This window comes from Tamandua tetradactyla, chromosome 3, assembly GCF_023851605.1.
Source record: "Tamandua tetradactyla isolate mTamTet1 chromosome 3, mTamTet1.pri, whole genome shotgun sequence".
Classification (NCBI taxonomy): domain Eukaryota; kingdom Metazoa; phylum Chordata; class Mammalia; order Pilosa; family Myrmecophagidae; genus Tamandua; species Tamandua tetradactyla.
Window position 1 is genome coordinate 156,489,325 of NC_135329.1, and position 72,089 is coordinate 156,561,413.

Genomic DNA, 72,089 nt, shown 5'->3' on the forward strand with positions numbered 1-72,089 from the left:
CTTAAAAGGCTTCCCATGATTGCAGTTAGCATCACTAATTGCAGAAGACACTCCCCTTTGGCTGATTACAAATGGAATCAGCTGTGGATGTAGCTGACGTGATCATGACCTAATCCTATGAAATGTCCTCATTGCAACAGACAGGCCAGTGCTTGCCCAGTCAGATGAACAGGTACCACAACTTGGCCAAGTTGACACCTGTCCCTAACCATGACAGTCCACCCCTTGTTAACTTGGCACCTATATATATGTGTATATATATATATATATATATATATATATATATATATATATATATATATATCACCTTAGACCATACTTAATTTCCAAATGAAAACAAATAAGCACACATTTTTTCTTTTACCTGAAAATACTCAACTGTCCTGCATATAACTGGAAACACACTAAATCTCTCCAGAATAGGGTGCAAATCCTTGGGCAACATTCATTCTTAAACTTGATATCTTACAACTTAAATAGTATAACACAAACAAAACAGCATTACAATCCTTGTTTCTGTAACTGATCACGTGGTCGAAGTTCATATTTATCACTACCTTCTTCCACTACCCATTCCATGTTTCCTTTCCCCTCAGCAAGCACTTCAGCTGGCCGTGGTTCTTTGCCTGGTGGGGTGACCCAAACCTTCATTCCTGAAGTCTCAGAGCCATTAGTGGTCCTGCCTGGATTGTGTTGTTGCAGTTTTCCATTGATTTTAATTACAGGGCATGGTAGTACTAATAGACGCCCCAGGGGATCTCCTATATTCCAAGAAAACTCTTCTTTACCTCCATTATGTAGTTGCAGTCCTACTTCCTTCTGATAGTCAGGGTCAATTACCCCAGACAATAATGTAATCCCCTTCTTGGTGTGTTCTGATCCAGAGGCATAAGTAGCCCAAAGTGGCCAGGTGGCAACCTTAACTTCCAGTTCAGTGGTATCACTGTTGTTTCTCCTGGAGAAAGCACACCCCGTTTTGGAACTAAAACCTGTAGACCAGCAGAACTCAGGGTAGCAGGGACAGGAAGCAAAAATTTTCCTAGTGGATCACTAGGAGTAATAGTGAGTGGCACCACACCCATTTCCACCCCTTGGTTCCTGGACCCATGGATCCTGGGTATGGGAGAAACAGCACCATACAGCGGATGCTGATTCAGAGCATACACAGCTTCCTGGAGAACATTACCCCAACCTTTCAAGTTTTTGCCACCGAGTTGGCACCATAATTGAGTTTTCAAAAGGCCATTCCACCGTTCTATCAATCCAGCTGCTTCTGGATGATGGGGAACATGGTAAGACCAGAGAATTCCATGAGCATGTGCCCATTCCCGCACTTCATTTGCTGTGAAGTGTGTTCCTTGATCCGAAGCAATGCTATGTGGAATACCATGACGATGGATAAGGCATTCTGTAAGCCCACGGATAGTAGTTTTGGCAGAAGCATTGCGTGCAGGGAAAGCAAACCCATATCCAGAGTATGTGTCTATTCCAGTTAGAACAAATCGCTGCCCCTTCCATGAAGGGAGTGGTCCAATGTAATCCACCTGCCACCATGTACCTGGCTGGTCACCTCAGGGAATGGTGCCATATCGGGGGCTGAGTGTGGGTCTCTGCTGCTGGCAGATTGGGCACTCAGCAGTGGCTGTAGCCAGGTCAGCCTTGGTGAGTGGAAGTCCATGTTGCTGAGCCCATGCATAACCTCCATCCCTACCCCATGACCACTTTGTTCATGAGCCCATTGGGCAATAACAGGAGTTGCTGGGGAAACAGGCTGAGTGGTATCCATGGAACGGGTCATCTTATCCACTTGATTATTAAAATCTTCCTCTGCTGAAGTCACCCTCTGGTGTGCATTCACATGGGACACAAATATCTTCATGTTTTTAGCCCACTCAGAAAGGTCTATCCACATACTTCTTCCCCAGACCTCTTTGTCACCAATTTTCCAATTATGGTCTTTCCAAGTCCCTGACCATCCAGCCAAACCATTAGCAACAGCCCATGAGTCAGTATACAAATGCACCTCTGGCCAGTTTTTCTTCCAAGCAAAATGAACAACCAGGTGCACTGCTCGAAGTTCTGCCCACTGGGAGGATTTCCCCTCACCACTGTCCTTCAAGGACACCCCAGAAAGGGGTTGTAATGCTGCAGCTGTCCACTTTCGGGTGATACCTGCATATCGTGCTGAACCATCTGTAAACCAGGCCTGAGTTTTCTCTTCCTCAGTCAATTCACTGTAAAGAACTCCCCAAGAGGCCATAGCTCTGGTCTTGGAAAGAGAAGGTAATGTGGCAGCAGGAGTGGAAACCATGGGCATTTGTGCCACTACTTCATGTAACTTACTTGTGCCTTCAGGACCTGCTCTGGCTCTATCTCGTATATACCATTTCCACTTTACAATAGAGTGCTGCTGTGCATGCCCAACTTTATGGCTTGGTGGGTGAGACAACACCCAACTCATGATAAGCAACTCAGGTCTCATGGTAACTTGGTGGCCCATGGTTAAGCATTCAGTCTCTACTAAGGCCCAGTAGCAGGCCAAAAGCTGTTTCTCAAAAGAAGAGTAGTTATCTGCAGCAGATGGTAAGGCTTTGCTCCAAAATCCTAAGGATCTGCGTTGTGATTCTCCTATAGGGGCCTGCCAAAGGCTCCAGAAAGCATCTCTATTTGCCACTGACACTTCCAGCATCATTGGATCTGCTGGATCATACGGCCCAAGTGGCAAAGCAGCTTGCACAGCAGCCTGGACCTGTCGCAGAGCCTCCTCTTGTTCAGGTCCCCACTCAAAATTAGCAGCTTTTCTGGTCACTCAATAAATGGGCCTGAGTAGCACACCCAAATAAGGAATATGTTGTCGCCAAAATCCAAAAAGACTAACTAGGCATTGTGCCTCTTTTTTGGTTGTGGGAGGGGCCAGATGCAGCAATTTATCCTTCACCTTAGATGGGATATCTCGACATGCCCCACACCACTGGACACCTAGAAATTTTACTGAGGTGGAAGGCACCTGTATTTTTGTTGGATTTATCTCCCATCCTCTGACATGCAAATGCCTTACCAGTAAATCTAGAGTAGTTGCTACTTCTTGCTCACTAGGTCCAATCAACATGATATCATCAATATAATGGACCAGTGTGATGTCTTGTGGGAGGGAGAAACGATCAAAGCCTCTGCGAACAAGATTATGACATAGGGCTGGAGAGTTAATATACCCCTGAGGTAGGACTGTGAAAGTATATTGCTGACCTTGCCAGCTGAAAGCAAACTGTTTCTGGTGGTCCTTACTAATAGCTATTGAGAAAAAAGCATTTGCCAGATCAATAGCTGCATACCAGGTACCAGGGGATGTATTGATTTGCTCAAGCAATACTACATCTGGAACAGCAGCTGCAATTGGAGTTACCACCTGGTTGAGTTTACGATAATTCACTGTCATTCTCCAAGACCCATCTGTTTTCTGCACAGGCCAAATAGGAGAGTTGAACGGGGATGTGGTGGGAATCACCACCCCTGCAACTTTCAAGTCCTTAAGAGTGGCAGTAATCTCTGCAATCCCTCCAGGAATATGGTATTGCTTTTGATTTACTATTTTGCTCGGTAGGGGCAGTTCTAGTGACTTCCACTTGGCCTTTCCCACCATAATAGCCCTCACTGCACGAGTTAGAGAACCAACGTGGGGATTCTGCCAGTTGCTCAGTATGTCTATGCCAATTATACATTCCGGAACTGGGGAAATAAGTACAGGATGGGTCCGGGGGCCCACTGGACCCACTGTGAGACGGACCTGAGCTAAAACTCCATTGATCACCTGGCCTCCATAAGCCCCCACTCTGACTGGTGATCCAGAGTGACATTTTGGGTCCCCTGGAATTAATGTCACTTCTGAACCAGTGTCTAATAATCTCCGAAATATCTGATCATTTCCTTTTCCCCAATGCACAGTTACCCTGGTAAAAGGCCGTCGGTCTCCTTGGGGAAGACTTAGAGGAAGGTTAACAGTATAAATTTGTGGCAGTGTAACAGGTTTCTCCCCCATAGGGACCTGGCCTCCCCTTCATTCAGGGGGCTCAGGGTCTGTAAACTGTTTCAAGTCTGGAAATTGATTAAGGGGCTGTGACTCTGTGTTTTTGTAATTCAGGTTAGACTTCTGTTCCCTTGACCTAGAACTCTTTTGTTTATACAGCTCCAACAAGAATTTAGTAGACTGCCCTTCTATTGTATTTCTAGGCACCCATGATTTACTAGCCAATGCCACAAATCTCTGCGTGTCAGATAATTTTGATGCCTCCTTTGAGTTTGTTGTCTATTATAATAGCCGCGTCTACCCTGTCTTTGGTGATTAAGTGCTGTCACCTGGCTTCTGCCAACTTGGGATCCTGTCATGCCCATTGTGTTTAAGGATTCCAGCTCAGTGACAGCAGTTCCTACAGTAATATCTGACCTACAGAGAAGTGCAACCACAGAGCTCTTGAGGGATGATGGTGCTAGTCTCACAAACTTATTTCTCACTGTTCTGGTAAAAGGTGCATCCTCTGGACATTCCTGGGGTGTAAGAGCAGGCTTTGCATGATAAATCTACTCTAACATCCCAATCTCTCTAAGTCTCTGGATCCCCTCATCTACATTACACCAGGGCAGTTCTGGCATTTCAACCTCAGGTAATGTCGGCCACCTTTTGATCCATGTTTCAACCAACCACCCAAACAAGCTGTTAACACCTTTTCTAACTGCTCGAGCTATAACACTGAATGCAGAATCTCTGCTTAGTGGGCCCATATCAATAAATTCAGCCTGATCCAGCCTTATATTCCTCCCACCTTTATCCCACACTCTTAAAATCAGTTGCCACACATATTCCCCTGATTTCTGTCTATATAAATTGGAAAACTCACACAGTTCTTTTGGAGTATAACGTACCTCCTCATGTGTGATACTTTGTACCTCACCTTTAGGGGCCTGTTGGGACTTTAGTCTAGTTATAGGTCTAGAAGAAATGAGGGGTGGTGGGGGTGGGTCATTAAAAGAATTAGAAATGTCTTCCAAGCCATTTGCTTCAGGGCTTTCATTTGCAGTTTCATCTGGTGAAACAGGATTAATAACTCTAGGGCTAATCCCTTCAGGAGGAGGTTGGGTGGCCAATTCCTCAAGGCAGGCTGGAGGTGGGGCGGCTATGTCCTCAGGGCAGACTATTACAGGGTTATCTAAAGAAGGCTCAGCATGGTCTAGGGTTTCAACCTCACCCCCAACATCATTATCAATCCATATATCACCATCCCATTTTTCAGGGTCCCACTCCTTTCCAATCAATGCCCTCACTTTAACGGCAGACACCATGCAAGACTGAGATTTCAGTTTACGTTGTACAGTTCCTACTCTAACAATAAGATTCTGAGTCTGATTTTCAGAGATCTCAAGTCTATGGCTACAGGAAATAAGATTTTCCTTCAGGATACTCATAGAAACCTCTACATCTTTCAGACGGCGCTTAAGCTTCTCGTTTGAAGCCTTAAGCCCATCCCTTTCACCCTTTAATGTAGACAGTGTATCTAACAACAACCAACCAACATCTCTATAACTCTTATTTCTACAAAACTCTGCAAAGGTGTCAAAAACATTATCCCCCAGAGTCTGGCTTTGTATAAGCAAAGCATTAGGAGAATCGAATGATGATATTTTGACTATCTCCTTTGCCAATTCAGTCCATGGATTGGGAGTGTCATTCTGATTACGGGAATCAGAGTCCTTAGGGTCTCTGAGTCCAGTCAGAGTAGAAAACCATTCATAAAAACCCATTTTTAAGATTCTGTTCCTTAAGAACCACTCCTGGTACCAAGATATATTAGTTAGGGTTCTCTAGAGAAACAGAATCAACAGGGAACACTTGCAAATATAAAATTTATGAAAGTGTCTCACATGACCATAGGAATGCAGAGTCCAAAATCCACAGGGCAGGCTGCGATGCCAATGACTATGATGGATGGCCTGGATGAACTCCACAGGAGAGGCTCACCAGCCAAAGCAGGAATGGGGCCTGTCTCCTCTGAGTCCTCCTTAAAAGGCTTCCCATGATTGCATTTAGCATCACTAATTGCAGAAGACACTCCCCTTTGGCTGATTACAAATGGAATCAGCTGTGGATGCAGCTGATGTGATCATGACCTAATCCTATGAAATGTCCTCATTGCAACAGACAGGCCAGTGCTTGCCCAGTCAGATGAACAGGTACCACAACTTGGCCAAGTTGACACCTGTCCCTAACCATGACAAATGGGATGCTCAAAAAGGAATATCCTTTATAATATGTAGCTTGATCAGTTAAAAGAATAGTGATAGTATTCCTATGTTGGGTATTCTACCTTCTAAATGCAGCCTGACTCTATTAGGTTTTTGGAAGGTTCATTACAGTGTCAGCTCATAATGAGCAGTGAATCAACTAAAATGCATTTTCACAAAATTAGTCTTCTATGGAGGTGTATTATTTTTTGACATTAAATACTCTTTCTTTTTACCTATTATGTTTGTTCTTTATAAATCAATTTTGACTATTATCCCCTCACTTTAAGAGTCCTTCTTTATTGACTTTAAATATCTGTTAAAATTTAATATTCAGTGTTATAAATAATTTCTATTCAGGCAACCCATGATTTGAAATCTCATTCAATCCTGGACAGCAACTTCAATGTTTCATCACTAGAGGTCAAAATTAATTTTCTGTATTGTTAAATTATAAAGTGGGGTCCTTATAGCAGATTAAATTATTGACCTCAATGCTTCTGTCTGTTGAGTAGTATTATACAACTACATTATTTTCATGGTTTTATGGTGGTATATAGTACTATACTTCTCTGACTCTTGACAATGAATTTGGCCATGTGACTTGCTTTGAACAATGGAATATTAGCAGACATGAAATAGGCTTCCGTGACTAGACCTGTCCCAAAGGAGTTTCTGGCCACTACTGAGGAAGGTGCTGACCCTTCAATGTTGGCCACAAGATGAGACATGTGTAGAGTTGTTTCTCTGCAGCCCGAAGGAAAGACTACCTCCTTTTGTCAGTCAAACTATAGACTTGTTCATGAGAAAAATAAATGTTCAAGTAATTGAGACTTGGGGGAATTTTTGTTGCTTACATTATTTTGACAATAGCTAAGTAATTTTAAAAGTGTCGTATTGCTGTGAAAAAGTAAACTCAGTGGCATTGGCTTTAGAAGTGGGCTGCAAGTGGAGAAGAAACTGTTACAGGGACCTTTAAAAACTGCAATCTGTGTTATTTAGTGGCAAAATATTTGATGAAACTGTTGTCTGTGGTACCTTGGAAGAGATACATATATAATGATTTTATAGCTTTGGGCAAGAGAATTTTGAGACAGAATGTTGAAAGGTTGAACAAGCTATATTGATTGACAAGCTATATTGATAATGCATTCTAAGAAAGACATGAATTCAGAAAAGAACTAATTGGTTTGCAAGCATTATTTAGAGAGAGACCAGATATTGTAGAGTTGAATAATGAAATTTTTTCTCACCAATTCAAAGGTGTGGCCATTAAGACCAAGCCTGAGGAAAAAGGCCAAATCCATGGTATTTCTAGTAAGAAGTGGCCTCAGGGTAAACACTAAACTGAGAATGAAAGGATTAAGATGCTACCAAGTAAATCTTTTTCAGATGCAAATTATTTCTCCTAAAAGAGAATTTATGGGTCTTGGCAATTGCAAATACCTAAATCAGAGAGAATGTCTAAGAAAGAGTGAGGATAGAGCTTTGGCACATGGAATTGACCACAAATATATAGGAAATCCATAATATTTTGAGAAATAGAGAATTGATGAAAGGGCCACAGGCTTGAATCAGAGACAGAATGTTTGAAAGATCTATGGACCTCTAACTTTCCTTAAGTAGAAAGCAAGCTGAGAATACTGCTTAGTTGTTTAGAAGGGCATGTTCTTCAATTCCTTTTTCAAATATGGACAGGAAGTGAAGAAAGATCTTCCAGATGACAAAGCTACTTCCCACTTCCCTGGAGTCACTGCCAGGGAGTAGAAACAGGATCTAATTAGGGAACATTCCTTTACTCCAAGGGAGAGAACCTGACAACATTTGTTCAGTATAATTGCAAAAGTGCCTGGGACCACTGATTCCTATTTGCTTACCAATCTTCTCTGTTTTGAATGGGAGTGTTTATAGTATTATAAGCTGTCCTGTCTCCCTTCTTCCACCATTGTGGAGCTTGTCTTTTTAGTTCTTAGATTTATAGACCAATAATTACTACATTTTCACTTGATGTAGTCATAACAATGAACTTGAGCTGGTTTTGGTGAACTTTTGTGGGTTTTGGGAGAGGTATGCATGTATTTTATTTATTGTAGGGATATGAATAATTGAGACCAAGAAGGTGAATTGGGGCAGATTAAATTATTGGTCCCACTTTTTAATTTCCTTTATAGTAATGTTATCATAACCTAGTGTAGTTGTTAGCAAAATATAGTCTATGGGCCAAATACAGTCTCTGGCTTGTTTTCATAAGGTCTTCAATGAAGAGAGGTTTTCACATTTTTAAGATTTAAAAAAAAACAGAGAAGAACATGCAAAAGAGATGTATTTTCTATCTGGCCCTTTACAGAAAAGGCCTCATAGAAGGTGAATTGTACGTGCCCACCCTGGGGGGGCAGGGGTGGTGGTGAATATTCTGTATATCAAGCAGCGAGTTGGAAACTTGAGGAAGGTGAAATTGAATTCCCCATGGAAGCTGGCTAGCTGAAATAGAGATAGAACTTATTTCTGACTGCAAAATTCATCAATTCTTGTTTTAAGGCCTCCAATAGATTGGATGAGAAAAGTCCTCTCATTGCTGAAGGCAGTCTCCTTTGTTAATTGTAGATGTTGTAGATGCAATCAGCCATAGACACAATCAACTGACTAATGACTTAAATTCATCCACATAATTTCTTCACAGAACAATCAGTCTAGTGCTCGCTTGATCAAACAGTTGAACACTATAACTTATGAAACTAACTATCACACCATGTGACTTTCTTTTGCCAGTAGAATGTTAGCAGATATGATGTGATGAGAGACTTGAAAAGTGTTTGTAGGATTTGGAATTGACCTCTAGGAGGTTTTGCTTTTCAAATTCACCAAATAAAAAAAAATTGTGAAATATAACAAATATGCAGAAAAATTCACAAAACAAAAATCTAAGGTTCATTGAGTCATTACAAAGCAAACACTAATATAATATTCATCCACATCAAGAAACAAATATTGCCAGCACTTCAGAAATCCCTTCCTACTCCCTTTCTACTTCCAAAGCTAGTCACTTTATAGTATGTATCTTTGACTTTTCAAAGTCACAAATTAATCTGTAGATTTTCCTTCTTCCTGGATGATGCAAAGACCTTAGAACTCTTACTCAATATACTCCTTCCTGACTCAGATGCCTTTTTTTGCCTTTGTACTACGTTTTAACATATAAGATATTATTATTTTATTTTATATTTATCACATTTAAATTTATCAACTTATTTACAATTTTTATTGCTTTTCACTTCTTCCTCTGTCTCAGCTTATTTCTGAATTCATTTCTCTTTTGATTTTAATAGTATGAAGTGTAAGTCTGCTGCTCATGAGTTTTTAGCTTTTGTCTCAAAATATCTGTATTTCTCTTAACTTTCTGATGGATATTGTTCACTGGATATCTAATTCTATGCTGTCAGTTATTTATGCACTGTTTGCTGGCTTCCCTTGTTTCAACTGAAAGGTCAGCAGCAGCAGGGTTGTTTTTTTTTAATACCTTTATTGAGATAAAGTCAACAAATGATAAAATGTATGTATTTAAAGTATCTAATTTGATTAGGTTGTACATATGTATACACCTGCGAAATCATTATTACACTCAAGTTATTGAACATATCCATCAGGCCTCAAAGTCTCCTAGTGACTCTTTATAACTTCTCTCCTCCTGCTCCTTCAACTCTCCCCTGAATATCCATGCCCAGACAACCACTAACCATTTATCTGCTTTCTTTCACTTTAGATTAGTTTGCATGTTCTTGAATTTTATATGTGGGCTCATACAGTATGTACTCTTTTTTTATCTAGTTTCTTTCACTCAGCATAATTATATTGATGTTTATCCATGGTGTAGTATATATAAAAATTTATTCTTTTTTCTTCATTGGGTATGGATATACAAGTTTGTTTATCCCTTCACCTGTTGATGGACATGTTTGTAAGAACAAATACACCTGCTATAAACATTTTAGTACAAGTATTTTTATGACGATGTGCTTCCTTTTCTCTTGAGTAAATCCCTAGGGGTTATATGGATGGATCATATGGTAAACATATGTTTGACTTTTTAAAAATTGCCGAACTCTTTTCCAAATAGTTGTAATGTAACATTATACATTCCCATCACCAGAGTATGAGAGTTCTAATTCCTCTACATATTCACTGACCATAGGTATTGTCAGAATATATATATATATATATTTTTTAATTGGAACCATTCCAGAGAGATTTGGTGATATAACATTATGGTTTTATTTTTTGTTTCATAAGTGACAAATGATGTTAAACATTTTTTGTGGATTTATTTACCATGTATATCTTTCTTGGTGAAGAGTTTATTAAAATCTCCTGCCTAATTTTTATTGGGTTGTTTGCTTTCTTATAATTGAGTTCTGAGAGTTTTTTGAAAAGTACATTCTTAACATAAGTTTTTTAATAGATGTATGATTTGAAAATGATTTCTCCCAGTCTGTGGCTTGGGTTTTCCTTTTCCTGACTGTCTTTCAAAGAGCAGGAGTCATTATTTTTGATGAAGTCCAACTTATCAATTTGTTCTTTCATGAATTGTGCTTATCATGTTATAGGTAATAAATCTTTGTCAAATGCAAGTTACAAATGTTTTCTCCTGTATTTCCTTCCATGTGTTTTATATATTTTTGTTTTACATTTAGGTCTCTGGATAATTTTTTAAATTATGTGGTAATTTTTGTAAAAGGTGCAAGATATGATCAAAGTTCATTTTTTTCTTATATGTAGCCAATAGTTCCAGCACCATCTGTTGAAAAGATTATCCTTTTTCTTTTCCATGGAATTGCTTTATACCTTTGTTGAAAATCATTTGCTCACATGTGTAAGGTTCAATTTCTGGACTATTCTACTAATCTATTTGTCTTTATTTATGCTAAAACTACTCAATCTTGTTTATTGTAGCTTTAAATAAGTCTTGAAATTAGGTAATGTCTATATTCCAAATTTATTATACTTTTTTTTCTTAGTAGTTTTATTATTCTAGGTTTGTTGTCTTCCATGTGAATTTTAGATGGAAGACATCTAAAAATTTCACTTAAAGCTTGCTGTGACTTTATTCACAAATGCATTAAATCCATAGATCAATGTAGGAAGAATTAGCATCTGACAAATAATCTGGTTCTCTGATATTGTTGTATTGGCATATCCACTCACTTATTTTGGTCTTCTTTAATTTCTCTCAGCAATGATTTTTAGTTTGTACTTTTGTCAGATTAATCCCCAAATATTCCTCTTTTTATGTGATTGTAAATGGGTTTTTTTTCAATTTACAATTGTTTACTGCTAGTATATAGTTATACAATTGAATTGTGTATATTGATTTCATACCTTGCAACCTTGCTAAACTCATTTATTTTAGTAGCTTTTTTGTATGTGATTATATTTGTGAATAATGATAGTTTTGCTTTTTTTCCTTAGAATATGGATGGCTTTAATTTTCTTCTTGTCTATTGCATTGAATAGAAATGCTGAGGGTAGACATCCTTATCTCATTCCTAAATGTTGAGGAGAAAGCATTCAGTCTTTCACAATTAAGTACAATATTTGCTGTAAGCTTTTTTTTTTTTTGGTAGATATTCTTTATGAGGTTGAAGGAATGCTCTTGTTTATTTTTTTGCTGAGATTTTTTAAATCAGGAAAGGATGTTGCATTTTGTTAAGCATGCCTATTGAGATGATTATATGATTTTTTTCTTAGTTGATATGGTGAATTGCATTGACATTCAAATGTTAAAATCAACCTTGCCTTCCTGGGATAAACCCCATTTGGTTATTATATGTTAGCCTAGTTTTTAGATTATTGAGTATGACTTGCTAAAATTTTGTTCAGAAATTTTACATCTAGGTTCATGAGGAATTTTGATCTGTAGTTTTCTTTTTTTGTATTTTTTTTTCTGGTTTTGATATCAAAGTAATGTTGATCACGTAGAATGTGTTAGGCGAGATTCCCATTTTTCAATTTTCTGGAAAAGTTTGTCTAGAATTGATATTATTCTTCCTTAAATGTTTGATAGAGCTCATCTGTGAAGTCATCAGGGCCTGGAGTTTACCTTTCAGAGTTTTAAACTACAAATTGAATTTTATTTTCCTTTTCTTTAGGATTAAAAAAAATCATTCTGTTAGCTATTAAATCACATTCAGATATTTATTTCAGTGCTGTCAATTGCATTCACAATGTTGTGCTACTATCACCACCATCCAGTACCAAAACCTATCATTCCAAATAGGACCCTTTACATTTTAAGCCTTAATTTCCTGTTCCCTATCCCTACCCTGTCTTCTTGTAACCTATAGTCTAGATTCTGATTCTATGAATTTGCTTACCAATTATCTCAAATCGGTGATCTCATACAGTATTTGTCCTCTTGTGGGTGGCTTATTTCATTCAGTGTGACGTCTTCAAGGTGCATCTATGTCGTCATACGCATCAGGACTTACATTCCTTTTTATGGTAGAATAATATTCCATTGTATTTATATATCACATTTTATTTATCCATTCTTCAATAAATCCAGTTTTTACAAATAAACTTATAAGAGTAGTCAGATTCTCCTTGAATAAGTGTTGGTAGCTTGTACCTTTTAAGGAATTTATTTCATCAAAATTACTGAATTAGTTGGTATAAGGTTGTACATTATGGTCTTCGTCATTATTTTCCTTTTAATATCTGTGGAATATAGTGATTTCATCTGCCTTATTTTTTATATTAGTAATTTGTGGCTTCTGTCTAATTTTTCCTACGGAATCTGATCTGAGGATTATAAGTACCACTGACCTTCTCAAAGAGCCATTTTTGGTTTCATTGATTTTCTCTGCTTTTTTTTTTTATTCCATTATTTTAAATTTGGTTTTTATTATTTCCTTCAAATTTGAATTATATTTGCCCTTTTACATCTAGCTATATGAGATGGAAGCAGAAATCATTGATTTGAGACTTCCATTCATTTCTAATTTGGATATTTAGTGCCATAAATTTCCTCCTAAGATGTGCGATGCTATGTTTTCATTTTCATGCAGTTCAAAATACTTTCTAATTTATTTTTGATTTCTTCTTTGACCTATAGGTTATTTAGAAGTATACTATTTAATTTCCACAATTTTGGAGATCTTCCAAAGGTCTTTCTGTTACTGATTTTTAATTTAATTCTATTTTGGTCAGGGCACATACTTTGTACGGTTTGAGTCCTTTTAAATTGAGATTTGATTTATGACCCAGAATATAGTCTATCTTGTAATTATTCCTAAGTACTTGAAAAGAATATGTAGTCTTCTGTTGTTGGGTGGAGTTTTCTGTAGCCGTCAATTAGGTCAAATTGGTTGATGGTCCTGTTGAAATCTTTAGCCTTACTTATTTTCTGTCTACTTATTCTATCAATTATTGAGAGAAGAATATTGGAATCCACACCACTTTGCCTATTTTTCCTTATAGTTCTATTTGTTTTTCTTCATGTATTTTGATGCTTTCTTATTAGGTACATAAACATATATTATGATTATATCCTATTTATGAATTGACCCCTTTATCATTGATAAATGGCCTTCTTGGCTCTGGTATCTACTTTGATGCTAATAAAGTCACTCCAACTTTCTCTTGATTAGTGTTGTGATGACATATCTTTTCCCATCTTTGTACTTAGCCTATTTGTCTTTATATTTAAATTGTAGTTTTTAGGCAGCATTAGGTTGGACCTTGCTTTTGTTTTTTAATCCTGACATTATTTTCCCTTTAATTGTAGTATTTATACCATTTATATTTAATGCAACTACTGATATGGTTATGTTGAAATTTTTCATCTTGATATTTCTTTACTATTTGTTCTCTCTGTTCCCTATTCCATTTCCACCCATTTTCTGCCTACATTTGGATTAATGGTGTTATTATTTTGTGGTTAAATTTATCTCCTTTTGTTGATTAATTATCTTACTAGTCTCTTAATTTTTATTTTACTGGTTGCATTAAGATTTAAAGTATACATCTTGTTTTATTACAGTCTACCTGGACATGACATTCACTTTTTCACATATAGAATAAAAACTTTACAATAGTATAGTGCCATTTCTCCCCTCCAGGTGTTTGTGCCATTTTTTTTTAACATTTTATATTGTTAAGTATAACATATATACAAAGAAAAGAAAGAAAAAAGCAATGATTTTCAAAGTACACTTCAACAAATAGTTACATAACAGATTTCAGAGTTTGTTATGGGTTGCCATTCCACTATTTAAGATTTTTCCTTCTGGCTGTTCCATAACAGTGTAGGCTAGAAGAAATATTCTTTTTCCTTTTTTGTGAAAAATAACATATATACAAAAAAGCAATAAATTTCAAAGCACATCACAACAATTAGTTGTAGAATAGTGTGCTGGTTTGAAATGATGATGTACCCTAAAAAGTCACATTTTAATCCTAATCCCATTTTGTAAAGGTGACTGTTTCTTCTAATCCCTATTCAGCATTGTATGTTTGAAGCTGTAATTAGATCATCTCCCTGGAGATGTGATGTAATCGAGAGTGGTTGTTAAACTGGATTGGGTGACAACATGTCTCCACCCATTCAGGTGGGTCTTGATTAGTTTCTGAAGTCCTATAAAAGAGGAAACATTTTGGAGAATGGGAGAGTCAGAGAGAGCAGAGAAGAATGACATAGCCACGAGAAGCAGAGTCCACCAGTCAATGACCTTTGGAGATGAAGAAAGAAAATGCCTCCCGGGGAGCTTCATGACACAGGAAGCCAGGAGAAGAAGCTAGCAGACGACACTGTTCACCACGTTCCCTTCCAGATGAAAGAGGAATCCTGACTGTGTTTGCTAAGTGCCTTTCCAGATGAGAGAGAAATTCTGACTGTGTTCACCATGTGTCCTTCCAGTTGAGAGAGAAACCCTGAACTTCATCAACTTTCTTGAACCAAGGTCTCTTTCCCTGGATGCCTTTGATTGGACATTTCTATAGATTTGTTGTAATTGGGACATTTTTTAAAGCCATTCTGTTTCCAGTATATTGCATTCCAGCAGCTAGCAAACTAGAACAAACAGATTTCAGAGTTTGGTATGGACAACTATTCCACATTTTTAGATTTTTACTTCTAGCTGCTCTAAAATACTGGAGACTAACAGAAATATCAGTATAATGATTCAACAATCATACTCATTTGTTTAAACCCCACCTTCTCTGCATAACCCCACAATCACTTTTGATCTTTCCTCTACTATTTAGGAGTATTTGGGCTATGCCCATTCTAACTTTTTCATGTAGGAAGGGGCTGTTGATAATATGGGATGGGAGATGGGACCAGTTGATGTTCTGGAGAGGCTGGCTCTGCTGCATTTTAGGACTTACCTGGTCCAGGGACCCATCTGGAGGTTGTTGGTTTCTGGAAAGTTACCCTAGTCCATGGAACCTTTGTAGAATCTTATATAATGCCCTTGGTGTTCTTTAGGATTGGCTGCAATTGTTTTGGTCGGGGGGGTTGGCAAGTCATGGTAGTTAGCACTGTCTAACTGAAGCTTGTATAAGGGTGACCTCTGGAGTAGCCTCTAGACTCTATTTGAACTCTCTCAGCCACTGATACCTTATTTGTTATACTTCTTTTCCCCCTTTAGGTCAGGATGGCATTGTTGATCTCACAGAGCCAGAGCCAGACTCGTCCCTGAGAATCATCCCCCAGACTGCCAGGGAATTTCACCCCTGGATGTCATGTCCCCATAGTGGGGAGGGCAATGATATCTCTTGCACAGTTGAACTTAGAGAGAGAGAGTGTGCCATTGTTTTTTAGACATGTTATAACCTCTACATTTGTTCATTTGTTTAGTCAATTAACTTTTAGAGAGATTTAAATAATTAAAAAATCTGACACATTTACCCATGTAATTACCATTTTTGGTGCTCTTCTTTCCAGCAGAATCAATGGATATCATTTTCTTTTTTTTTGAAAAGTTCATTTAGCATTTTGTATAGTACAGTATGTTACTGATGAACACTTTATGTTTATATGTTTGAAATAATCCTCATTTTGTCTTTGTTTTTGAAAGATATTTTTTGCAGCTTATAGAATTCTAGGTTGGGAATTATTTTCTTTCAGTACTTGAAAGACATTGATTCAGTATATTTTGCCTGTGTTTTTTCCCAACAAGAAATCTGCTTTCATTCCTAGCTTGTTCTTTTGTACATAGAAAAGGAAATATAAATATAGTCTCTTTTCTTTTTCTGTCCCCTTCTCTCTTTCCTTTCCTCCAAGGACTCCAAATAACATAGATTAGATGGCTTCAATGATTCTGCTCTATTTATATATTTTAATTTTTATGGTCAGCAGCTACCTTTATTTGGATCACTCACAAGACAGATGATACTACCAACAATTAGACCAATACATCTGTAAAAGAGAAACATGCAAAAATAGAGCGAATTGACTAGGATCAGTTTCTACCATTTTCCACGTGTTCACAGGTCATTTTATTAAGGCTGGTCTTAAAAACAAATTTAGAGAAAGCTAGTGGAGCACAGGGATTAATATAACAATCCTGTGCATAAACTCTGGGTTTTCCATGTCCGGTTGGTCCTCCTCATCCCCTTCCATTGAGAATCAGAGGGGAGGGATGATTAAGCAGTATGAAGTTAGCTATTAGGAAGCACACTTATAGATCAGGTTTGAAACAGGACTTCATAGTAAAGGGACTGATAAATAAGGTGTTCTCTAAATATGGAAGTTTGCCTATAAATCAGGTGGTCTCTAAATATAGAAGTTTGCCTAGGTTTTGGAAGTAGGAGGATGACAAGGTGACTTTTAAAAATCTCTATTCCTGGGATGACTTACATAAGCCAGATAAAAACATACCTTTCAGTTTGACCCATTTCTCAATGGGTCTCTCTTTTGTCAAATGTTTTCTTCTTTGCCCAATGTGGGGTGTAGGCAAAGGACGAGAAAACATAATTTAATTTTGGAATGAATATTCAATAGGCACAATGTCAAATTTTAAGCTAGTGTGAAATATACCAATATTTAATTTGCTGATTAGTGATATGCTATAGAGAATTATGTGTCAAGATGTGTTAGTCAGGGTTCTCTAAAAAACAGGACAAGCAGGAGAGGTCTGTAAATATGAGATTTATAAAGGTATCTCATGCAAGTGTGAGAATGGAAGAGTCCAAAATTTATAAGGCAGGCTGTGAAGCTGGCAGCTCCAATAAAGAGCCTGAATGAACTCCAAGGAGAGGCTTGCTGGCTGAAGAAGCAGTGAGTCTCTCTTCTTCTTTAAAAGCCTTCAACTGATTGGATCACCTGGTTATGGGAGACCTGCCTTGGTTGATTGCAGATGTAATCAGTCACAGATAGAATCAACTGACTGATAATTTAATACACTAGATTCCCATTTATTAACCAGCCATGAAATTTCCTCACAGTAATGGTCAGGCCAGTGCTTGCCTGACCAAACAGCTGGGCATAATCATTTGGCCAAGTTGACATCAGAACCTAACCATTACACAAAGGTTTAGTCCATATACATTATGGGTCAAATGACTCATGAAGGTGATGTTTCTTGAAAGTTTTTCCTGTTTCTGGTCTGGTCCTGCTCTCAGTAATCTTGAAATGGAATATGGGTGCATAATGAGGTATTGGGCATCACTTCCCTACAACTCATCCCTCTGGTGATTGTATCATTCAGTCCATTGTCCTTGGAAGTTAAGAGTTGGCTTGGCTCCTGTCAACGTCTTGCTCTTATGCATTGTTGCTGATGTGTTTCAAATACTGCTGAAGTCATGTGTACTAAGTATTTGTCCAGAAAGCTGCCTATGGACGTTTTTTCCTCTGGACCAGTGGTTAGTGGTTGTTTCCCTAATTTTTCCTTTTTTCTCCTCAACTTGTAGTATGGGCTCCACAACATGAAGAGAAGAAGCATGAGCAGAATGAGAAAGTCAGAATCATAGACAGAAATGAGCTTTAGTTTTTCATGGGAAATATTAGGTCCTTGTCCTTTGAAACCACTGGCTTTGGAGAACTTCCTAAATAAAAATTTGAAAAGAATTAGAATTTAAGTTGTTATGTTGTAAATGGAATAGATGATCTCAGGAGTGTGGATCTACTTGCAGTCCCCTTTGAAGAAGGTATATGTTGTGATGGGAAAGAACAGCAGCTAAAACACAAGCTCACATAATAGGAAGGACTTAACCCACATTGGAGTATCCTGTAGCAGAGGCTCTCTGAACTCCTTAGCATATAAATTCAGCAGGTTTCTGAGCTCTACTGGGCAGAGTTTGCATGGCAGCACAATCTGCTCATCCAAAAACAGGGTGATGGGGTTGCGGGAGAAGAAGTCAAAGCCCAGCAGCCACTCTAGGCCGTGGCTGAAGTCCAGTGCCCTCACTATCCATTGGATAGTTTGGGCAAGATCTGAGGCTATGCTTGCTGAGACCTACCAGTACGGGAAGAGCTATTTATTTATTTATTTTTTGTTTCTTTTTAGAGCTATTTATTTTTGATATTCTTTTTCTCTGTGTTTCATTTTAGATAGTTTCTATTGCTGTATATTCAAGTTTACTAATCTTTTCTTCTGCCATATCTTAATCACATTCAACATATTTTTTTCTTGTAAGATATTGTTTTCATTTCTACAAATTAAATTATACACACTACAAACATATAATCTTACATACACAAATATATGCAATTTACATATATATTTGTATCTTTCATGTATTTACTTATCATCTGGTAAATATGAAATGAACCTAAAATAACTGTTTTAATATCTATAAATGACAGCTAATTATACCATTGCTGTCCTTCTGAGTCAGTTTCAGCTGACTGCATTTTTTCTTCTCATTATGAACTGTATTTTCCTACTTCTTTGCAAACTTGATGTTGTTTTTTTTTTTATTGGATGCTAAGCAATGTGGATTTTACCTTTTTGGATGTTGAATATTTTTGTATTCTACAGGTATTCTTGAGCTTTGTTCTGGAATGCAGTGAGGTAATTTGGAAAGAGTTTTATCCTTTTGAGTCTTTGCTAGGAGGAGTGAGTTATTCCCCACTATTGAGTTTGGAGTCTTCTGTATACTCTATCTAGGGCTCCATGAATCATGAGAATTTTCATTTTGGCTGATGGGAACAGGCACTGTTACTGGCCCTGTGTGAATGCCTCAGACCGTTACCACTAATCCTTTCAGGTGATTCCTTCCCTGGCCTTAGGTAGCTGCCTTACACAAATGCATTGATTAGTTCTTAGCTGAATATTAAAAGAGGACTATTTGCAGATCTCTGGAGCTCTCACCATTCTAATTAGTCCCCTTGCTCTCTCTGAACTCTCAGTTCTGTCTCCTCAGCTTCTCAACTCTGATGGGTCCTGATTGTGTTCCTCTTTCTTGTACTGCAAGCTTAAGAAATTCTCTCAAGGCAGTTCACTGGGGCAAGTGTAGGGCTCATGTTGTTTGTGTTCCATTTAACAGGGTCCACTACTCTTCACACCCTGATATCCAGTATCTTGAAAACCATTATTTCATACATTTTTTTTTTTTGGCTCTTTCAGGCAGGTAGGTAAACACAGTTTGCCTTAAATAGGAAAGTTATGGGATTTTTTTTCTCTTCTGCCTTGAGATGCTCTAGGCAGTTACTGGATTTGAAGACTGGGTCTCAAGATGAGATATGTGGAGCAGAATCTGTAGCCTGAGGTGTTACCAAACTTGTTAACCTTCAAGCCTGTGGGCTTGCAAAATAGATTTTCTTATTTTAAAAGATTTTGAGGGTGTTTATATACTGTAGCAGTAGCTAACCAGTCAATTTTTTTCCTAGAAACCTATTTCATCCACAAAAATTCAAAACTTATAATGAAAATAAATTAAACAAAATAAAACTCAAATATAGGCTTTCAGTTATCAGGGGTTGTCTTAGTTTTTCTGGGTTGCTTATAACAAAATACCAAACACTAGTTGGCTTAAGCAACAGGAATTTATCATCTCACAGTTTTGGAGGCTAGAAGTTCAAAATCAAGGTGTCAACAGGGCCATACGTTCTCTGAAGTCTGTAGCATTCTGGTGGTAGCTTTTGGGAATCTATAGCTTAATCTCTGCTTCTGTCACATGGCTATCTCTCTCACAGTTTGCCTCCTCTTGACTGTGCCCAAATGTCTTCTGCTTATAAGGAAACTAGCCATATTGGATTAAAGCACATCTAACTCAGTTTAGCCTCAGCCTATCTTATAACATCCTCAAATATCATATTTACATGTGTGAAGTCTGTAGCCTTCTGGTGGTAGCTTCTGGGAATCTACACCTTAATCTCTGTTTCTGTCACATGGCTATCTCTCTCATAGTTTCTCTCCTCTTGACTGTGCCCAAATATCTTTTGCTTATAAGGAAACAAGTCATATTGGATTAAAGCACATCTAATTCAGTTTAGCCTCAGCCTATCTTATAACATCCTCAAATATCATATTTACATGTGTGTTCACATTCACAGGACAGGGGTTAAGGTGTGAGCATATCTTTTTGGAGGATAGGATTCAGTTGATAACAGGACTGAAATGACAAAATATTAGCGATTAGCTATAAAATGATCCAGAGTGGAGAGAAGGAATAGGGTGTGGGTAAGATACATATGAAAAAAGATTGGCCACATTTGGATAATTATTGAAGCTGGGCAAAACTTGGTGATTTCTCATATTGTTCTTGCCATATTTATATGTTTGAAATTTTTAGAGCACCTAAAAAGTATTTTTTCTATAAATATTTGAAAGGTAGTGAAATCAAACACTGAATTAGATAATCATGCCTTAAATATTACCAGGTAGAGATTCTTCTGAATGAGTTAGTCTTGCTGAGACAGCCCTTGAAATATGGATCCAATGAAGTTTGGACTGAAGATTCCTTCTTTTTCAAGCAAATATATTGCAAGCATAGATATTCTTCATTGCTCCAAAGGTCTTTGACCTCTGTTCAAACTTGAACCATTTATCTTGGAAACTTTCTTTGCTTATTTAATGCTCATGAAAGACTGCAAAAGTTCTACATGATTAATTCTGGTGGAGTGGAAGTCTGCTTGGATATTCTTCTTCAACTTCATTATTGCATTACTCTAGGTGCAGCTGCAGACTGAAATAGCTGAATTGTGCTGATCTCCCACTTTAACTGTGCCATTAGAGTTGCAGGTTAACTTGGGGGCTCTTCATTGGCTCTTGTATATAGAAAGTTGGCTATTACTATGAAAGAGTCTTATTTGTGATAAAAATGGTAATGAATATAAAGAAACATAGTGCTATGAGTCTGACTTCATAAACTCTGCAGGAAATCGAAATCTCTATACTTTCTATAAATGAACTTTATTTCTCTTTTAAGCCCCCATTTCATATGAACTCAGTCCCATTTTGTTAGGGTTTTTCTCCCTTTTCTCTTTGAATAATATTAAGTTTCTCAGGAGAATACATGGCGCCAAGATGTAAGGTGCTGTCAGAATCAGTTCTCTTTTATTAGCACGTATTCATGCTTCATGGTCCTTTCTGTGTGGCTGGAGGCTCTCGTTAGGTCCATTGTCTTTCTTGATCATGTTTCTCCTGGTAACTGGAAAAAGAGCATATTCCTACATCATTTTGGGCTGTGGAAAACTATTTCCATGCTTGCCTCAGGTATTTGATCCTGCCTTTATCATGCCATTCTGTGACATGAGAACATCTCTACCTCTCTCAGCCCTGATTTCCTAGATTCCCACATCATAATTTCTTCAGTTTTCATACCATGCTTCAGGGATTTCAAGGTTTTGTCTTTCCCTCTGGCTCTTTCTAGGGATAAGCTCAAGGATATTACAGTTGAAGATATAAGGATCCATCAGTGTCCAAGTTCTCATTTTTTCATTCCCTAACTCAATTTCCTCTTTCTCAGTCAAGAAGGGCTATTTTCCAGTTTGGAGCATGAAAAACTTTGCCCTGTTTATTATCCCAAGTCTATAAATTTATGCAGATGTCTGGGTTTTTGAAACACCAAACCCAAGAATTTGGCTCCTTAGTTATCTGTTTGTACTTATTACCTCTTCCATGAGATAAGACAGAATATTTGACTACTTTGAGGGGGTAGATTGGGAGATGTATGGAGAATAGAAAAACTTTAGAGTGCAGCTGAGCAAGCACTGGGGGGAAAATCTTTTAAAATATTTAATGAGGTTTTAAAAGTGTGTGCATGTGTGTGTGTGCGTGGGGTGCTGGTGGGGGGGGATATAGTAAAAATTGGGGAACCACAAGGTAAGTTAGGGGTCTCTTCTATAGTTATCTTATAGCAAAATTACTTTTCCCAAGCTTCTTTTCTGTTATTTTTGTCTAGGAATAACCATTTCTTTTATCTCACGTCCATTAACCTCCAATGCTCCATTTTCTCCTGTTTTCTCAAAATTCAGTTTAAACTCCTCTTACTCAAATATATATTACTTGCTAAATATTTTCCTCCAACTTTTTGGGAATACACATTTCATTAGTTGGCAGGAGACAATTATTCTGGTTTTATAAGTCCTGACTTTTGACATTATTGCATCATTTCCTTCATTTTTTTTTTAACTTCTAAGTACACATTTTCATTTGGGAATAGACTAAATATATCAAAAAGATTAAATAACACTTCTATAGTTCTCAAATCTTTAAGTTACTATCCAGAACTTCAAGCTGTCCAGTGACATTTCCTAAAATTCTCTTAGAATTTCTAAGATTCATTCTTAAATTATTCATAGTGGGAAATTGATAAGTCTCAGAAGGTTGTGGCTCAAGTTTCAGATAGTGAAGGATGTGGAGCTGCATTGGAGATGTGGGGTGAGTTTATTATTCTTCCAATGAATGCAGTTTTGACTAGACACTAAAACTTGGTTTTGACTTACTATTTCCAATGAGGATATTAATTTTTAAAGACATATTTAGATTTAAATGGAATAATTCAATAAATATCTATTGTGCTATTAGTGTCTTTTAGAATGTTTTTTTTTTAACTGTAATTTTGCACTAGCATTACTTGAAAAGGTTAAAAAAGTATTTCCTAAGCTTGCCCTCAAAGATTCTGATTCAGTTGTGGGGTAGGTCTTGTACATTGGTATTAAAAACAGGTAAACACAGAATAAAACAAACAAATTTACTAGGCAATTCTGATGAGTATTCAGCACTAAGAACCATGTGCTTCTTGTTCTTGAAAAGTTACAGACAGGATACAGACAATTGGCAGATATGCCAGTATTTCTTGGGAAAGGTGTAATGAGGAAAGGAAGAAGGGATGCTGTGGGAGGCACCTAGGAGAGACCACTTACCCAACCTGGGGTCTGGTAGGATGATGCATGAAACTGGATTTCAATATTTCTGAAAACTTGACTTGGTAAAAATAGGGAAAACTGCTATTTTAAAAGCTACTGATAGTTGTTTTCCCTGTTGTTCTAGAGTCGAAGCTAGAAGTTCAAATTTAAAGACACATTGCTTCAGGTACTTTCAGGAGAATAAAAAAGTACTTTAGTGGGACATTTGGTTATGCAAAGGTAAGCCCAAGAATCTATTCTGGAATGGATAGTTTAAGACAGTGAAGAGGTGAATTTTATATAATGCTGTAACAATTTTCCTTTTTTTAAAAAAAGCGGCTTATCCTCAGCAGATTATTAAGACCACTGGGATGTGGGAAAGAAAGGGGAGATCTAGTAGAAAACTTTTTTTTCCCCCCTCTCCTGACCACAATTTAGAGGAAGCACTGGATTCTAGATGAGAGAGAAACTCAAAGCTCCTTTTTGATGAAAGGTCATGGCTTCTGGGCTCTAAGGCCATTGATATAGTCAATTTTTAAATGTTCTTTTTTAAGTTGCTATTTACTTGGCTATACTTAAAAATGTTACATAGGATATCTTTTTTTTTTTCCATAGAAAGCAGAAAAATAATTTATTCCAAAAGACGGCAGAAATAAGAAATTCATCCTGAAAATATAGTTTGATGTAATTCTATCATGTTGGGAGAGATCTTCCCTCTGAACATGCTGTTGTATTGGTTGCCCCACTGGAGTCTTAATTGTCTTGCAGCAGTTTCTGGGCTGGTCTTAAACACTTCGCTGATTCTCAAGGTTTGAGCAGAGAGGAGCCATCTTCAAATCCACAGATTCCAAAAAGAGTACCGTATTTCTCAGAAGAATAGCACCTTTCATATCAGAAGACCACATACACAGTTTGCAGAGTCAGCACAGTTTAGGTTAAGTAGGCACATCATTCATCAAAATTTAAAAAAGAATGACAGGAAAAAAATACTGCATTTTAGATAAGATACTCAAATGTGATGTGAATGTTTAATGCAGTTGATGCCCAAATGGCAAGTCAAAGAAGATGGTCTGGGGTTGGAGGTGATTTTGCATTTAGAGGAATTCTCTTCATGACCTCAATGTCTTGAGCACTGCAGATGTCTTCTTCCTCAAGGCCAGTGATGCTTGAGATACCAGATGGTTTCATTTTTCAATTGTGGTCCAAAGAGAGGGTTGAGTTGGGCCAGAATTGCAATCAGCCAAAAGAGGTAGCAGCAAACTGAACAAGTTACCAACATGGTGATGATAACTTCCCGGTTAGGCCCCTTAGGGATGAACCAAGGCACACAGAGGCCAACGAAGCCCCAGAACATGCTCATCACGATGAGAGGCACCGTAAGGCCGTGATACGCCATGGTTCCCACGGAGCTGCCAGCCCCTATCTCTTCGCCTCACTTCGGTCCCACTCGGAAGTGTCCACATAGGATACCTTTTTTTGAAGAACAGTTCAATATCTGAATTTTGTATAAGTTCATGATTTCTATGTCATATTATACACACCTTGCACTGCATTAGGAGCTAGCTATTCATTATGAGCAAGATAGACAATTTCCCTGCCCTCATGGACTTACAATATTATAGAGAATATAGTCAAATAAATAAATAATTGGAATAGACCACAAGTACTGTGATGGAGAAAAGGTAGTAGGATGCAGTGGTAGCACAGAAATGGAATGTATGGGTTCAGGAAGCTTCTTAGAAAATGTCACATATACCTGGTGAGTTAGAGATAGCCAGGTGAACTGGGATGTCGGCACCATCTCCTGTCAGGGGAAATAGCATGGTCAAAAGTCTAGAAACAAGAGATAGCATAGTCTTTGAGAAACTGAAGGTGGTTCAGTATGGCTGGAGCAGAGAGCAAGGTGAAGATGGAGACTTCCATCTTTACCAAAAGACTGGGTAAGAAGGGCTCTTATGGATAGTATGGTAAGCTTTGTTAAGGAGTTTATCCTCACAGTGAGAGCAAACAGAATCACTGAAGAATTTTAAATGAAGATGGGACATAAAATATTTTTGTGCTTTTAAAAAATAACTTTGATTATAGTGCAGAAAATAATTTGTAGTAGGGCATGGATAGAGGCAGAAGGACCAAATATCCTGAGTTTCTGAAGCTCTTTGGAGGTAAAGCCAAGATAAAGTAGAGCATTATTGTCATGCTAGTGATTCACTACTGATTTTTATTTTAAGATAACTTTAAACATGGAGGACAGCTGTATATCTTAGCTGGTTTCAGCATTTGATAACACTTCCCTGATCGAGTCGGGCTGAAGCCCTCACCAATAGTTTTAAAGCAAATGTTCTCTTCATAGTACAATTGAATGGCTCATTCCATATGGGTCAGCTGACTATGTATATGACTTCTTCAAGGTCCTGGTCCTGATTTGTCTTCTTCTGACACACAGCCAGAATCTAGTTGCAGTGTATTCTTAAATGTACTGCCCTCATTTATGGCTAGCTCATTAGAAGAAGAAATGGGAACAAAGGGCCTCCCAGCTGTTGCTTTGTGTGTAAAGAGTAGCATCTATCCTCTTTCTCACCAGTAGACAGATGTACATCAATGCTTACTCTCAAGCCTCTGAATGCCAGAATCATTTTTATCTTTTGGAATATTCCAAAAGGAGAACAGATACTGTCCACTTCCAATTAATTGCAAGATGGATGAAGAATCAGGGTTAGGAGAAATACAAAAAAATTTTATTTAGAATGCTACAATTACAAAAATGTCTGTATTAGGGTTCTCTAGAGAAACAGAATCAATAGGAAATATTCATAAATATAAAATTTATAAAAGTATCTCATGTAACTGTGGGAATGTAGAGTCCAAAATCTGTAGGGCAGGCTGTGAAGCTGACAATTCCGATGGAGGGTCTGGATGAACTCCACAGCAGAGGCTCACCAGCTGAAACAGGAAGACAGCCTGTCTCTTCTGAATCCTCCTTAAAAGGCTTCTAGAGATTAGATTACAATTACTCATTGCAAAAGACACTCCCCTTGGCTGATTACAAATGGAATCAGCTGTGGATGCAGCAGATGTGATCACGATTTAATTCTATGAAATGTCCTCATAGCAACAGACAGGTCAGCACTTGCCCAACCAGACAGACAGGTACCACCGCTTGACAAAGTTTACACATGAACCTGACCATGACAGTCCACCCTTTGTCAATGTGGAAGCTATATACATCACCTTAAACCATACCTGATTTCTAAATAAAAAACAATAAATGCACATTTTTTCCTTTCACCTAACAATATTCAACTATCCTACATATAACTGGAAACACATTAGATCTCTCCAGAATAGGGTGCAAGTCTGCTCTAGTTTGCTAGCTGCAGTAATGCAATATACCAGAAACAGAATGGCTTTTAAAAAGGGGAGTTTAATAAGTTGCTAGTTTACAGTTCTAAGGCTGAGAAAATGTCCTAGTTAAAACAAGTCTATAGAAATGTCCAATCTAAGGCATCCAGGGAAAGATACCTTGATTCAAGAAGGCCGATGAGGTTCAGAGTTTCTCTCTCATCTGGAAAGGCACATGGTGAATACAGTGTCATCTGCTAGCTTTCTCTCCTGGCTTCCTGTTTCATGAAGCTCCCTGGGAGGCATTTTCCTTCTTCATCTCCAAAGGTCGCTGGCTGGTGGACTCTGTTTCTTGTGGCTATGTCATTCTGCTCTGCTCTCTCTGAATCTCTCATTCTCCAAAATGTTTCCTCTTTTATAGGACTTCAGAAACTAATCAAAACCCACCCAAATGGGTGGAGACACATCTCCCCTAATTTAGTTTAACAACAACTCTTGATTAAGTTACATCTCCAGGGAGATGATCTAATTGCATACAGTATTGCATAGGGATTATTCTGCCTTTACGAAATGGGATTTTGAGTAACACATGGCTTTTGTAGGGTACATACATCATTTCAAACCAGTACATTCCACCCTCTGGACTCTAAAAAAGACATGTGTTCCCCATATACAAGATACATTCATTCCATAACAATATCAGAAATCCTTAAACCATTTCAGTAGCAATACAAATGAAATGCAAGGTTAAAACCAGTACAAAATCTCAACGCTAGTTACAAGCATGGTCTGTCCCAAGGCAAAATTCTCCTCTGTCTCTGGATCTTTGAGAACTCATAATAAGTTATTTGCTGCCAACATACAAAGGAGGAACAGTCATGGGGTACCTATATCCATTTCCATAGGGAGGAAAGAACACAGGGGTTACTGAACCCAAGCAGTCTCAAAAACCTGCAGGACAAACTCTATTAGATTTCAAAGTCTGAGAGTCATTTATCTTTGGGGCTTTTGAAAGTGGCAGTCCCACCCTTTCCAAGGGCCTATGCAGCGGCTTGCCTCTCTTTGAATGCAACCTTGGGGGACTTTGGGGAAACCACCTTTCTCTTGGCTTCACTCTCTCCAAGCATTGGGGCTGCACCTGGGCTTTCTGCCATCTTTGGGGCACATGTTCAATCCCTTCATGCGGTGTCAGCCAGGCTCTCCCCAAACCCCAAGGACTGTGCTTCACCCTCTCCAAAGCCTGAGGCAGCATGACTCTTCCACTGCAATGAGGTGGAAGGCCCATCCTCTGCCTTCAGGACAAACTTATCCTCTCCATGTGCTTGGGTGGGTCTGCTCTCCTGGCCCGAGGCCTCTTGACTTCAGACCCCAGCCTCCATGATTTTGCCTCTGAAGATATTTTTCCTCCAATGTGTCCCTTCTCTGAACTCCCAGGTCCAGACTGGCAGTGACTCTATTTATACAAGTCCCACAGCACTCTCGTTGGTTTTCTATGCAGTAGCCTTGGATCATGTCCATCAGATATAAGGAGTTTCCACAAATCCTTCCTGGATAACTCCATGTCCTATCCTGGCTTTCTCTGAAATGGCTGACTGTTTCCACATCTGTCCAAGTCCACATGTGGGGCATTGTTCTCTGGTGTCTCCCTTCCTGGAGACCCAGAATTCTCCAGAGCTTCAATTTCTGGTTTCTTTGTATCTCAGAGTTCAGTTCTCAGCTTATCTCTTTCTTGTTGCATTTCACTATAAGCTGTGAGGAGAAATCAGGCTGCACTCTCCACGTTTAATTTGGAAATCTCTTCTGCTAAATATCCAAGTTCATGGCTTTTAAAATCTGTCTTGCAGCCAAAGCCACTAGTCAACTTTGCCAGATTATCTGCCATTTTAAAACAAGGTCACCTTCCTTCCAGTCTGCAATAGCACATGCCTCATTTCTGTCTAGAGCCTAATCAGAGGTATCTTTAGAGTCCATGTTCCTACCAACAGTCTCTTCAAAGCATTCTAGGCCTTCTCTATTGGCCTTCTCACAGCTCCTTCAGATTATTTCCCTTATCCATTTAAAAAGCCATTCCAACATGTTTGGTGTTTGCAAACCACGGCAGCGGCACCCCACTCTCTGGTACCAAAATCTGTTCTAGTTTGCTAGCTGCCAGAATGCAATATATCAGAAACAGAATGGCTTTAAAAGGGGGAATTTAATAAGCTACTAGTTTACAGTTCTAAGGCTGAGAAAATGTCCCAATTAAAACAAGTCTATAGAAATATCCAATCTAAGACACCCAGGTAAAGATACCTTAGTTCAGGAAGGCCGATGACGTTCAATGTTTCCCTCTCAGCTGGAAGGGCACATGGCGAACATGGCAGCATCTGCTGGCTTTCTCATGGTTCTACAAAAAGGGACTTTCTCCAAAATGTTCCCTCTTTTAAAGGATTCCAGTAAGCAAGTCCACCTTCAATGGGTGGAGACACACCTCCATGAAAATCATCTAATCAAAAGTTACCACCCACAATTGGGTGGGTCACATCTCCATGGGAACAATCAAAATGCTCCCACCAAGCAAAATTGCATGAGGATTAAAGGATATGGCTTTTCTGGGGTCTACCATAGATTCAAACCAGCACAAAGTCCTTGGGTAATATTCATTCTTAAACTTGATATCTTACAACTTAAATAGTATAACATGCACAAAACAGCATTATAATCCTCATTTCTGTAACTGATCACATGATCGTAGTTCATATTTATCACTACCTTCTTCTACTACCCATTCCATATTCCCTTTACCCTCAGCAAGCACTTCAGCTGGCTGTGGTTCTTTGCCTGGTAAGATGACCCAAACCTTCATTCCTGAAGTTTCACAGCCATTGTAGGTCCTGCCTGGATTGGGTTGTTGCAGTTTTCCATTGATTTCAATCACAGGGCATGGTAGTACTAAAAGACACCTTAGGGATTTCTGTACTCCAGAAAAACTCTTCTTTCTATTTCCCCCTGATAGTCAGGGTCAATCACCCCAGCCAATAATGTAATCACCTTCTTGGCTTGTTGATCCAGGGGCATGAGTAGCCCAAAGTGACCAGGTGGAAGTCTTAGAATCCAGTTCAATGGAATCATTGTTGTTTCTCCTGATGGAAGCACTCCCCCTTTGGAATTAAAACTTGTAGACTAGGATTGCTCAGGGTGGCAGGGACAGAAAGCAAAAATTTTCCTTGTGGATCACTAGGGGTAATAGTGAGTGGTGCCACTCCCATTTCCACGCTTTGGTTTCTGAACCCATGGATCCTGGCTATGGGAGAAACAGCACCATACAGTGGATGCTGATTCAGAGCATACACAGATTCCTGGAGAACATTATCCCAGCCTTTCAAGGTATTGTCACCTAGTTGGCAATGTAATTGAGTTTTCAAAAGGCGATTCTACCCTTCTATCAATCCAGCTGCTTCTGGATGATAGGGAACATGGTAAGACCAGACAATTCCATGAGCACATGCCCATTCCCACATTTCATTTGCTGTGAAGTATGTTCCTTGATCAGAAGCAATGCTGTGTGGAACATCATGCTGATGGATAAGGCATTCTGTAAGCCCATGGATGGTAGCTTTGTTAGAAGCATTCTGTGCAGGGAAGCAAACCAATATCCAGAGTATGTGTCTATTCCAGTTAGAACAAATTGCTGCCCCTTCCATGAAGCTGTCTTGTCACCTCAGGAAATGGTGCCATATCAGGGGCTGAGTGTGGGTCTCTGCTGCTGGCAGATTTGGCACTCAGCAGTGTCTGTAGCCAGCTCAGCCTTGGTGAGTGGAAATCCATGTTGCTTAGCCCTTGCATAACCTCCATTCCTCCCACCATGACCACTTTTTCATGCCCCATTGGGCAGTGACAGGAGTTGGGGAAAGAGGCTGACTGGTATCCACAGAATGGGTCATCTTAGTCACTTGATTATTAAAACCTTTCTCTGCTGAAGTCACCCTCTGGTGTGCATTCACATGGGATGCAAATATCTTCTTGTTTTTAACCCACTCAGAAAGGTCTATGCACATACCTCTTCCCCAGACCTCTTTGTCACCAATTTTCCAATTATGGTCTTTCCAAGTCCCTGACCATCCAGCCAAACCATTAGCAACAGCCCATGAGTCAGTATCTACCCACTGGGAGAATTTCCCCTCACCACTGTCCTTCAAGGACACCCCAGAAAAGCGTTGCAGTGCTGCAGCTATTCATTTTCGGGGGGTACCTGCATATTGTGCTGAACCATCTGTAAACGAGGCTTGAGTTTTCTCTTTCTCAGTCAATTAATTGTAAGGAGCTCCCCAAGAGGCCATAGCTCTGGTCTGGGAAAGAGAAGGTAATATGACAGGATTGGAGACCATGGGCATTTCAGCCACTTCCTCATGTAACTTACTTATGCCTTCGGGACCTGCTCTGGCCCTATCTGGTATTTCCATTTTATGATGGAGTGCTGTTGCACATGCCCAACTTTATGGGTTGGTGGGTCAGACAATGCCCAGCTCATGATAGGCAACTCAGGTCTCATGGTAACGTGGTGGCCCATGGTAAAGTGTTCAGTGTCTACTAAGGCCCAGTAGTAGACCAAAAGTTGTTTCTCAAAAGGAGAGTAGTTATCTGCAGCAGATGGTAAAGTTTTCTTCCAAAATCCTAAGGGTCTGCATTATGATTTTCCCATAGGGGCCTGCCAAAGAGTCCAAACAGTGTCTCTATTTGCCACTGACACTTCCAGCACCATTGGATCTGCTGGATCATTTGGTCCAAGTGGCAGAGCATCTTGTACAGCAGCCTGGACTTGTCACAGAACTTCTTCTTGGTCAAGTCCCTACTCAAAATTTGCAGCTTTTCTGCTCACTCTATCTAATGAGATGGAGTAGCATACCCAAATGAGGGATATGTTGTCACCAAAATTCAAAGAGACCAACTTTGGTGTTGTGCCTCTTTTTTGGTCATAGGTGGGGCCAGATGCAGCACCTTATCCTTCGCCTTAGAAGGGATATCTCAACATACCCCACACCACTGGACCTAGAAATTTCACAGAGATGGAAGGCCCCTGTATTTTTGTTGGATTTATCTCCCATTCTCTGATGCACAAATACCTTACCAATAAGTCTAGAGTGATTGCTACTTCTTGCTAACTAGGTCCAATCAACATGATATCATCAATATAATGGACCAGTGTGATGTCTTGTGGGAGGGAGAAATGAGCAAGTTCCCTGTGGACGAGATTATGACATAGGGCTGGAGAGTTAATATATCCCTGAGGTAGGGCAATGAAAGTATATTGCTGACCTTGCCAGCTGAAAGCAGACTGTTTCTGGTGGTCCTTACTAATAGCTATTGAGAAAAAAAACATTTTCCAGATCAATAGCTACATACCAGGTACCAGGGGATGTATTGATTTGCTCAAGCAATGATACCACATCCAGAACAGCAGCTGTAATTGGAGTTATCACCTGGTTGAGCTTATGATAATTTATTGTCATCCTTGAAGACCCATCTGTTTTCTGCACAGGCCAAATAAGAGAGTTGAATGGGGATGTGGTGGGAATCACCACCCCTGCTTCCTTCAAGTCCTTAAGAGTGGTAGTAATCTCTGCAATGCTTCCAGTATTACTGAATCCAGTATTGCTTCTGATTTACTATTTTGCTAGGTAGGGGCAGTTCTAGTGGCTACCACTTGGCCTTTCCCACCATAATAGCCCTCATTGCATGAGTTAGAGAGTCAATATGGGGATTCTACCAGTTGTTCAGTATGTCTATGTCAATTATACATTCTGGAACTGGCAAAATAACTACAGAATGGGTCCGGGGGCCCTCTGGACCCACTGTGAGATGGACCTGAGCTAATACTCCATCGATCACTTGGCCTCTATAAGCCCCCCTCTAACTGGTGAACCAGAGTGATGTTTTGAGTCCCCTGGAATTAATGTCTCTTCTGAACCAGTGTCTAATAATCCCTGAAATATCTGATTATTTTCTTTTTCCCAGTGCAAGCTACCCTGGTAAAAGACCGTTGGTCTCCTTGGGGAAGGCTTGGAGGAAGATTAACAATATAAATTTGTGGCAATGTAACAGGGTTCTCCCCCAAAGGGACCTGGCCTCCCCTTCATTATTGGGGCTCTGTGTCTGTAAACTGTCCCAAGTCTGGAAATTGATTAGGGGCCATGACTCTGTGCTTTTGTAATTCAAGTTAGACTTCTGTCCACTTGACCTACAACTCTTGTTTATACAGCTCAAACAAGGATTTAGTAGACTGCCCATCTATTGTACTTCTAGGTACCCCATGATTTACTAGTCGATGCCACAAATCTCTGTGAGTCAGATTATTTTGACTCCTGCTTTGAGTTTGCTGTCCATTATAATAGTCACATCCACCCTGTCTTTGGCAATTAAGTGCAGCCACCTGGCTTCTGCCAACTTGGGATGTGGTCCTCCCCATTATGTTTAAGGATTCCAGCTCAGTGATGGCAGTTCCCACAGTATATCTAACCTACAGAGAAGTGCAGCTACAGAGCTCTTCAGCTCTGTAATCTGTAATGATGGCGCTAGTCTTATGAATTTATTTCTCACTGTTCTGGTAAAAGGTGCATCCTCTGGACATTCCTGGGGTATATGAAGAGGCTTTGCTTGATAAATCCACTCTAACATTCCAATCTCTCTAAGCCTCTGGATCCCCACATCTACATTATACCAGGGCAGTTCTGGCATTTCAAGTTCAGGTAATGTCGGCCACCTTTTGACCCATGTTGCAGCCAACTTCCAAACAAACTGTTAATGCCTTTTCTAACTCCTCAAGCTATAACATTGAATGCAGAATCTCTGTTTAGTGGGCGCATATCAATAAAGTCAGCCTTATCCAGCCTTATAGTCCTCCCACCATCATCCCACACCCTTAACATCCATTGCCATACATATTCTCCTGATTTCTGTCTATATAAATTGGAAAACCACACAGTTCCTTTGGAGTATAATGTACCTCCTCATGTGTGATATTTTGTACCACAGCTTTAGGCACCTGTTGGGACTTTAGTCTAGCTTTAGGTCTGGAAGAAATGAGGGGTGGTGGGGATGGGTCATGAAAAGAATTAAAAATATCTTCCAAGCCATTTGTTTCAGGGCATTCATTTGCAGTTTCATCTGGTCAAACAGGATTAATGATATAGGGCTAATCCCTTCAGGAGGAGTTTGGGTGGCCAACTCCTCAAGGCAGGCTGGAAGTAGGGTGGCTATGTCCTCATGGCAGACTATTACAGAGTTATCTAGATAAGACTCAGCATGACCTAGGGTTTCAACCTCACTCAGACATCATTATGAATCCTTATGTCGCCATCCCATTTTTCAGGGTCCCACTCCTTTCCAATCAATGCCCTTACTTTTATGGCAGATACCATGCAAGATTGAGATTTCGGTTTGTGTTGTGAAGTTACTACTTTAACAACAAGTTTTTGAGACTGATTTTCAGAGATCTCAAGTCTAGGGCTACAGGAAAGACAGCAGGGACTCTTGCTGGGTCAGCCCAGTCTGGGCTCAGTCCAGAGAAAGATATGAAGGTGTTGGGAGGAGACTGGGCAGAGGAGGGATAGGGCACTGCATAGGGACCCTGCTACATTCCCCCATTTTCTTTATTTTTATGAGCTTGAGGTATATAGGAAAAGTCATAAAATTTAGAGAAGGAAGGTTTTTAATTGGGAAGAGAGCACCACAAATTAACTTTGCATAGGCCTTTCAATTTTGACCAGGGTTTGTCCTTTGTCAAGGAAGAATATTTAATGAGATTTACAGCCTATGTCTCTGGCCCTGGTTTTATCTGACTATATATGCTTGAGGAGAATGAATAAATTATGGAAAATAAATGAAATGTGAGGTGATATGTTAAATTGCATAAAAGGCTGAGAGACCATAGTAGAATGGATGAGAGTGATATGGTTTTGACTTTGGCACACGCATCTAGATTAGAACAGCATTTTTGTTCTAAGTATTGAAAACTTGGGTGATTTATTGTATTTTAAATATTATATGAGATATAAACGAAGAGACCCTGTGAATGATTGACTATTGTTGTTTCACGTTCACAGAAGGTTTAAATATCATGACTCCAATTTGAAATAACAGCTAAAGTGATTGGTCAATTCCAAAGTCTGAAAAGAGCTCTAGTCCCAGAGAATATAAAAGTTGAACAAATTTTAGATCTGATAGAGTGACTGCAATTTCTTCCCTCTTGCCACAGATCTAGTAGTTATTTTCTAATAGCTTTTCTTCATTTCAGATTCAAATCTCTTCAAAGTGATATATAAAAGCATTTAATGGGCTTTTAAAGGAGTACCCTTCTTAAAACGAGCTTTTTAATGAGTCGTAGAGCTAGTCTACTCTCTACCAGAAAGCAGATATTCCTGAGACTCAAAAGACCTGAGTTATTTCTCCAGCTCCCCAGGGACTAGAAATACAAACTTGCTCTCTCTCCAGTGCCTTTGTTTGTCATTAACAGTGTATAAAATCTGGATAATCATCCTCCCACTGGCATTCCTTATGGGAAAGTTGTGCAGACAGATGTGATTATATCTGCAAAATGCTATAAGAGAAAATCTCTTCATGAATATAATGGAATATTGTTGCTGCTTTGGCCCTAACTGCTCTAATTTCATACTCTTTGATGCAATATGATTTTGGCTCATTCTTTTACTCAATGCTTAAAAATATCTAGCTGAAGATTACAACCAAGGGAGACTTGTTCTGGGGACAGCTTTATGAAGGTAGATGTCATGGAAGCCTCTAGGAAAAGGTGAAGGGACATGGATGTTAAAAGTAGCCATGGGGTTTAAGAGTGAGAAGGCTGTGCTCATGTTTGCCCAAGTATCAGTCACAGAGAAGCCACAACTTATATGTCTACTAACCCAGCAGATTCATTTGTAATGAATGATACATCTATACTCCACTGCGCTCAGCATTGATCTAAATCATCTGACTGATTTAAGCATTCCTGTCTTGAATTTTTACCCAAAGAATATCAAACTTTGAGGACAATGATAAATTGAAGTGGACCTTCTTAGGATTAACTGATGCTGGCCTGTCAGGTGGCTATAAGTACAGGTGCAATGGCTGGCAATAATCAGTACTTCTAATGGTAGCTGAAATTAGATACTGAAATGCAATTGGGATGAAATATAAAGGGTAAGTGAGAAATTCAAGGTTGTTGCTCTGTTCAGTCTTATTTTAAAAGAGACATATGCTGGTAAGATCTCTGGTTTAGCATTCTGGATTTGGCACTAAAAAGGAGTTTCAAGGTTTAATAGTTTTAGCCACTGTGCCAGAATTATATCAAATTTAATTTCTTTGTTTTTTTTTTGCCTGGACTAAGAGAAATTTTAACAAATAAATCTTGCTTTGTGAAATAGTCTCAAAGTTATAGCTATCTAAGTATATTGGAATATGAATATCCAATGAAATTAAGAATTTTTTTTGCATCTGGCACATTGAAAAACAAATATTTATTATTATCTGCATATTTAGCTCAATGTATAAGAAATTTAAAATGCACTTTCTAATATTATTTCAAATGTGTAGATATAGTGTTCTAACATTTTGCTGTATAATTCCTCACTGGAATAGGTGGGTTTAGCTTATTGATTGACATTTAGGCTCACAACACTTCATTAAGGTCATCTTCAAGCTACTGTGTACCAACGGCACAATCATAGGTCTTTCATTACTGGGAAGCTGTTGTAATGTGAAAATAGAGTTATTTTTGGTACTCTAATAGCAAACACTCAAGAGTTTTCATTCTTATGTTATAGTACAGCTTAAGCTGGTTTGTGAGAAGAAAACCTTTGGATTTGTACTTGGTTTTATCACATCATTAGAACTATGTGACAGTTGGGTATAGAGCAGTGAGTCCTGGGTGCTGTTGAAAGATTATTTGAGGTCATAGATTACCAATAAATCCCTATGGAGGGAAAGTCTCCATTTAAAAGTGTTCAACAATGGCTTCAGAGTTTATTAAGTAAGCAAAAGGCAAATTATTAATGTTTCTTTCTAGAAATTCAATCCTCAGGGGAACCACCATGTAGATAAAGAACAGAAGGCAACCTTTGAGTGGTTGTTAGAGGGTAAATCTCACAAAACCAAATCACATTCTCTCTCCGTATATGGAGAATTCCCTCTATGCAGACTGGTGAAAAGAAGGGGGATTCTGGAATCACTGGAGCTGGGTTTCTGCCTCAGGTGTGTACTACATAGCTGATCCCCTGGTAATTTTGTTTTCTCCTCTGTAAAATAAAGGTAGTCTTACCTTTCTCACAAGATCATTGCAAGCATCGATTAAGACAGCTTATTATGAATTAAGACAGAGTCATAGCATGGGCCTGACATACAGTATTTTCTAAATAAATGATATTTCCTTTCTCCTTCAATTCTTCTTCCAGCTTTAATATGTGAGGCCTTCTCTCAATCCAAATTCCCTCCTCCTACCCCCAAGCATGGCTGTCGTTTGCTCAGTCATGAACTCTCTTGCAGTTATTTTCGAGCTTAGGCATAGTGACATTAGAGCTCTAAGGTTGATTATTTTTTCAGTTTCTTTGTAACTTGTTCTTATTATTGACAAAAACATTAGTGTGATTAATCGTTACTCTGATTATAATGGTTAGTATATTGTTTTTCAAATACCAGACACAAAGTTCCAGGTGGAGTTTGTTTTAGGTATGACAGAACTCCTATAACCAATAACCAACTAAATGATAGGTGACTAGCATGGAGCATGATGACATAGAACTTTCTGTAAACTAGTGTTTTCTTAGGATGTTACTCACATGGTTCATGAACATTAATAGGCCATGTTCACTGATCTATTTATTTATCAACAGTTTATCAACAGTTGAGGTCCATTTATCAACAGTTCAGTTGAGGTCCATTTCTACAAAAAGATTAGAATGAGTTCCCTCTGTGAATTTCTGATGTTTACACCACAGCATAAGCTTACCTCAGTTGTTTGGTTGGACTAAAGCTTACAGAAAATATGTTTCAGATCTCTCTCTTTTTTTTTTTTTTTACTGAGAATATATCTAAATGTGAGGAGGTTTATGGTATTATTTCAGTGGAGTAGATATACAAGTGGTTGCAATTAAAGCAAATCTAACTAGTATTGGAGAAGATATTTTTATAAAGAAATCTGAATGCTGAATTCTAAAATAATTTGCAATTGATATTGTGACTGTACATGACTTTGGGGTTATCAGTGATACAATGTTTTTTCCACTGACTTCAGGTACCCTTATGAATAACAGAAGTTAGCAATTTTAAAGTAGCACATTTTTGCATATACCAACAATCATTATCTTTGCTTTGGCAGTTAATATCTTCATAAACATCTGTATCTTATTTATTAAAACTTAACAATGGTATTCTAGAAGGGAGAATTTTAAGTGTGCTATTGTAGGTCACAGTGTGAGATTTTATAGCATCACTCATGCCATGTAAAGACTCCTGCAAATGAAGGAGCAATAATTACCTCATTAGTTACATAAGAGAGTCATAGGTCTTAAGCATAAATTGATTCTGATTCATCAAGGATATTATTAAGCTGTCAAAATCTATCAATATGAAGTGTGACAATAACATGTAAAATTCCATTAAGGGGTCATTAAAAAGGTTTTCAAGTTCATGCTTAGCATTTTCTCTGAGTTCTTAATGAAACTTTTCTCAAAACAGGATTTAAGTCAAATGCCTCAAAAGCTTTAATGCTGTTAAAAGTTTGCTTTTGCAAGGAAGTATTAATTTTTTTCTCTGTTTTTCAGTTTCTATATTAGCCCAAATGAAACAGCATAAAGTATACCATAGGAACTTTCAAATTATGACATTTACACCCATTATTTTTTAAACTTGGTTAGCTCTGAAGACTGGCCGCAGTTGATGACATATTAGTTTGTATGTAAGGACTTAAACTCCCCTCTGCCACCACCAAAGTCATTATTGAATGTTTTGCCATTACTCTGATAGATTTTTCTTTCCTGTGGAAGAAAAGGAAGTGCAATTTGTGATGAAAAGTTATTTTTCTTTCATTACATTGTCAATTGCTGAGATTGGTGGTATTTGCAAATGGCAGTGTCCAATAACAAAGTTAGTGCAATTTTTTTTGATTTCTATAGAAATATCTGACAACTAAAGAATAAAAGAGTGAGTCATTATCATTTTTCCTACTGCCATAAATGTGACTCAAAATGCCAAATTGACTGAGTCTCAGGATTGTAGGTGATGGCAGTTATGATCCAACAATAACTTAGTTCTTTATTTAAATGGCAGACAGGCAGAGATTAGACTTATTCTATCATCTTAATGAACACTAAAGAAAAGTTATCTGTGCTGCATAGAATAACAAGTTGAAAACAATAATAAAACTTGGATCTGTCAAGAAACTTTCTGAAATTTTGAATAACAAAATATAATTTCTTATCCTTTTTCCTAATATTTTGAAAAGATAACTAAGCTATAGATAGGAGAAAGGATAAACCACTGATGAGAATACACTCTGGAAATTTGAGATGCGGCAGTCTTCATGGACGAGACCCAGATATAATTTATTTAGTAAGATCCTGGGGGTTGAGACTCTATTCACGTGTAAGAAAGAGAAATTGGGAAGATATATACAGTTGCTAAATAAGGGTTAATTATAAGTGTGAGTTTGGAGTCAAATGGAAGAATAGAAGTTTCATGATAACCTTGAAAATCAGAGTGAGCAGAGCTGTGAAGGTGACAGAGCATTATGCAGGAGTTACAGTAGGAGGAGATTTTAAGCAATTAATAAGGTATTGTATAATGGCATGGAAAATTTAGGAGTTATTTAATTTTCAATTCAAAGGCTCTTTTTGGATATAAAAACAGAGTGTGATTGCTATTCTGAATGGTATATAATAAGAAATTATTTAGCAAGAATGTTCTGGGGCCATGACCACTGACGTTTAATTAGAAGCTGATTGCTGATTATGCCAATTTCTTATCTTGGAAATTTCCAAGGGGGTCCTCACAACTTTGGGGACTTATTTTCACTTTGAGAGAGAGAAGAATTATTCATTGGCAGACTGTGGAAAAACTAGAGTGATACAGCAAAAATATCAGGATAGGGAAGTTTAACTTTATCTAAAGAGAGGTGTGGCCTTTGCCTTTGGGCAGTGTCTTGAGGCTCTTGGAATGTCCTGCCTGACAGATGTAACTTTATTTGCTTGGGGGATTTGCCCATCAGAGAGTCTAACAATGTGATTTATGATGAATGCTTTGAGGCACACTGTATTATTTCTGACCTCCAGAGGAACTGGAGACTGAAGGTTTTAGCCCCTCTGGGAGGAGCTGGAGACTAAAGGTCAGCCATGCAGTCAGTATGTGAATGAGCCCGAATTAAAACCCTGGACACGAAAGACTCTGGAGAACTTCCCTGGTTGGCAATATTCTCTGTGTACCATCACATATGACTAAGAGAAGGTAATGCCTTCTATGACTCCATGAGCAGAGGACCATGGGAAGTGTCACATTTAGTCCCCTCCCACACTCTGCTCTCTTCCTGTGCTGGTTCAGTTTCTATCCTTTCCCTATAATAAATGTGATCATGTGTAAATAGGTTTCAGTGAGTTCTGTAAGTCTTCCAACTGAATTGAACCTGAGGGTGTTTGGGGGGAATTCTGGATTTGCAGCCAGTTGGTCTGGAGGAATGGAAGTATAGGGGATTCTCGAACTAGTGGCTGGTGTCTAAAATGAGAGGTTGGAGATGATATGTAGAAATTTGAATTCTAAATGCATTTTTGGTAGGAATGTAAAATGGTGCAGTAACTATTGAAAGCAGTATGGGCAGTTCTTCAAAAAATTAAATATAGAATTATCATGTGACTCAGTAATTCCACACCTACGCATATACCCAAAGAGAGTGAAAATATTTTTGTAAACAGATACTTGAACACCAATGTTTATAGCAACATTATTATGCTGTTCTTTTACTTTTAATCAGTAAAGGGAGATATTAATAAATACAGATAATTTGGATTACTATTTCAAAATAAATCTGTTTATGACTTGAAATATTATTTTAAGGATTGGGAATAGGAAGCAATTTCTCATGGAGAGGAGCAGGGAATGATGGAAATAACTGATTACAACTATAAACCTACTGTACTTGAAAGATAATTATTGTGGAGCATGCTGTAGAAATAGTTTGAGTTCCTAAAAGTCAAAGTTTTAGGAAAATGATCTCTTCAAAGCTCCTGGGACTTATTCTTTGAACCATTGATTTCATTTGCTAAGTCCTCTGTCTGTTTTGAAGGTCTTTAAGGTCTCAGGAATTTTCTTCCAGGTTTTTATAATCACTACTTTGGGAACTTTTCTCCTTTTAATTCCTTTAATTTGATTTCCAAAGAATTTGTCACTTTTAAAGCTCGTTACACACTTTTATTCATGACTCACTGGCCAAGTGCCACTATCCTTTGGCTATCTCAGACCTTGTCACTCCGAGCACCATGGGGGATCCAGAGGGGTGACAAAGGAAGCTTCCAGCAGGAGCTGACTGTGGCAGTGTGTGTATGTGTGTGTGTTTGCACATGTTTGTAATTTAGGGAGCCTGCAGTCCTATCTTACTGGGTTAAGAATGCACGTTCCTCACTATAAATATAGGGAGGATCCATTTCACTTGTGGTAATTCACAGTTTATAAGGCTATTTCAAACGAACCAATTCAAATGTTACCTTTGGAAAAGCTTTATTGTTTTCTTTCCTTTTCTATAATAACAAATATACCATTATTATGGTATTTATTCCATTTTGCGATGTTTGTATAGTATCTTTTAGTCAACTTCTTAATCCTCATACCTAGTTTGTTGGCTGGTACATGATTGGCACTTTATAAATTTGTTTTTTGAACAAATGAACATAGGTTTTGCAATATAGAGTCCCATTTTTTCACAGGCCTAGATAAATATTAACAAAACTCCTCAGTTGAGTTTTACTGTGTGTGATGATTATTAGTTGAGTGTCATGGCTTAAGGATAGTTCTTTCATATTTTCAATTGTTATTTTAAAAATTTGTGCTCATTGCTCAGTTTTTGAACTGTTTTTCATTTTAAAATTTTTAAATTGAGAGTATAATTTTTAATTACTTATTGTTTATTCCTGAATAGATAGAACTATGTGGTGGCTTTCAGAGTTATGTTCTAGATTTGCTGGAAATTTTAGCTAGTTAAGATCAGAATCAAATGTAAAATACATGAACATGAAAACAAATAGAGAAAGTGCAGGGAAATAGCATCACTTTGAGTTACTGAGAACGATAAGATATTTTTATATGGCAAGATTCCCATTTTGTTTCTCAGCTATATTTATCTTTTTTTTAAGTATGGCAGGCACTGGGAAATGAACCTGGGTCTCTGGCATGGCAGGTGAGTATTCTGCCACTGAGCCACTGTTGCACTGCCCTCAGCTATATTTAGCAAGGTCAGTAAGGGAACTGACAATTGATAAAAGGTCAGAAAAAAGTTCTGATGTGTCTAAGTTCAAAGTGTTATCACAAGGTTGAATAAATTTGTGATAACACTAACAACTGCCTTTGGGTGTCCAGTCAAATGCACACTGAAAGATCGGTTTCAAGATAAAGCAGATCTATGCTTTGCACTGTACAGAGAAATGAACTACTGAAAATATTAATTGATACTTTGGGTATAATTGCTTATTGGAAATTGGTGCTTCTAATGCCTGAGTTGAGTACAAACCCTGATTTTTTAGGCAGAAGAGCAACAAAGATATGTGTTTCAACACAGGAAGACTTGGGCTTTATTTTTTCATGTGGTTTAACTTAGAATAGGGAGCTTGTTGGTGCCACCGTGTGAGTGCCAAGTCAGCCTAATGACTCTCTCTCTGGCTACTGATATATGGACAGCAAAGGACAAAATTGTAAGACTTAGTGCCTCCTTTCCCCATCTTCCATAGAGAACCTGCCAGACAGCTTCCTTGCTTGCTCTCTACAGGGAGCTCTGTCTCTGTTGGCTGTGAGCATGTGTTGTGAGCTAATTTAGGTTAACTGAACATACCAGACAATCTCAATAGCTAAGCCCCTCATTAACTGTGTCTGGGACTTTTTATTTTGCGAGATGGATACAATAAGCAGGAAGAATAAAACATTGCTTAGGTATGATTTCTACTCAAAAAGCTTTTTCAAAGAAAGCTATGAATTATAATGCAAAAGGATGTTGTATGCACTGCATGGTGATCTGGTTCTGCAAGCACAGCCTTTCTTTGATAGCTAAAGAACAACTAATTCTAAAGATCAAAATACTTATCATAATAAGAAAACCAAATCCATGACTGTGTATGTATTATTTTCACAGATGTTCAGGTATATATTATTCTTTATCGTCTCAGTGTTCAAAAACTAAAATGAACCATGCGACCAGGGAATAGTGATATCATAGGGCCTACTCTGGGCAACAAAGTGGATATTTTTAGGACCCTCAAACTTTTCCTCCATGGCCCAGCTATCCCCTTTGAGGTGGCTCTTCTGATTTCTTTTTCCCTCCCCTGGTTCTTGGTGTTTCTGACAACATGACAGGATAAAAGAACTGACTGGAGCAAGGGTTGGCAAACCATGGCCTTGCAGACCAATCCAGCCTCCTCTCTGTTTCTGGATTGACTGCAAGCTAAGAATGGTTTTGACATTTTAAATGGATTATAAAAGGCAAAAAAAAAAACCAAACAAACCCATAAAACAAAGAAAAATATGGCACAGATACTATGTGTGGCCTGCAAAAACTAAAACATATACTGACTAGCCTTTTACAGAAAAGTTTGCCAACCCCTCCACTGCAGAAGAAAGCACAAATGACGTAGCATGCCATCTTTGCCTTTTTTTTTTAGAGCCTTCTCTTACCAACTCTAAGTCACATCTTGGCCCCAGTACCGGCATCAAACCCTTTTCATTATCTGCAAGGCTTCGGGTTTTCTTTCACATGCATCTGTGTCTTTGCATATGTTTTCCCTTTTCCTGTACATACCTTGCATCTTTTGTGATCTGTTCTGTTATGCAATTTATCTATTTTATATTCACTTCTGTGAAAATGGTAGTGTACATAATACTTGGAATCTCATAAATATTTTCTAGTAAATAGATATATCTTATCTAATTGTGGTAAAGTGAACCATGTCCCCTATAAAGACGTGTTCAAGTCCTAACCCTTGGTCCTGCGGGTATGAACTTTTGTAAGTAGGACCTTCAAAGATTCTATTTGGGTGAGGCCAAATTGAATCAGGGTTGTCCTTAATCCAATACAACTGAAGTCCTTATAAGCGGAGGAAATTTGGCCGCAGTTAGTAGGAGTCAGAAGTGGAAGGCAAAGGTGAGAGATCACCATATGACGGAAGCAGAGCTGCATCTACAAGAACCCCAAAGATTGCTGGTAAACCAGCACCATATTCTTGGAGAAATCATGATCTCTGGATAACTTGATATTGAACATCTCCCTCCAAAGTGTGAGTCAATAAATATCTGTTATTTAAGCCAACCAGTGTGTGACATTTGGCACAGCAACCCATACAAACTAAGTCACTAACAAATAATATCTAACCAAAGAAAAAAATTGTAAGTACAAGAAGGAAAGCTAGCGAAAATTTATGGTTCTTGTTATTGGTCATGCTACTGTCGTTGACAGTTCTCTTCTCAGTGTCTGGGCTATTTGCAATCAGCATGAATAATGCATTGTTATTTATTTCATTTTATTTAATAATTTAAGTTTTTATTGTAGAAGTTGCAGGTATACAGAAAAATCATGCAAAATATACAGAGTTTCCATATTCATCCTCCTCCCCAACATTTGTCCCTACTATTAACACTTTGCATTAGTGTGGTACCTTTGTTAGAGTTGATAAAACAGTATTATTATAAATATAGTATTATAATTAGAGTTCACTATTTGTGTTGTACAGTCCCATTGCTTTTAAAATTTTATTCTTGTTATATATACACACATACACAATCTAAAAGTTCGCCTTTTCATCACATTCAAATATATAATTCAGTGGCGGTAGTTACATTCACAGTACTGTGCTATCATCACCAGCGTCCATTACCAAAACTTTTCATCACTCAAAACAGAAACCCTGTACAAATTAAGCATTAACTCTATATTCCTTGTACCCACCTAAACCCCTGCTAATCTGTATTATAGCTTTTGAATCTATGGGTTTGCCTATCTAATTATTTCAAATCAGGGAGATCATAAAATCTTTGTTCTTTTGTTTCTAGCTTATTTCATGCAACATGATCTCTTCAAGGTTCATTCATGTTATCACATGTATCAGAACTTTATTCTTTTTTATGGTTGAATAATGTTCCATTGTGTGTATATAGCACATTTGTTTATCCATTCAGCTGTTGATGAACAATCTTGGGTTGTTTCCATCTTTTGGTGATTGTGAGTAATGCCACAATGAATATCAGTGTGCAAATACCTGTGTTGAGTCCCTGCTTTCAAATCTTTTGAGTATATACCTGGTAGTGAAATTGCTAGGTCACTTGGTAATTCTATACTTAACTTTCTGAGGATCTGCCAAACTGTCTTCTATAGCAGCTGCACCGTTTTACATTCCCACCAACAATCAATAAATGCTCCTATTTCTTCACATCCCCTCCAACATTTGTCATTTTATACTTTTTAAAGTAGTAGCATTCTGGTGGATATGAAATGGTATGTCATTGTGGTTTTGATTTGCATTTCCCTAATGGCTAATGATGTTGAACATCTTTTCATGTGTGTTTTTGTGATTTGTGTATCTTCTTTGGAGAAATTTCTATTCAATTCTTTTGCCTATTTTTAAATTGAGTTATTTGTCTTTTTGTTGTTGAGTTGTAGGATTTTGTTTATGCATTCTATAAGTCATACCCTTATCAGATATGTAGTTTCCAAATATTTTCTCCCATTATGCAGGCTTTATTTTAACTTTCATGATGAAGACTTGATGCAGTAAAATCTTAAATTTATCTATTTTTTTCTTTTGTTACTCATGCTTTTGGTATAAAGTCTAAAAAACTGTTGCTTGACTCAAGATCTGAAGGTACTTCCCTGTGTTTTCTTCTAGAAGCTTTATAGTCTTGTTTCTTAAATTTAGGCCTTTGATCCAATTTTGAGTTCATTTTTGTACATGGGTGAGATAGGGTCCATCTATCTTCAGTTTATCCAGAACAGTTATTGAAGAGGTTATTCTTTCCTTATTGATGGATTTGGTATCCTTAAAAAATCAATTGGCCAAACTGGTGAGGCTTTATTTCTGAACTCTCAATTTGATTCCCTTGGTCCATATGTCTGTTTTTGTTCCAGTACCATGCTGTTTTGATTACAGTAGCTTTGTAGTATGTTTTAAAATCTGGAAGTGTGGGTCCTGATTTTGTTCTTTTTTTCAAGGTAGTTTTGGCTATGCATGGCTCTTTATGGTTTCGTACAAGTTTATGATTGACTTTTCCACTTCTGTAAAGAAGGGTGCTAGAATTTTTATTGGGATTGCATTGAACCTGAAAATCACTGAGTAGAATTGCCATTTTAATAATATTTAGTCTTCCCATTTATGAACATGGAATATACTTCCATTTATTTAGGTCTTCTTTTATTTCTTTACTCAATATTTTTAGTTTTATGTGCGTAAGACCTCCACTACCTATACTGCATCCTGTAAGTTTTGGTATGTTGTGTTTGCATTTCATTTGTCTCAAGATATTTCCTGATTTCTCATGATTTCTTCTGTGACTCATAGCTTGTTTGAGTGCTTTGTTCAATTTTCACATAGTTGTGAATTTTCCATTTTTCTGTCTGTTACTGATTTCAAGGCTACATTCCAATGTGGTTAGGGAAGATAAATTGTATGATTTCCATATTTTAAAGTTATTAAGACTTGTTTTGTGACCTAATATATGGTCTATCCAGGAGAATGACTCATATGCACCAAAGAAGAATATGTATTCCTCTGTTATTGGGTAAAGTATCATACATGTGTTTGTGAGGTATAGCTGATTAATAGTATCATTGAAGTCTTCTATTTCATTACTGAACTTCTGTCTAAATGTTCTCTCCATTTTTGAAAGTGATGCATTAAAATGTCCTACTATTAATGTGAAACTGTCTTTTTCTTCCTCCAAACTTGTCAATGTGGTCTTCATATTTTTGGGGGGCTCTGCAATTAGGTGCATATATATTTATAAATGTTATGTCTTCTCATAATATTGACCACTTTATTAGTATATAGTGACCTTGTCTGTCCCTTATAACAGTTTGACTTTAAGTCTATGTTATCTGATATTGGTAAAGCTACCTCAGCTCACTTTTGGTTACTGTATGCCAGGTACATATTTTTTGATCCCTTCTCTTTCAGCCTACTTGCATCTGAATTTAAGATGAGTCTCCTATAAACTATATATAATTTGTTGATGTTATTTTATCCATTCTGCAATCTCTTCCTTTTGACTAGCAAGTTTAATCCATTTGCCCCTTTTTTTTTCGCATGGGCACACATCGAGAATTGAACTCAGATCTCCAGCATGGCAGCTGAGAACTCTGCCTGTTGAGCCACCATGGCCTGCCCTAATCCATTCACTTTTAAAGTAACTGCTGAAAATATGGAAATTTATATTGCCATTTTTTTATTTGGTTTTTATAAGCCTTGTGTCATTTTTGCCCTGCAATCCTTGTGGTAATACCTACTTAAATATCTATTTATTTTTATAATGTAATGTTTTAATTATGTGGCTGTTCATGCAAATGAGATGCAATAGGTTAGCTTATACAACAGGAATTTATTGGTCCATGTTTTTGTGGCTAGGAGAAATTTAAATCGAGGCATAATAAAGGTGATGCTTTCTTTCTGAACACTGGCATTTTGTGGCTAGCTGTCAGTCATCCTTGGTCCTTAGCTCCTCTTCACATAATGAAGCATGTGGCAACCTCTACTGGCTTCTGTTGAGCTTCAGCTTCTTGCTTCCTATGGCTTTCTCTTTATCTGAATTTGATTTTGATTTAAGGTATACTACAGGTTTAAGTTTGATTAAACCCATCCTGATTGAGTTGTATCACACTTTAATTGAAGTAACTTCATCAACATTTCCTACTTACAATGAGTTTACATGCAACAATGGATTAAGCTTAAAAACATATTTTTCTAGGGGTGCATAGCTATACACCACCACATGTACCATTTGAGCTTTTTTCTCTTTTCTTTTTGTATATATTTATGTGTTTTCTTTGTGGTTACTATGGGTCTTAAATTTAACATTCTAAATCTATAACAATCACATTAGATTTGCTACCAACTTAACTACAATAGTATAAACATACCTGTTCTTACATCCCTCCATCTCCTCACTTTTTTATTGTACTTGTTACAATTTATATCTGTATATATGTATGCCCCAAACAATACATTTATCATTGCTTTATGTATTTGAATTTTAGAACCTATAAGAGTAAAAAGTTGAATAATATAGGAAAAAAGACAATTTATAATTATGCATTGGAGGTCTTTATGCTTCATGTTTTAATTCACTTTCTACAGTCCTTTTATTTCATTCTGAAGAAATCCCATTAGCTTTTTTTGTAGGGCAGTTCTAGTTGTGACAGATTCCCTCATGTTTTTGTTCAACTGCAAATATCTAATCCCCACTTATTTTTGAACGACAGTCTCACTGGATATAAAATTTTTGGTAGGCAATTGTTTTCAGCACTCTAATTATTTTGTTCCACTGCTTTCTGGCCTGGTTTCTTTCTTTCTTTCTTTTTTTTTTTTTTTAAGGAAAAGCAAATACTACCTTATGTACCACTAAGGAGTGATTGCTAAGATATATCATTAAGTCAAAAATGGCTAACCATGGAGGGTAAAGGAAGGAGTAGTAAAAAACAAGAGTTAGAATCTAGATATCTCCAAGAATACTGTGGTAGTCAGAAGCTGTATGTACCCCAGAAAAATGTGTTCTTTTTTTTTTTTTTTTTACTTTTATTTAAACTTTTTTTATTGTATAATATAACCTATGTACAAACAAAGAAAGTAAAAGCAATAGTTTTCAAAGTACTCTTCAACATATAGGTACAGGACAGATCCCAGAGTTTGTCATGGGCTACCATACCATCATCTCAGATATTTCCTTCTAGCTGCTCCGGAACATTGGAAGCTAGAAGAAATAAATATTTTTTTTTATCGTCACAGTCAACTTTTCTTTTTTGTGAAAAGTAACATATATACAAAAAAGGAATACATTTCAAAACACAGCACAACAATTAGTTGTAAAACAGATTTCAGAGTTTGGTATGGGTTACAATTCCACAATTTTAGATTTTTAGTTCTAGCTGCTCTAAGATACTGTTGACTAAAAGAAATATCAATATACTGATTCAGGACTTCCGGAGAAGATGGCGGCTTAGTAAGACCCGCGGATCTTAGTTTCTCCTCCAGAACAGCTATTAGGGGAGTAGAAACGATACAGAACAGCCCCCAAAGCCACAACGGAGATAAAAAAGACAGCGTACCCCATCCTGGAATGGCTGGCTGGCTGAGAGAACCCGCACTGGTGAGATCGCCAACGGGCGCGGGCTTCACCGGACGGGGCGGCAAGCGGCCGGAGTCACTCCCTTCCCCCTTCCCGGGCCGGCTGGGAGAATTGGACAGGCGGTCCCCTCAAACCACGGCGGCTGGCGCCCACACCACGCGTGGCCCCCCGGACCAACTGAGAGAATTGGATCGGAAATCCCCAGACCGCGGAGAACGGTGACGGGGGGGCCCCATCCAAACCCGTGACTCCCCGGGAATGGTGCACTCTCCCGGGCAGGCCGCGGTGGCTGGCGCCCTCCCGCCACGTTTGGCGCCCCGGGCCAACTAGGAAATTTGGACGGGCGCTTTCCCGGGCTGCGGCAGCCAGCAACCCTCCCCGCGTGCGGACCCCGGGTCAGCTGGCACTCTTCCAAGCCACTTCGGCTAGCGAACCTCCCGGACGGCGAGAGTTTTCCAAAGTTAAAGGACCCACAGCACCTTTTACTGGTGGGACCCGCAGACAAAAGTGTGCCATGAGCGCCACCTACTGGGCAGGATAAGAAAAACAGAACTAAGAGATTTCAGAGAAAAATCTTCCAAACTTTTGGATCCAATACCCAGGGAAATCTGTCTAAATGCGCAGACGCCAGCAGAAGATAACGGATCACGCTCAAAAAATTGAAAATATGGCCCAGTCAAAGGAACAAACCAATAGTTCAAATGAGATACAGGAGCTGAGACAACTAATGCTGAATATACGAACAGAAATGGAAAACCTCTTCAAAAACGAAATCGATAAATTGAGGGAGGACATGAAGAAGACATGGGCTGAAATTAAGAAGAAATAGAAAAACTGAAAAAACAAATCACAGAACTTATGGAAGTGAAGGATAAAGTAGAAAAGATGGAAAAAACAATGGATAGATTCTACAATGATAGATTCAAAGAGACAGAAGATAGAATTAGTGATTTGGAGGATGGCACATCTGAATTCCAAAAACAAACAGACTATTGGGAAAAGAATGGAAAAATTTGAACAGGGTATCAGGGAACTCAAGGACAATATGAACCACACAAATATACGAGTTGTGGGTGTCCCAGAAGGAGAAGAGAGGGAAAAGGAGGAAAAAAACTAATGGAAGAAATTATCACTGAAAATTTCCCAACTCTTATGAAAGACCTAAAATTACAGATCCAAGAAGTGCAGCACACCCCAAAGAGATTAGACCCAAATAGGCGTTCTCCAAGACACTTACTAGTTAGAATGTCAGAGGTCAAAGAGAAAGAGAGGATCTTGAAAGCAGCAAGAGAAAAACAATCCATCACATACAAGGGAAACCCAATAAGACTATGTGTAGATTTCTCAGCAGAAACCATGGAGGCTAGAAGACAGTGGGATGATATATTTAAATTACTAAAAGAGAAAAACTGCCAACCAAGACTCCTATATCCAGCAAAATTGTCCTTCAAAAATGAGGGAGAAATTAAAACATTCTCAGACAAAAAGTCACTGAGAGAATTTGTGACCAAGAGACCAGCTCTGCAAGAAATACTAAAGGGAGCACTAGAGTCAGAAACGAAAAGACAGAAGAGAGAGGTATGGAGAAGAGTGTAGAAATAAGGAAAGTCAGATATGATATATATAATACAAAAGGCAAAATGGTAGAGGAAAATATTATCCAAACAGTAATAACACTAAATGTTAATGGACTGAATTCCCCAATCAAAAGACATAGACTGGCAGAATGGATTAAAAAACAGGATCCTTCTATATGCTGTCTACAGGAAACACATCTTAGACCCAAAGATAAACATAGGTTGAAAGTGAAAGGTTGGGAAAAGATATTTCATGCAAATAACAACCAGAAAACAGCAGGAGTGGCTATACTAATATCCAACAAGTTAGACTTCAAATGTAAAACAGTTAAAAGAGACAAAGAAGGACACTATCTACTAATAAAAGGAACAATTAAACAAGAAGACATAACAATCATAAATATTTACGCACCGAACCAGAATGCCCCCAAATACGTGAGGAATACACTGCAAACACTGAAAAGGGAAATAGACACATATACCATAATAGTTGGAGACTTCAATTCCCCACTCTCATCAATGGACAGAACATCTAGACAGAGGATCAACAAAGAAATAGAGAATCGGAATATTACTATAAATGAGCTAGACTTAACAGACATTTATAGGACATTACATCCCACAACAGCAGGATACACCTTTTTCTCAAGTGCTCATGGATTATTCTCAAAGATAGACCATATGCTGGGTCACAAAGCAAGTCTTAACAAATTTAAAAAGATTGAAATCATACACAACACTTTCTTGGATCATAAAGGAATGAAGTTGGAAATCAATAATAGGCGGAGTGCCAGAAAATTCACAAGTACATGGAGGCTCAACAACACATTCTTAAACAACGAGTGGGTCAAAGAAGAAATTGCAAGAGAAATTAGTAAATACCTCGAGGCAAATGAAAATGAAAACACAACATATCAAAACTTATGGGACGCCGCAAAGGCAGTGCTAAGAGGGAAATTTATTGCCCTAAATGCCTATATCAGAAAAGAAGAAAAGGCAAAAATGCAGGAATTAACTGTCCACTTGGAAGAACTGGAGAAAGAACAGCAAACTAATCCCAAAGCAAGCAAAAGGAAAGAAATAACAAAGATCAGAGCAGAAATAAATGAAATTGAAAACAATAGAGAAAATCAATAAGACCAGAAGTTGGTTCTATGAGAAAATCAGTAAGATTGATGGACCCTTAGCAAGATTGACAAAAAGAAGAAGACAGAGGATGCAAATAAATAAGATCAGAAATGGAAGAGGAGGCATAACTACTGAACTCACAGAAATAAAGGAGGTAATAACAGGATACTATGAACAACTTTACGCTAATAAATACAACAATCTAGATGAAATGGACGGGTTCCTGGAAAGACATGAACAACCAACTTTGACTCAAGAAGAAATAGATGACCTCAACAAACCAATCACAAGTAAAGAAATTGAATTAGTCATTCAAAAGCTTCCTAAAAAGAAAAGTCCAGGACCAGATGGCTTCACATGTGAATTCTACCAAATATTCCAGAAAGAATTAGTACCAACTCTCCTCAAACTCTTCAAAAAAATCGAAGTGGAGGGAAAACTACTTAATTCATTCTATGAAGCCAACATCACCCTCATACTGAAACCAGGCAAAGATATTACAAAAAAAGAAAACTATAGACCAATCTCTCTAATGAATATAGATGCAAAAATCCTCAATAAAATTCTAGCAAGTCGTATCCAACAACACATTAAAAGAATTATACATCATGACCAAGTAGGATTCATCCCAGGTATGCAAGGATGGTTCAACATAAAATCAATTAATGTAATACACCATATCAACAAATCAAAGCAGAAAAATCACATGATCATCTCAATTGATGCAGAGAAGGTATTTGACAAGATTCAACATCCTTTCCTGTTGAAAACACTTCAAAAGATAGGAATACAAGGGAACTTCCTTAAAATGATAGAGGGAATATATGAAAAACCCACAGCTAATATCATCCTCAATGGGGAAAAATTGAAAACATTCCCCCTAAGATCAGGAACAAGACAAGGATGTCCACTATCACCACTATTATTCAACATTGTGTTGGAGGTTCTAGCCAGAGCAATTAGACAAGAAAAAGAAATACAAGGCATCAAAATTGGAAAGGAAGAAGTAAAACTATCACTGTTTGCAGACGATATGATACTATACGTCGAAAACCAGAAAAATCCACAACAAAACTACTAGAGCTAATAAATGAGTACAGCAAAGTAGCAGGTTACAAGATCAACATTCAAAAATCTGTAGCATTTCTATACACTAGCAATGAACAAGCTGAGGGGGAAATCAAGAAACGAATCCCATTTACAATTGCAACTAAAAGAATAAAATACCTAGGAATAAATTTAACTAAAGAGACAAAAAACCTATATAAAGAAAACTACAAAAAACTGTTAAAAGAAATCACAGAAGACCTAAATAGATGGAAGGGCATACCGTGTTCATGGATTGGAAGACTAAATATAGTTAAGATGTCAATCCTACCTAAATTGATTTACAGATTCAATGCAATACCAATCAAAATCCCAACAACTTATTTTTCAGAAATAGAAAAACCAATAAGCACATTTATCTGGAAGGGCAGGGTGCCCCGAACTGCTAAAAACATCTTGAGGAAAAAAAACGAAGCTGGAGGTCTCACGCTGCCTGACTTTAAGGCATATTATGAAGCCACAGTGGTCAAAACAGCATGGTATTGGCATAAAGATAGATATATCGACCAATGGAATCGAACAGAGTGCTCAGATATAGACCCTCTCATCTATGGACATTTGATCTTTGATAAGGCAGTCAAGCCAACTCACCTGGGACAGAACAGTCTCTTCAATAAATGGTGCCTAGAGAACTGGATATCCATATGCAAAAGAATGAAAGAAGACCCATGTCTCACACCCTATGCAAAAGTTAACTCAAAACTCGATACAAAAACTCAAAAATGGACAGCACAATAATACCTAATTGTAAAGTAATCATGTTAAAACACTGAACGAAGCTGCATCTCAGCTATAGGTTTTTGTTCTGTTTTGTTTTGTTTTTACTATTATTACTTTTATTTTTTCTCTATATTAGCATTCTATATCTTTTTTGGTTGTGTTGCTAATTCTTCTAAAGTGATGCAAATGTACTAAGAAACGATGATCATGCGTCTATGTGATGATGTTAAGAATTACTGATTGCATATGTAGAATGGTATGATTTCTAAATGTTGGGTTAATTTCTTTTTTTCCATTAATTAAAAAAAAAAGAGAAGGGGTAATTGGAGCTGAAGGAATACAGACTGTGCAACAGGACTGGATATAAAAACTCAGAAATGGACAGCACAATACTACCTAATTGTAATGCAATTATGTTAAAACATTGAATGAAGCTGCATGTGAGGTATAGTTTTTTTTTCTCTCTATTATCGTTTTAATTCTTATTCTGTTGTCTTTTTATTTCTTTCTTTTTCTAAATCGATGCAAATGTACTAAGAAATGATGAATATGCAACTATGTGATGATATTAAGAATTACTGATTGTACATGTAGAATGGAACTTCTAACTTTTTCATGTTGGAAGGGGCTGTTAATAATATGGAATAGGGAGATTGAACTATCTGATGCTCTGGAGAGGCTGGCCTCTCTAGGTTTCAGGACTTATCTGATCCAGGGGTCCATCTGGAGGTTGTAAGTTTCTCGAAAGTTACCATAGTGCATGGAATCTTTGTAGAATCTTATATATTGCCCTAGGTGTTTTTTAGGATTGGCTAGAATGGTTTTGGTTAGGGTTTGGTAAGTTATGATAGGTAGCAATATCTAACTGAAGCTTGGCTAAAAGTGGCCTCCAGAGTAGCCTCTCAACACTACTTGAAGTCTCTCAGCCACTGTTTATTTTTTTCACTTCTTTTCCCCCTCTTAGTCATGATGGCATTGTTGACCCCAGGATGCCAGGGAAAGATTTATCCCTGGGGGTCTCCTCTGCCAGGGAAACATTCACCCCTGGATGTCTTATCCCATGTAGTGGGGAGGGCAATGATTTTATTTGCAGAGTTGGGCTTAGAGAGAGTAAGTTCACATCTGAGCAACAAAAGAGGTCCTCCAGAAGTAACTCTTAGGCATACCTCTAGGTAGGCTAAACTTCTCTGCTGAGTACATAAGCTTCACAAGAGCAAGCCTCAAGATCAAGGGCTTCCTAATATTTGAGGCTCCCTGGTTTCTAATGAGTCTTGGTGCTTAATCATATTGGGACTCCCTTATACATAACATGTTGGTTTTCTCTTGAGCTTTCAGAACTGTCTCCTTGTGCATGACATTTGACAGTTTGACTTATGTGTGGATGAGGATGTTTCTCTTTGAGTTATTCTGTTTGGGATTCATTGGGCTTCTTGAATTTGTATACATGTCTTTCATTAAATTTGGGAAATTTTATGCCATTATTTCTTGGACTATTTCTTCTGCCTCTTTCTTTCTCTCTTTTCCTTTTGGGACTACCATCATGCATTTATTGATATGCTTAATGATGTCCCACTAATCTCTTAGGCTCTGCTTCATTTTTTTTCCATTCTCTTTTTCTTACTTCTCCTCAGACTGAATTATTTCAATTGTACTGTCTTTGAGTTCACTTATTCCTTCTTATGCTCAACAATCTGCTGTTGAAACTCTCCAGGGAATTTTTCATTTTAGTGATTGTGGCTTTCAACTCTGGTAGTTCTTTTTGGTTCCTTTTTATATATTTTTATTAAGATTCTCTTATTGCTCATTCATCATTTTCCTGGCATCCTTTGATTCTTTCTCTGTGTTTTCCTTTATTTCCTTGAGCCTATTGAATACCATTTTTTAAAACATTTTTGTTGTATGCCCAAAGACTGGTCTTTTTTTGTTGATTAATTTTATCATTTTCCTTGGATGGGCCATTATTTCCTGTTTGCTTATCTTGTCTTTTGTTACACACTGTACCTTCAATATTTTAAAGTGTTAACTTTGGGATTTAGTCTATGAACTCTCTGTTCCTTACGTTTGTATCCAGCTAGTGAAATTACAGATTTCCTTGAGTGCCAGAAGCTAACAGAAATAAAAGTCAACAAAGTGAAAAAACATCTTTCATCTTTGCAAATTAGCTTTGCCTGACTGGTGCTTTCCTCCAAAGTTTAGTCCTATCAGGAAGATCATCCCAAGGCAATGATGAAATGTAAGGACCGCTCCATCTTTTCTGACCCTGAGTCTTATCCTGAACTTGTGCTTGCTTGTGGCCTTACAAATTCCCCTCTTTACAAGGAACTTTCCCTTCTACTTCTTATGAAATAGACTTTCCCTTCATCCTGGGTTGTCTTTTGCATTTTTTAAAGTAGGAAATTCTTTGCCTCAGGCTATTTTAACTTCTCACACTGCCTTTACTGTTTACAAGCTGCTTCTACCTCTAAGACAATTTTTGCAGGGACAAACCCCTGATGAATTTCCTGGTTCAGTCTTTCAGTCTCCCACCTATTAGACTGGCTCACTCCAGAAGGCTAGCTCCATACCACACCAAGCAGGGGTTGGGGAATGGGCCAGCACGGGCACCATCGTTCCTCCTAACATTTTAAAATCTGTCTGTTCTTGATTCAGCACTTGCCCAATTACTGCAACCCATTAAGTATTTTCTCAAGTTTTGATGTAGAATATTCAGCCAATTTTTCCTTGTGGTTCAAAGATTCTGTCGGGGAAGAGCATCCTGGAGTGTTCTACACTGCTATCTTTTTTGCCAAGGATCTGCACAGTGTTTATTCTTTGATCTTTCTTTTCTCATTTTTGTTTTATTAATATATTTTTTCAAGTCATGGAAAACCACCCATGCTTAAAGATTAGTGCCTCAATTTTGGGGAAGATAATATTTCAGGAAAGAAACAGTAAGTAGTAGCAGCAAGCAATTTTACAAGAAAGATATGTGTTTTAGGTAATGTTTGTTATGAAAAAGCATTAAGATTGTTAGCCACAATTGGCCATTTTAAGCTCAGGGTATTACTGTGGCTACACTGAGGAACCTATTGTAATTACCCTTATAGTATGCACAATAATTAAGGAAATTTAATGCATTTATATATAAATATGAAAAATAAGAAGTTTTTTTTAATCAAGAGAAAGAGAAATGAAAATGCATTTGTTTGGCAATTTACTAGTTTTGGGAATTAGCAGTTGGAATGAAAATTAGATTATTGGTGTATGTGCTAGGTTAGAAGAAGATGTGGTAATTTAGTATTTATCCTGAAAAAAAATGGCATGATATTTTATACAAAATCTAAAGAGAGATATTGAATATTGACTGAAGGGGGAGAGGAGAATAGGTGAATGAAATAAGCCTACTACCATAAAAGACCATACAAAAATTTCTAAGTGGTTTAGAAAGCATAAAAAAAGAAAAAAAAAAAAAAACAGGTGACCTATTCTTCTGTATCACTAAATTTTATATTTGGAACATTCTTGTAATTTTAAGCTGTTCAAAAGCTTTTCTTGTTCATTGCCTACTTTCCCTGACCTTTATGGAATCTGTGATTAAAGCTCCACCTCCATGTTTTCCCATTTTAGAGCTACCCAGCAGAGCTGCTCTTTAGTCAATATAATGCTTTCATCTCTTATTTTGAGTTGACCTAAATATCTTTTGTAGAAGAACTTGTTTCAACCTCTGGCACCAAACTCATTCCTTCTGTGGGCAAATGAACTGGTGGCAAAGTTTCAGATTCCATTCACTTTAGTCTCCATGCAAACCCAGCTATGTGATTTACTTATCTATCATCTTTAAAGTGGGAAATAGTATTTTTATTTTTACTATGACTCACCCTTCATGAACATTTAAAGAACATCACAATGGATATATTCCTGCCCTTTGGGTTATGACTTCAGCAAGTTATTTATGTTTACTGACCTTATTTAGTTATTATTTTATTTACCAGATTTAGGAAACTTCTGGTCTCATTTGGAGGATGAGAAAAAAGATCTCTCTTCAGATTTCATATTACAATATCCTTCATAGGATTAAACTTAAAACCCATTTTAGGTAATATTTTGTTTCAGACATTTACTGAATTGATCTTATCTAATTCAAAAGAAAAACATATCTGGATTTTTGTTTGAAGAGCAATGGATCTTACTGTGTGCTAATCTTATTTATTTATTTATTTTAATTGTATTTATTTTTGCTCCAAGTTATATTTTGTGTTTTCTTCAGAAACTGAAGAAAAAACTGAAGAAACTGAAATGTGATTCTAAAGTTGCTAGTGGAACTTAGGGAAGAAGATTCCAAACATTATCAATCAAATCTGTCTATATATCTTTTGGCAACTGCTTTTGTTCCTAGATAAAGCATCCAGTGCACTTGCCAACACATAGGCCCTTAACCATGGTCTCTTGCAAACCACTGATCCTTTCCTCCTTAGTTAGCTCTCTTCTTACCTCCCTTCACCTAACTGACAAGAGTGGACGCCCTTACCCAAGGTCAACTGGTCTATATAATAACCTTTGCATGACTCTGACATGAATAGATGCCCTTTTAACATCAGGTTATCTCTCAGAATTTTATGTTAGAAAACATGGGTGATCCAGATAGTTAGAAATAGAGGATAAGATTTTTAAAAAAAAGGTATGAAGAGAGGAACCACATGGTAGGGCTGGGGTCATGAGGGTTTATAAAAAACTGAAATTATAAATTATCTCATTACCACAGAGACAGGTGAGAGTCCACATGACCTCTGGCAGTCAATTCCTTGAGCTGTCTCCATGTTTGACAATAGCCTGTTTCCAAAAATGTTTATATATCTTTATAATAACCCCTCTTTTATCCCTTGAGGTAACTTGAGTGCTTAATAGTTTAAAGTACTGACCAGAAACAAATGAATTTCTTGTCATTTAACCTTCTTTTCTAGGCTGGATATCAATGTGCTCTATCTTTCTCTGCTGTTCTGGACTGCGTATGCCGTCAGTGTGCGCTGGGAACAAGAATCTGACAGGAGGCCATTATCCATTCAGGGAACGTCATGAGCTTCCTGCTTTCTCTCGGACAGCTGGTCCCCAGAGAATTGTAGCACTGTCAAATTTTGAACATCGCCCAGCTCTTCTTACAGTGCTTATGTGAGATACATGGGGTGTCTTTGCACTTAATTGGCACTCTATTTCTGGAATTGCATGTATATTGCATGCTTGGTTTCCCCTGTGTGAGGAAAACAACACCAGCTGCCTTTGCTTTTGGGTAGTTGAGGCACAAGACCTCTACCCTCTCTATATCCTGATCTCCAGTCTCCAGGCTTGTACCTTGCTTGCTTGAAAGGTACAAGCCCATATAACTCAAGACACTTGGGATTGTTTGGGGACGGCCTTTGTCTTTTACAGAATTATCTTCGAGGGCAGTGAACTTTCTGGCTTTTCCTGATATTCCCTTTGCCTAAGGGCTGATGTATCTTGGGCCTTGAAAGTTGATGTTTATAATATGCCCATGCTCCTGGGCCCATGGCAGACAGTACTGTGCATAAAGGATAAATCAGGTATCAATTATATAATGAGAAATTTTATTAAATTTAGGAACTTCATTCAACTTATGGGAGCTTCATTTTTTGTGCTCAGGAAGATCTCATTTTCTAAGTGCATTTATTTCGTGGGGAGTGGTGCCTCATAAATATAAAAATAGGGATATAAATAATACCCTAAAGTAGACATTGTGCTTTATCTCATTTAATTCTCATTAGAATGCTGTAGGTACTCTTACCTGTATTTTACAGATGAGGAAACTGGGCTAATTTCCATTGCCCAAGGTCTGTTCAGAGACAGATTTGAACCCACACATTCAAATTTATTTTTATTTATTCCAGATCTCGGATTTTTTCTGAAGCTTGTATTCTTTCCACCTTGTCATAAAGATGTTAGAATACAAATGTATTATCCCAGCATTCGTTTGGAGTGCTTTTAAGACTTCTATTTAATTTCTTTTTTCTCTTTCTCTCTTTTGTTTTTTGGTAAAATTGATAAAACTTAAAGCTCATCTTCACTACTTCAAAAAAAATCTTCTGAATTTGGAGGCATTGGCTATCAGTAATAGTGGACTTAAGGATTTATGAAGACACAACTCATTGTTCCTAATCAGGAGGTAGAAAGGATTTTTTTCTATTGACTTGGCTGAAAGTAGTTGTATCTCTAGTTATCTGAGTAATTAATCAAACACCCAAGTAATCAAAGCAGCAGCTTGTTGGGCTTCTATGTTACATTCACTGTACTTCAGCACTTTCAGTGATATCTTACCCAAGCAATCTAAAACCACATGAATCACATGACTAAGCACCAGATATGCTAAGAATGATTTACCCACCGTGGAGAATGTGTTTCAGATGACTTTGCAGGAAATATAAAGAAAAATGATTTCAGTAAAGATATCTTTAAACTGAAAAGCATTCAGTGCTTTATGTCCTTAGAATGACACTGCTGGGCCCTATATTTATAGTCTAAAAATTATATTTTACAGAAGCAACCATAATGCTCAACTAATTTAATAAGAAGAAAGATTCTGTAAAACAGTTTTGTTTAAATGTGTGCATTTTCCCATGGCTCAGAGTTGGCATAATGGCCATTTTCCTTAGCTGTCTGTGGGGGGGTAGGAAAAAATGACATACCCATGGCTTCTATCAACCAAGATCCAAAAACAACTGCCTTTGACTGAGATGTTGATTGGCAGATTTATTTATTTGTTTATTTATTTTATTGGCATGGGTGGGCACTGGGAATCAAACCCGGGTCTCCAGCATGGCAGGCGAAAACTCTGCCACTGTAATACCATTGCCTGCCTGGCAGGTTTATTTTGAAAAGGAGACTGGTTTTGGAGGTTCTAAATGAATTGTGACATTAACCAGTATTTAAAAATTCAATTATTATGTACTTGCTTAAAACATCTGCCAAGACAAAAGCTCAAGGAATTTGAATTTTGTAAGCTGGATGCAAGGTTTCAAAGGCAATGTGAAACCTAGGTGTGTTAGGTCAACACAGTGTTTTATCTGTTAAAAATCAGTGGGAAAATTTCACAGAAAAATCAGGACTTTTAGCTCTTCTTGAAAAACTCAAAACATTTGGCAATACAGGGCCTATTGGTCTGTTTCGATTGTGGTGTGTGCTTTGCAGTTTTCCACATTCCCTTCCACTCAAATAATGTATATGCAAATTCTCCCCCACAGCTGACTTAACTAATTTAAAGTTACCTGACTAGCCCTGTAGGCATTTCAGTTTCAACCCATATTCCAAGGTCTAACATTCCTGCTTACTGCTAGATTTCAGACATATGTCTGTACATAAATTCATTCTTTTGAGATACTTTCTCAATCTTTAGAAGATTGTTGTTATTATTAGTATTTTACTATCCGACTCTATTTTTAAGATCTCACATGCTTCTGAAAAATAATACAGACTTTTAAAAAGGCAGTTACTGACATTAAAAAATTAATAAAATGCAAAATAGTGACTTTCACAATATGAAGCTGGGTAGCAATATCAGTGTGAGAGATGTGTTTGGAGCAAATGAGGGGGATCTAATACAACTTCAGTTACATAAAGAAATTAAATGCTGTAAAGGCAGAAACACAACAGGAAATTGCATGCTGTAGTTTTGTCTGCCCCCCTATCAAATTGAAGAAAGCTAAAGAAAAACAAAAGCCATAATAATGGGATACTAAAATAAAAGTGCATACTACTATATTTAGACGTTATAACTGGATATAAAATAGGATAGAGTTATCAGATTTTGCAAAAAAGATATAGGATGTTCAGCGAAATTTGAATTTCTGATGAACATCAAATACTTTTATGGTATTTGTATAAATATTATGTATTTTTCTATGTAATATTTAGCATAACATACTAAAAATATTTGTTGTTTATCTGAAATTCAAATTTCACTATATTTTATCTGGCATTCCTAAACTAGGGAAAATACATTGCATCTAAGACTTAGCCATTGCCACAGTCAGTAGTCAGCAGATGGAGAGGGCAGAGGGAGTCTGGTCCCAACTCAAGAACCTGAATAACAGACAAGCCGGTAGAGAAGACATTTTTTGATATTCCAAACAGTAGGAATTGTTCAGGCTGGTAGGCAGTATTCTGGGAATTCTGCAGCTTTTGGAGCCAGATAGATGTGTGTTCAAGTCCTGCCTGGAATGACAATAATAATATTATCTAACACATGCATTTTAGAACATGTCAAGCACTATTTTGGATGTTTCAGTTTCATTCACTTACTTATTTTTATAGCAACCCTGTGAGATAGATAATACCATTATCTCCTTTTTCTAGGGAAGGAGATTGAGTACCAAGAAGCAAATTAATTTACATGTGTATAGTCAGAAATGACAGAGCCTGGGTTTGTGTCGCTTACTCACAAGTGATAAGTAAGTGATGGGAACTAGATAAATCATTGTAATTATTTGTTGATGTTAAGTGCTTTATAAATATGTCGTATAACTTCTACAGCAGCCCCATGAGGTAGGCATTATTGTAAAAGATTAAAATTAAAATCTACGTGTCATTTAAAGGGATAGAGAAATTAGAAGCACTTTTATTAATACAAGCTTCTTACAGACCACTACAGTGGAGAAAAAATTCAGAATATATTATTTCTAAAACACTAGAAATCATACCAAATTTTATAGTTTTAGAGTAAAGAAGAGAGAAGTGGGTAAAGGAGAGAAAAAAACAAAACAGACAAACCAGAGTAAGTTCATTCATATCTTAAATGATTTGCATTAGGTACAATTTATAATCTATCAATATTTCCAACAACAGTTATATCTTACAACTGCCCAAGACAAATTGCTCAGTCCTCATGACTTCAGTTTCTTCACCCATAAAATGGTGATACTGTTACCTGCCTTGCTGGGCTATGGTGACAATTAGAGATAAGGTATGTAAAGTTTCCAGGGCATTGAGTGGCCCATAGTTATGCTCAATCGGTGAGAGTTTTTACTGTTATTAGGTAGATAACAGGTAATATGCAAGGGTTGCAATAGGTGGGTGGGAAGACCACAGTGTCAAGAGTATCTGGTAAGAGGCACTCACTTAACAGGGATCTAGGTAGGCGGGCAGTAGGCTTCAGGAAAACCCAAAGACTTTAAAAGGAGCATTTAATTCATGGAAGGAATAGATCCAGAATAAATAAGAATGTGGCTTAGTTTTGCAGAAAATGAAAGTAGAAAGTAGATGAGTAACTCACTCAACCCATAATGCATTTGACCTCTAGTATTTCCCAGATATAATGGAACACACCCCTAAATCATTTTTATTGCTAATATGTTTCATTGCTAGATGATTGAAATTGATTAAATTTAAAACATTGTGTTTGCTAGTAAAAGAACCTAAGCATTTTTAAAATCTTAAACATGAGAAAAACAGAGTTCATTATTTTTCTCATGTTTAAGAGTTCATTATTACTTTTTTCCATATGGTCTGGATTTGGGATTAAAATCATTTTAATTTGTACTTTCACACAACCAGGACTAGAATTTTCTTTACTTTCTTGAATGCTGTGTAATGCAGGTTTGACATTTTAAAAAAGTAATGATGTGTGACAGCAGCAAGAGTACTTTTGTATATGAGCGTATAATCTGTCAAAGAATTTGCATCGGACCTTTCTGAAGTGCTGTCATTCTCATTCACAATAAAGGCCCTCAAGCCTCTCAGGGTCCTGCAGTAAAGGCTGTCACCCAGTCAGCGCCAATTTCATCTGTGTGAGTTGGCTGTTATACTGCTGATGCATGTCAAGCTCTTGTTAAATTCACTGTGGGCCAACTACCTAAATGTTTCTTCTCAATGATTCAGTCATAAAACATAATGCCCAGAAATACCTAGAGAGGAATGGTAACTGTCATCTTAATGATAAATCTGTTAGTTCCCTGATTATTGGGGGTGGGATTTGAATTCAGTACAAGTACCAATAAGAAAGAAGTAGTAAAAACTCCCATGAATGTATTTTATATATTGTTCCAAGGACATTTGGTTTGGTTAGTTAATTACTGGACTTCTTCTAGATAAAATGGGATATTTTTTGGGGGGTGGAGTGGGAAGGAGTAGGGGAGTCTAGGTAGGGATAAAAATGGAGTCTTCCAAGAATCTGTAGCCACAGACCAGGTCTAGACTTTAAATTTATGCCACCAGTCTCATTGGGAAACTTCAAGACAAGAAATTAAATGTCTCAAGTGGTGGTAGCCCATTACCTTTTATTTTATGTATGTTCTTTTATTTTGGAAGAGGAAGGGGAGTGTAACAATATTGATTAATTTTAAACTTTGTAAAAAGTCAAGTAAAATGGGATGGTTTTAGAGTCTTATTGAAAAGATTCAAATTGCTATTCATTTATTCATCAGACTGTTATTGAGCCAATTACTGAGCTAACCATGGAAGATACAAAGACAACTAAAACTTGGCCTCCAACCTCATGGGACTCCCAGAGTATTAGGAACAAACATTTCATTGGATTAACAAAAATTTGCATTATTTAGCTATCAAATTCTCCTTTGCTTCTTGGTCCTAATAGCAACTTTCCTGGCCTTGCTTGAAAGGTGTAATGTATTAAATGTGGAATGCTTTGGAGGGCATGGAAAGAGCAGGAAAGCAATACCTCTATTCCTAGTCTGTATTGTTTATCCTCCTTCATTTATATCTGAGTTACCTTATATACCTCAGTGAGAGTCAGAGATGGAGATTCTATTTATGTCAGGATGAGGCTTGTTGGCTTTGGAAAATTTTTCTGTAAAAATTTATGCTCTGTAGGATTCTCCACCTTGGCCAGGAGTCTCCCTTTATCAGTTCCCAACTGTAGGACCTGGAGCAACTCTTCTAAAATTAATGCCTGCCTCCCTGGAAACATAGAATAATTTTGAAAAGAAATCAAACTATGATCAAGTCTTCCTGACACTTATGTGTGTTTTCACTCCATTGTCCTTTCAATTATTATATAAGTATATTTTTGTTATGCATTATAGAACTAATATCTGTTTATCAGAGATTTCAAAATAATCAAGAAGAGAACAACAGAAAATAAACATTTATTTGTTAGATAGAAACACCATCGATATTTTAAAGACTGTTCTTCCAGTGAGGCTTAAGGCATGCATACATACATTCCCTTAAATTAAAGTGGGATTGTGTATCATTCTATATAATTAAATATTTTTGTTGCAATACCTTTTTTATAGCTGTATAGTTTATCCTATGATGCACATTTATGCAAATACTGGACATATGGTTGTTCTCTATTTTTTGCTAAAACCACAGTGATAAAACATCTTCGTAGTTAACTGTTTATATCAACCATTCGTTTATTTATTCATTTAGTAAATATTTATTAAAATTCAGTTGTAAAAAAAAAAATTCAGCTGTGTGCCTGGCATTATGTTAGGCAATTGGAATAAAGCAATAAACAAGGTCAGTTAGGTCCTGGCTTCATAAGCATTTTTGGTAGCCATCACTATTTTGGAGGAAAACACTTCTAGGAGCAGAAATGGGTGATCAGAGAACGTGCTCATTTTCAAGCATTTAAAATGCTTTTCCAACTTGCTTTTCTGAATCAGTTTACAAATTTATATTCCCACCAACCTTATGTATAAATGGCTGTATTTCTAAATATGCCAAATAGAGATATTATTATTTAAAATATGTCAATTTAATATGTCAATTTCAAATTTTACAGATTCTTGGTACAACCCATGGGAATCTGATTGTCCAGTGGTCATTTTCAGGCTATGGATATTGGTACCCATCAAATATCTTGGCTGGCTCAGGGCATACTTTATCTGATATGATACTTATCCTTCTGCTTGAAACTCCTTCTTTATCCAGACTTTCTCTGGCTTCATTGCTGTTCATGATGGTTATTTGTTGCTTTTTGTCTTGTGTGTGCATTAGATTTCTATTCACTTATCCCTGTTTTTTACACAGAAAGCTTTCAACTTTTCAAATCCCTGTGCTCATAGGAATGCCTCACAGAGTTAGAATAGGCTTCCACGCTAACCGTTCACCAATCTATTAATAAACCAGTACTTAATGCTCATTAATTTGTGCATAACAATCTAGGAAAGTGCAGCCCCTGCCCTCACAATCATTCAGTTGCTTGTTCAGGTCCCCTGGGTAGGAAAAAACAAAATATTATTTTGATCAGGAAAGTAGAAACCACTCTAAGTATTTCAGGCAGGAAATGATTTATTTCAGGGAATTATAAGCTTGCACAGGTGTTAGAGAGATTAGAGGAGGGAAAGTCAATGACCAGGTAGTGTTTAAGGACCATGTTGTCTAGATAGAACATTTTTATTTGATGCTACGCTTGATTAGACTTAGGGTATTTCCATAGTGGCATTCATCTATTTTATGATTCACCCTTTCTCTTATAAGCTGTAAGCAATTTTGTTTTAAAAAACAAACAGAGCAATTTCACCTCAGATTTCCTACTGAAGTTGGCCTATTTGCTGCTATTGCTGTTTTCTGACAAGCAGTGGTAATACTATATTTCTTGAAGTTGTCCCTGAGTGCCTTTACACTGATCCTTCAGTCCTTGTTCACTGTCACCCTGATTCAAGTTGCTGAGCCACAGCTTCTTGATATCTGGCTTGAATCCATGCTCCTCTAATATACACCCTCTGATGCTGAGTTGCAGTAAGAAAAGCTTCAGCGCTATGCACTGGCTGTGCTCCAGGCCTCAGCTGCTGATAAATCTGCCTTGGCATTTGATGTTAAGTATAGCTCTCAGATGATGACTACGTTTTTTGAAGCTCCATGCAACATTTTGATAGGTTGTTATTATAAGCCGGCACCTAAGACTAGAAACAAGAATGGGAAGGAATTTTCCATGCATAGAAGCACATTAGCAGTGGTTGTCCTTTTCTGTTCTCATTTAATGTGGTGCCTAAAGATTTTTAACAGAATGTGATCCAAAAATCTAAAAAGACAGACTAGGGCATAACCACCCTCAGGGAGACTTAAATTTGGGGCTTTGGTAAGCAGCATTATTAGGAATCTCAGATGGCCTTTCACCTAGGATGTCCTTGAAAATACGGATGTCTATTACATACACCCCCAAGAGAGGGAAGTACCTGATATGCAGGGGAAACAAAGATGCCAGTTGACTCCAGCAGTTACCAATAACCTTCACTTTTATTAACCTCAGGCCAGTGTTTCCCAAAGTGTTCTTCAGACCTTAAGTCTAGAAAAGTTCTCCAAAAAAGGCTTTCAAGGGCACAGCAGTTTGGAAAATGTTGTGATTTTTACCCATAATTGGAGATTCACAATGAACATAATACTGACATATCCTACATTTAATTTTGTTCCCAGCATTTCCCAATTTGTTTTTGATTGTAGACATTTTTTTTCTTGTGCAGAATTTTGATAAAAGCATGTTGAAGACTGGGTATTTTTTTCCCATTATCTCCTGTGGACAACTATTTTATTCTAGATTGACTGTATCTGGGGTTCGTGAACTTATTCTGTGTCATTGGCCCCCTGTGGCAGTCTGATGAAGCCTCTGAACCGCTTTTCAGAATACATTTTTAAAAGCATAAAGTAAAACACGTAGGCTTACAAAGAAAAGCCATTATATAAAATACAGTCATCAAAAGATTTAAAATTGTGATAGAGTAATATATACTTCTTTAGTAATATATTGAACAACAGAATATAGGGGTAGCTCTAATGCCTTCTATTTTAAAGTAGGGATAGCCATAAATGAAGCTTATATTTTGGGATAGCTGCAACAACTACAATGCGATTGCTTTTGGTGATAAAATCATAGAGACTTTACTACTAATGTAGTTTGTTGTCTACATTTATAATTTCAGGAAATGCTAAATTTAATTAGAGGTTAATGAAAATAAAAATATAGCTTTTTTCAACCCACCTTCACTGAGCCTTTGAATTGTGTCTGCGGGCCCTTGGAGGTCTGTGTACCCAGATAAGAGTGCACATAAGATTGTTAAGCCAGAACAGAATCCAGAATAGCCCCATGAAAAACCCATGTGTGCTGTGATGCCAGGAGTTGCTCTGATTCTTCTTTTCAATGCTCAGTGAAATCAACGTGTAGGAATGGTGAGACTCTCCAGACTTTCTTGGGAATTTCTGACCTCTATCTGTCACTGGACTTATTACTTCTCTGTAACCCCTGACCAGAGTAACTTTGTAAATGATGACACTTGCATGGGCAGGGAATTTTGATAAAACATTCATTATTTTCATTGTTATAGAATAAAGCTGTTAGTGACTTCAAAAAAATAGCACTGATTCTTGAACGTGCAACTCCGGGAGCTTGAAACTAAATATCAGGGAATATAAACCCAAAGAGATTTTAAGAAAAAGTATTGAAATGATTGTCTACTAAAATTTTAGTCTTTGTAGAGAAGATCTTTGTGTAAACGTAAGACTCCTTTTAGAAATTTCCTAATTCACTTACATAGTTTCTTTAAAGGGAAGATTGTTTAAGTCTTACATGGTGGCGAGGGAATCATTCTTTAGTAATCACTTGGTTCAATCTTTTATTTAAAATAATTAGGATTTTGTTTTACACTAAATGTAAATAAATCTAACATGCAAAAGTTGCTGGTAGAATGACTCCTTCCGGGTTTTATGTAACAGCATGTTGTGTGGAAAGCTTTGTTCAGGCTGTTTAAATCACCTTAACGAATGATCTGTTCTTTTTAAGAGGCAGTATTAAATATTTGGAAATATAAAGCTATGTAAATTGTGACTTATATAAGTTATGCATATGAAATGTTGCTTTTACCACCATGGTTGTCTAATATATTAGTGTTTAAAAAATTAGTGGCATGTTCTGAAACGAACAAGCTCTAGCTCTGTTGTAACTAATGTATCTTATGAGATTTAGGTAAGATATAAACAAGGTTTGTTTGTTTTTTATCACGAAGACATTAAATATTAGAAGGATAATCTCTTTCTTTAAAAGTCATTTAAAAACCTCTTTGTCTTTGTCATTTAGGATTCCTTCTGTTGCCTGGAGGTAGTGGATTGGACCAGAGACTTCTCAATGGCTTTCTTGGCTGTTTGATTTATGATTCTGTGTTCTAATTGGTAAAAGCAGTTTGGTATGCTGATGTGCAAATGATCTTGCTTGATTAAATCACATCAAAACATTCTCCCTGTTTCAGTATTTTTTTTTTTTTTTAAGATTCTGTCTTCAGAAAGAGAGAGAGAGAGAGAGAATGGCCACTAATTATTAGTGTTTGCTGAATATTTCACAAAATTAAATGAAATAAGAAAAGCAAATTCCATACTTGCTTTGGAAACTTTCTGTGATTGCATTGCAAATTATTTCATCTTTCCCTCTATTGCATGGCTTGATTTCTCCAGTATCACTAACAGTTACCATAAGAAAAATTTTGCTGCTAGGACTATACGTCCTCTGGGACAAGAACTCCAAGGTGATTAGTGCACCAGGGATAATTGAAACCAATTAAGAGGTTGCCTTCACATGAGAAATCAGCTCCTTCAAAACTAAAAGTCCCTACAGAATTATGACTAATCTGCTTTATTGGGAAGACTATTGAGGGGATGGTATCACACTGAGAAGCAGGTATAATTGTGAGGACCAGTGAGGCTTGAGAAGGCAAACTGCTTAGGTGGAAAGAAACGTTAAAAATACAAAGTACAATGGTACTCAGTGGTAGAATTCTTGCCTGCCATGTGGGTGACCCAGGTTCAACTCCCAGCCCATGTATTTCCCCAAACAAACAAACAAACAAACAAAAAATTCGATAAATTCAACAAATGGTGCTGCAATTATGGGTTACTCACAAGGGAAAATAATGAAATATGATCCCCGCCATACAGCATACACACAATGCAAGTATGATCAAAGTATCTTTTTTAAAAGCAGTTTTATTGATATACTCACATTCCATACAGCCCATCCAAAAGGTATAAACAACGGCTTTCAATATAATCAAAAAGTCACCACCACAATAAATTTTAGAACACTTCTATTACTCCAAAAAGAAAAACCTTATATCCCTTATACCCTATAGTTGTTGGAACTTAGCATTGTTGTGCTAGCCTTATTAGAATTGATGGAAGAATATGAAAATGTTACTGTTAACTATAGTCCAGTCTATAGTTTTATTTTTCCCATATACCACCTTTTATTAACACTTTGTAAATAGTGATGTACATTTGTTATAGTTCATGAAATAATAATCTTATACTTGTACTATTAACCACAGTCCTCACCCGCAGCAGGATTCAACTTGTTATATAGTCCCTTGTTTCCTCTCGCTTTCCTTCTAGTGAAATACACATCCCTAAACTTCCCCTTTCAACTACTTTCATACATGATTCAGCACTTTTAATTATATTCGTAATAATGTACTGCCATCATCTCTATTCATTTCCAAATGTTTACAATCAGCCTAATTGGAAATTCCGGACTAATTAAATATGAGCTTCCCAATCTCTACCCCAATTCTAACTCCTGGTAACTTACCTTTTAGATTGTAACTTTAATGAGTATGCTTACTTTAATTAGTCCAAATTAGTGAGATGATGCAATATTTGTCCTTTTGTGTCTGCTTATTTTACTCAATATAATGTCCTCAAGGTTCATGCATGTTGTTGCATGCATCAGGACTTCATTTCTTCTTACAGTGGAAAAATATTCCATTGAATGTATGTACCACCTTTTGTTTATACATTCTTCAGTTGATGGACACTTGGTTGCTTCCATCTTTTGGCACTTTTGGATAAAGTCACTGTGAATATCAGTGTATATATGTCAGTTTATATCCCTACTTTTAGTACTTCTGGGTATATACCTAGTAGCAGGATTTTTGGATGATATGGCAATTCTATATTAGGTTTTCTGGGTAACTACCAAGCTGCCTTTTACAGTGGCTACACCGTTTTACATTCCCACCAGTAGTGAATGAGTGTTCCTATTTCTCTACATTCTTTTCTACATTTATAGTTTTTTTTTTTAATTGGAGCCATTCTAGTGGTTGTGAAATGATATATCATGGTTTTGATTTGCATTTCCCTAATAGCTAGTGATGTTGAGCATCTTTTCATTTTTAGCCATTGATTTCCTCTGGAAAAATGTCAATGCAAGCGTTTTGCCCATTTTTAAATTGGATTGTGTTTTTATTGTTGAGTTGTAGGATTTTTAAAATATATCCTTGATATTGAACCCTTATCAGATATGTGGTTTCCAAACATTTTCTCCCATTGCCTGCCTTTACACTTTTTTTGACAAAGTCCTTTGAAGCACAAAAGTTTTCAGTTTTGAGAGATTCCCATTTATCTGTTTATTCTTTCATTGCTTGTGCAGTGGATATATAGTCTAAGAAACCATGGCCTACCACAAGATTTTAAAGATGCTTCTCTACTTTTTTTTCTAGGAATTTTATGGTTCTTGTTCTTTATTTAGGTCTTTGATCTATTTTGAGCTAAAAAAGATAGGGGTCCACTTTCATTCTTTTGGATATGGATATCCAGTTTTCCCAACACTATTTGTTGAAGACACTATTCTTTCCCAGTTGAGCTTGACTTGGTAGCATGGTAAAAAATCAATGACTGTACATGTGAGGGTCTATTTCTAAACTCTAACTTAGATTCCATTGGTCTATATTTATCTTTATGCCATTACCAATGCTGTTTTGACCACTCTAGATTTGTAATATGCTTTAAAATCAGGAAACGTGAGTCCTTCAACTTTCTGTTTGACAGGGTTCTCTAGAGAAACAGAACCAATAGAAGAGATTGGTAAATATGAGATTTACAAAGGTGTCTCATACAACCATGAGAATGGGAGAGTCCAAAATCCATAGGGCAGGCTGTGAAGCTGATGGTTCTAATGACGGGTCTGGGTAAACTCCACAGAAGAAGCTCACTGACTGAAGAAGCAGTGAAAGAGTCACTCTAAGCCCTTAAAAGCCTTCAACTGATTGGATTATATCATTGTGGGAGGCACACCTTAGTTGATCATGGATGTGATCAGCCACAGATGCAATCAATTGACTGATGACTTAATACACCAGACTTCTGGTTTATCAACCAATCACAAAATATCCTTGCAGCAA

General features: G+C 37.3%; 2 pseudogenes; both read right to left on the reverse strand.

Moving 5' to 3' along the window:
* Positions 1–18,017: 18,017 nt before the first annotated feature.
* On the reverse strand, positions 18,018–21,444 carry LOC143675808 (sigma intracellular receptor 2 pseudogene; annotated as a pseudogene).
* A 2,725-nt stretch (positions 21,445–24,169) lies between these two features.
* On the reverse strand, positions 24,170–24,959 carry LOC143676435 (V-type proton ATPase subunit e 1 pseudogene; annotated as a pseudogene).
* Positions 24,960–72,089: the final 47,130 nt, after the last annotated feature.